The sequence below is a fragment of the Telopea speciosissima genome, chromosome 11 (assembly GCF_018873765.1).
Source record: "Telopea speciosissima isolate NSW1024214 ecotype Mountain lineage chromosome 11, Tspe_v1, whole genome shotgun sequence".
Taxonomy (NCBI): domain Eukaryota; kingdom Viridiplantae; phylum Streptophyta; class Magnoliopsida; order Proteales; family Proteaceae; genus Telopea; species Telopea speciosissima.
This window is the reverse complement of record NC_057926.1, coordinates 3744087-3809138: the sequence shown is the minus strand read 5'-3', so window position 1 is coordinate 3809138 and position 65052 is coordinate 3744087. Positions and strand designations below refer to the sequence as shown.

The window sequence follows — 65052 nt, the reverse complement described above, 5'->3', positions numbered from 1 at the left end:
AAAAAAAACCACCAACTCAAAGATTCTGGAAGAGGATATCCATGGTGGGACTTGCCGTGTTACAGACTTACAACATTGATTACAAAAGGGGATTTTGTGTTCTCTAAAGATGGTGGCTAGTAGGGTAAATGAATAGCCGAAATCTGTTTCTGTATCCATGTCCGTATTCGTTTAGCACTATCCGAATCCGTTCAAAAGCTAAACGGATGCGGATACGGATAGGCTATTGCTATCCGAAAAGCTATATTTACATGTAATCGGATAAAATATCCAATCCATATCTGTGTTTGTATCCGTTTAGCACTATCCGAATCAGTCTGAAAGCTAATCTTGATGTGGATGCGGATAAAGCACTATCCGAACCGAATCCGATCTGTTTACTTCCCTAGTGACTAGTCATATTATTTGGAGCAGAGAAAAAATTGTAGAGAAGCCCTCATGTCGGATCATTGGCCTTTGAGGAATGTTTATTCCAAATTCTAGCTTGTGATGGCCTGTGGGATAAGGGAACGTATTTGGTTCTCCTAATTTTTGCTTGCATAGTGATCCTTTCTGTTTTCTTTGTAGGTTGGGAAACAAGATGATATGGATATGGCTCCTTTTCTTCTGTCCATTTTAAATAAGTATCTTCTTCTTATTATTATTATTTTTGTGTGTTGGAAGTGGAATGATTGTTCTTTTTGAACTTGTGGAATTTTATCTCATGGTAGCTGGGAACTATCTACTCATTTACAAATGGAACTGAATGGGATGACCCACAATAAAATTCTCGACTCCTCATCCCCCTTTCTCTGTTTCTTGCCCCAACTTCTCTTTAGACGCTTAAGAACACAGATTTACTAATCGAAAATCTCTCTCTGTTGATGATGTAATTTTCTCTGAAATTTCCAAAAAAACAAAAATTCCATTGATTGCGAGACCCTAACTTTTTTTTGGGGGGGAAATTTTGGAAGTCAAGTTAGAAATAATTTGACACTCACACATCTCTCTCTCTCTACTCATATTTGGAAAGACTCTTTGTCTCTCACCAACTCTCTCTTCCCTCCCCTTTTCAGTTCTTATTCAATACCTACATTGGTCTCACAAAAAAAATTCTTGATTTTTTGCAGGTTCAAGGTCCTCAGAGTTGAACCAGAAGCCCAAAAGTGATAAGGGTTTATATTAATTTCTGTGGTTATTTTATTTTTCACCTACAGGGTTTCGTAGGCATTGATTCACAGTTTTGTTATTTTTAGGTAATCGACTATGCAAAAACTATTAGTGGTGTCAAAGAAAAAGAAAAGGGTACTATTGTTCAAGCCCACAAAAGACCCTGTAAGAAGGTTGGGCAAATAGCAGCTTTGGCCACAACATTGACCACAGGGACAGATTTCAGTAAAAAAAAAATTATTTACATGCCTGGCATGACTCCAAGGTCAGCAAACTGCCTAGCTCTTGAAAGAATAATTATCACCTCCGATTCGCGGGCACCTCCAATTCCTCTAATAGAGGGGATTGGACCCCACCTTGGGCAGTGTTTTTAGGTAGGGGGTAGGATGGTCATTTCTGTTCCCATCTGAAGAATTGGAGGAAGTGGAGGGGGCAGTGAATTGGAGGGGATAATGATTCGCTCTTGAGAGGGGAGGAATGCAGGTGAGGAAATTATAATATGATAGGAATGAAATAGGAATTCTTAGATTCTCACGTCACTTCCCCTCTCTCCGTCCTTTCCTTCCTAATGAAAGACACCCATGAAATACTAATTCCACCTTAATCTCTCCCACACTGAGTCCTAACTCCTGCTAATAACTGCTGCTTTCATTGTAAACTTGTATAAACGACAGATATGCTCAAAGGCATCCAGCAGAGACAGAATGAAATAGGAAAATTTCTTGAATGGGATATTCAACTCCAGGGATGAATCGAAAAAAGAAAGCTTTATTGGTTCTACCTCCTATTGCTTGCTGTGTTGTCTATGTATAGGCTGCTTGTTTTAGTTCTGATCTTTGGTTTGGTTGGTTCCTTAAAAGGCAAAGTTTAGATTATACTTGAAAAATATGAGCTTAACTATAACCAACACAAGACCTCACTGACTAAGGTAGCCGGTAACTTCTCTCCACACCCTATCCTCCCTCTCCCTCTCAAGTTCCTTAATTAAGGATATATTGTTATCAGTTCTGTGCTGGTCTGTATTTTTTTTTTTTTTTTTTGGGTTTTTTACGTATGCCCCCTGAAAATACCCATTTATCTAAATGCCCCCTATAACTTTAATTGCAAATTCCCCCTATTTTCAAAACAGTGTAGCACTTTGGTCTAGTCCGTTAATTTGGGATGTTAGACGTTAGTTTCAAGGAATCTAATGACCAAAATGCCCTTCTGATAAAAATCCTCCAAAATTAAAGAATAAAATGACCAAATTGCCCTAAGAACGACACTGAACCTAACGGGATCAAGTAGTTACCCTTCGCCTGCATTAGTCCTCGAAAAGGGCATATTCGATTCTATTTAAGGGGTGAGTTTCGATCTTTCTTTCTGTACAAGCTTTTCCAGTGTCCTCTACGAAGCATGGATTCGAGCAACAGTTTTCATTGCTTCCTTTCTACGTAAAAGATTACAGATAAAGTATTTAACAAACACTCCCAGTCATCAATAGTAAGTGTTTTTATTAATTATTTTGGTATATTTGATGGAAAATCTTTTGGGCCACTACCATTTTATATATCTACTCTATTCTAAATTATCTTAATTGTTTGGGTTATATTTTGGTCTATCCTGAGGTTGGAAGTCATGTGGGATCATTGATTTGTCTAAGGTATTGAATTTTGAAGTTTATTGTTGCCCTAGAATCTCTTCTTATGCCTTAAGTTGTCTCTTTTGTCTGTGTGTGTAAGATGCTTTCTCTAAATTAGTCAAAGTTCATGCTTGCCACACATTAGCAAACTCAAAGTGATCAGTGTCATGTGATGCAGAGAAAGCCATGTAGAGTCAGAAGTTTAGGGTTGAAGGATCTTTGATTTGTAGTATGTAAATAGATATAATGCTGTATAGAGATTATTATGAGGCTCTTTGTTTTAGTGGTCTAAAATGGTAAAACTGATTCATGTAGGTAAAAGAAACACTTTGCATCAATTGCTTAACCAATTCATGGATCTATTTTTGTTGTGATGCCCTTAACTATTTTTTGTACCTGGTTGTGGCTTTCAGGTTTATTTATGTTCTGGCGTTTAAATTTTGTTGATTGTAGGTATGTTGGTATTTTATGGACACATGGGAGCAGTTTAGGATCAATGGAAAGATCCATATGATTGATGGGTTAAATGCTGATCCTATTAAACTTCAAGTAAGAATGAGAGCTTTACATATTCTACTGCAAACTTCAGTCCTGATGTTAAATTGGGTGGCATATAATCAATGGTTATGTTTATTTTGCATTTCTAACATGGGGCTTTCAAGAACTTCCACAACTAGCAGTCCTAAATGAGTAACTTATTAATTTTAAGGGTAAATATCATCCCCCTCCCTTCTAAGTATCCATAATATCAAACCCCTCCCCCGAGTTTTGAATAATGATAATGTTCTCTCCTACTTTTGAAAGATTCTATCAACCGTACCCTAATTGTTAAAAAACACCATTAAGTGATTGTTGTGTGTGAAAACCTCCGATGCCCGGTCCGCCCACGGATGAGCCTGTAAAAATCGAGTTAGCACAAGAGAGCCGGTGTGGCTCCGGCCTAGGACTCTCCGACGCTCAAGTTAGGTCTCCAATGCAACAGCATAACAGCTACTGAAAATCCAGATGAGCAATAGAGCTCCATACCTTAGTATTTATAGAGGGAGATGAGGCGATTGGAGGAGCCCTAATATGGTAAGAGTCCTTGTTTGGTAAGGTTCTTCTCTGCGGAGTGGAGTGGAGTGGAGAGTTTCTTTCGGGGTCGGACTCTTGTTAAGGTAAGAGTCCTCATGGGAGTGTGATTCGATATCGTGATGAGATTGTGACTCGATTCTTATCCCGTGATTCTCGGGTGGTGTTGACGTGGCGCCGTGATCTCCGGTGGGGAGTTATGGTAACCTTTGTTGAGAGCTCGGCCTCAGAGCTCGGCTTAGGTGCTCGGCCACGGCCTGTATGACCTGAGGGCCATCATTAGTTGTGTGAGCTTGGCCGTGCTATGGTGTTCCAATCGTGGCCGACCTGCATAGGCTCGGACCATGGGGTCAGCGGGCGTGCAGCTCAGCCATGATGGGGAATCTTTGGGTAAGTATTGATCTGCCATGCCGTGTGGCCAGAGATCGGCCGAAGAGCTCGGCCTACTAGGTCGGCCTCGTAGGACCCGTACGAGTTCGGCTCAGCGTCCGGTTGACTTGGATGTGTCTGATGAGCTCATCCAAGCAGTAAGGTTTATCAAAGATCGGGTCTGCCCGGTCTTCCGTTGAGCTTGGTTCGGTTCTTGGAATGACCTCGGCTCGGCCATGTGGCAGCTTCTGATTGGTGGGGTGTTTTATGCCTTATCACAGGCCCCCTACTCGTCAGGGATCGGCTCGGCACTGATGAGTGAAGTTTCCTGGTCTGCTTGTCTGAAAGATTCTTATGGTTGAGCCGAGCTCATTAGTCGAGGATTTGACATTATAAGGTCTGACAGTTAGGCGTCAGTGCCACGTTAGCAGAGTCATTATGGCAGGCTCGGGAATTCAAATCGTCTTTTGATCTGGACCATTGAATTATGTTGAGCTCTCCTTAGCCGTTGGATCAGTTCAGCCCAAGAGTTATAAATAGGCGACTCCTCCCTGTTCATTCTTCACTGCTTCAAGTTATTGACTTCTCGGCAAGCTCGGATTTCTCAGCTCTGCAGTGCTCGGTGCTTTCCGGTTTGTGATCAGCTCGGCTTTTGCTTCGTTCGTGTTCAGCTCGTCTTTGGCTCTTCTTCAACCAGTAAGTCCTCTCCGCCCAATATGTTAGTTGGTAGTAGTCACATGGGCGAGCTGCTCGCCAGGGCGGTAGAGGGCGCGAGTCCTAGCCGAGAGCTCCCCGATCGTTCTCCCACACTAGACTTGTTGGGCTCGACTTCGAACGAGCCCGATGTAGTGGAGCCTCGTCAGGCTGACATTGCTGAGCCTCCGTTGCCCCTGGAGTCCGGCCTCATGGCCCAACCAATTGTCGGGGACCAAGCCGAGCTCGATCGCCCGTCCGATGATGAGGAGTCAAGTGAGGGCGATTCTTCAAAAGTGGGGTTGGTTCGATCGCCTTGTCCGCCGATACCCGAACTCGAAGAAGGAGTGTCGGCACGTCCCAAGCACGATCACGGATGCCGACCTCAACTATCTCGGACGACCTATGCCATCCCCGAGAACATCCAGCTCCGAGCTCCCAACCCAAGGGAGATGGCCTGCTACATCAGGCCCGGTGAGGTGGCTTTGTACGAGCTGCCCTTCAAGTACGCGTTCAGGCTCCCCGTCCTCGACCTGGTGGACCAGATCTTGGACCACTTCCACCTGTCCCCAGGTCAGCTGGTGTCGAACTCTTGGCTCGCTGTGTATGGCTTCTACGCCTTGTTTTACGAGATGGGCCGAGGTGCAAGCGTAGCGCTTTTCTCTCGGCTCTTTTTCTTAAAGAAGTCTCCAGAGAAGGGGTGGTACTATTTCAGCCGTCGATCTGGGAAGAGTGCGGCCCTGGGCGGCCACAAGTTTTTGGTCGATACGCCGAGCTTCAATAAGTATTGGAAGCCTCATTTTTTCTTTGCTTCCATTCCAAATAGCCCTCTCCGAGCCGAGTGGAAGGAGATCAACTTGAACTACGTCAACAGGGTATTGCCCCTGACCGAGAATGAGCTGACCTCGCTCGACCTGATCCCCCAGCATCAGCCCCTCGATGTCCTCCAGCTTCAGGATGAGGGGTTCCTTCAAAGGTGGCATATGACCCCTGGTAGGAGCCCGAGCTGAGCCTGTTTCTGTCGCCCGAGTTGACCCCTTTACTGAGTCTTCTTTTCTTTTTTTGTTTGTTTCTGACGTTTTGTCTTTCTTGCAGTGGTTGGCCATATTCCCCCAATGGATTCAGCTCGGCTCAGGGCCGAGACCATTGCGGACCGGAGGAAGAAGAATGCCGAGAATAAGTCCCGGGGCGAGTCCTCCAAGGCTTCCAAGGGCAAGGCTGTGTTGCCGACCCAGTGGGGTCTCCAAAGAAGGGAAAAGGTCGAAAAGGCGAGAGGAGCCCATCGATGGACATCAAACGTCAGAAGCTCTCGGTCAATCTGACAAGTGGTGGTCTTCCGCCCGTGGCCTCACCCCCCGACATCTCCCGATATGTCTTGGGGAGGGCCTCGGCCAGCAACATTTCGGTGAGGCCGACCTAGCGCCTCTTCCCAAGGGACTCGGCATTGACATCGGCCGTGCATGCCAAGGAATGGCTGGACGCAGGTCGGCTACCAATTGACAGGGAGAAGCTCGAGGCGCTGTCCGACCCCGAGCTCCTCTCCACCTTGTTTCAGGACTTTAATATGGTAAGTTTCCTGCTCGGCTCTTGTGACTGGATCCGACCTGTGTAGTCCGACCTGACTTTTGTTCTAATGCTTTCTTACAAGGCTTCGCCAAGGCAGTGGAGACCATGTTTTGTTTTGAGCGGCTCTTGACCGAGAACCACTCCTTGGGCATCCAATGTAAAAGGCTTACCAGATGCTCAAGAGGCCGTTCAGAGGTGTCGAGAGACTCAAGAGAAGCCCACTGCCATCGAGGCCGAGGTGAAGAGCTCTAGGGCCGAGGTGACCAGGCAAAAGGAGATGGTCAAGGCTCTACAAGCCTAGCTCGACGAGGTGAAGGAGAAGGCCAAGGAGGACCTAGCTCTGGCTCGAGACAAGGCGATCAACGACTACCTCCAATCGAAGGAGTACGCTGACGTATGCCATGAGATCAGGAAGCCTCCTTATGCCGATGGTTTTGAGGCAGGCCGGGCTGATCTCTTGGCCGAGATCAAGGCTGCTATCCCAATATCAATCTCTCGCGCTTTGACGATGATGCACCACTGTGGCCGAGGAACTGGGAGATGAGGCTGGGGTGGAGGTTGACCAGGGTGGTTTGGCTGAGATCGCTCCCCAGGACGAGGTCTCCCCCTCCGCCGAGGATGTCGTTTACAAGGAGGTTACCGCCGAAGACCTTGCCGCCGAGGACCCCCTCCACATCGTCGAGCTCTAGGCTCCTTTTTCTCTCCTTGGTGTACATGTCCCCCTGCGCGAGGCTTTGAATACATTTTTCTCTTTTTTTTTTTTTTTGTACAGGGCCGAGCTGCCCTTTTTTTGTAACCTTGCCTAACTGTTTGAGCTCGGTAGTTGTTTGCTGTCCTTTCTTTGGGAATTTGTTTTTGATGTTGACATTGAACTGTCGACCTGGCCTTGTAGCTGTGTTCGGGTTGGATACCCTTTGAGTCGTTATGTTGCCGAGCCATAGCTATGGCCGAGCCTAGTGCCTTGGAAATTCTTCTTAAATTTTTTGGTATTTGGTCAGTTCGACCACGTCTATGAGGATCGGTTTTACAACTTGGTTACTGACCTATGAGGGTCGGTCTTGGAGGTCGGTCGGGTCTATGAGGATCGATCTTACGACTTGGTTGCCGACCTATGAGGGTTGGTCTTGGAGGTCGGCCGGGTCTATGAGGATCGATCTTACGACTTGGTTGTCGACCTATGAGGGTCGGTCCTGGAGGTCGGCCGGGTCTATGAGGACCAGTCTTACGACTTGGTTGTCGACCTATGAGGGTCGGTCTTAGAGGTCGGTCGGGTCTATGAGGATCGGTCTTATGACTTGGTTGCCGACCTATGAGGGTCAGTCTTGGAGGTCGGCCAGGTCTATGAGGATCGGTCTTACGACTTGGTTACCGACCTATGAGGGTCGGTCTTGGAGGTCGGTTGGGTCTATGAGGACCAGTCTTACGACTTGGTTACTGAGCTTGAAAATATGCTAAGTGGTAGAGAAAGACTTTGTTTTATTGAATCAAACGTCGGGGCCGAAGCCGAATACAAATATGCTCGTCATAAACTGTGCTGAGCAGAATACTTAAGAGAATTACTGAAAAAATTTCTTCAAATTTTTCGAGTTCCAAGGTCTTGGTACCTTCTTGCCCCCCGGAGTCTGCAAGCGATACGTCCCTGGGCGAATCTGCTTGGAGACTATGTACGGGCCTTCCCAATTTGGTGCTAACTTTCCTTGCTGTCTTGGCTAGGACGCGCTGAGCTTTCTGAGGACGAGGTCCCCTTGGCAGAAGTGTCGCTCCTTCACCCTTGAGTCGTAGTACTTTGCCATTCTCTGTTGGTAGGTTGTGTTCCGGAGTAGGGCATTTTCCCGAACTTCGTTGAGGAAGTCAAGGTTGGCTCTCAACCCATCTTCATAGGTCTTCTCATCGAAATTGAGCACTCTGTATGACGATGCCATGACCTCGACCGGGGTGAGGGCTTCGGTTCCATATGCTAGCCGAAAAGGGCTCTCCCCGGTTGGTGTTCTTATCGTCGTTCTATATGCCCATAGGACACTTGGGAGCTCTTCCACCCATCTTCCTTTGGCCTCATCTATCCTTCTCTTAATGCTGGCGAGTAATGTTCGGTTGGACACTTCTACTTGTCCATTTGCTTGTGGATGAGCTACTGAGACGGGTCTGAAGTCAATGTAGAAGTGCTCGCAGACCTCTCGGAATGTTGGGTTATTGAATTGCGTGCCATTATCTGTGATGAGCACTTTTGCTAGTCCGAACCGATATATGACCTTATCTCGGAAGAACTTCTCCATGTTCTTCTCGGTGATGGTTGCTAGGGGCTCGGCCTCGACCCACTTAGTGAAGTAATCGATCGCCACCACCACGTACTTCCTATTTCCCGACGCCGGGGTGAAATCTCCGAGAATATCCATCCCCCACATAGCGAAAGGGATTGGGCTCAGCATTGATGTTAGCTTTGTTACTGGTCGGCTCGGAATTGGTGCAAACAGCTGACACTTCTCGCATGTCTTCACATACCTCATGGCCTCTTCTTGCATTCTTGGCCAATAGAATCCTTGCCGAAGTATCTTGTATGTAAGAGCTCGGCCACCCATGTGACTCCCGCATATTCCTTCATGTACCTCGGCCAAGGCGTACTCGGCTTCCTTCGGTCCAAGGCATCGGAGAAGAGGTGCTGAGATTGCTCTGTTGTAGAGCACTCCGTCGATCATGGTGTACTTGGCAGCTCGAATCTTGACCTTTCTTGCTTCGTCTCGATTCTCCGGGAGCTGGTCATTCTCCAAGTAGTTGACAATGCTGTCCAACAAGGTCGGCCTGCCCTCTTCAATGTGCTTTACGCTTTCTTCTTATAAGGATGGCTTCTCCAAGATGTCTATGTACACTGATTGGCTCAGATATTGGAGGTCGGCCTCGGCCAACTTTGACAGGGAGTCAGCCGCGGCATTCTCTTTTCTTAGTATTCGGGTCATCTCAAAGTGCTCGAGTTCGGAGATCAGATCCCGTGCTCAGCTCAGGTAAGCTATCATCCTTTCGTCTTTCGCCTCATAGTCTCCGTTGACCTGGTTGACCACGAGTTGGAAGTCTCCTCGCCCCTTCAACCGCTTTATGCCAATTGCCTTGCTGACTCGAAGTCCGGCTTGGAGGGCTTCATACTCCGCCTCATTGTTCGAGGCGGGGAACTTGAACCTTAGGGCATATTGAATCCGAAACCCCTCGGGGCTCACCAGGATCAGGCCAGCTCCGCTTCCTTCGAAATTGCTCGAGCCGTCGACATTCATGGTCCAGGTCGGGTCGCCCTTAACCCCCGCCTCTTCTGCTGTCTTCTCTTCCTCGACTGCAAGGTCGGGCACTGTACACTGGGCAATGAAGTCGACAAGGGCTTGTCCTTTTATTGCCGTCCTTGGGCGATAGCTTATACTGTATTCACTCAGCTCGACCGCCTAGGTGACCAGCCGACCTGACACGTCGGGGTTGTGCAATATCTTCTTGAGTGGTTGGTCGATCAACACCGCGATCGGATGAGCTTGGAAGTACGGCCTTAGCTTTCTCGCGGCCGTGACAAGAACGAATGCTACTTTCTTGAACCCGGAGTATCTTGTCTCGGCGTTGACAAGAACATGGCTGACGTAGTATATGGGTTTTTAAGCTCAACTTTTTTCCCTAACCAACACCGCGCTGACCGCCACCGGGGTAGCGGCTAAGTAAACTTGAAGCTCCTCTTTTGGCTCGGGTCGGCTGAGAAGAGGTGGGTTCTCCAAGTATTTCTTCAGCTCTTCAAAAGCTTGTTGGCATTCGTCCGACCAAACAAAGTCCTTCGGGTTCTGGATGTTCTTCAGGGCCTTAAAGAATGGTAGGCACTTGTCGCCCGACCTCGATATGAATCGTGCCAACGTCGCCACTCTCCCGTTTAGCCTTTGTACTTCTCGGATCGTCCTTGGAGGGCTCATCTCTTGGATGGCCTTGATTTTTGTCGGATTGGCTTCGATGCCTCTGACAGAGACCATGAAGCCGAGGAACTTCCTTGAGGTCACGCCGAATGCACACTTGGCGGGGTTCAGCTTCATTTGGTTCTTCCTCAATACGCTAAAGGCTTCTTCCAGGTCGGCCAAGTGGTGCTCAACCTTCAAGCTCTTCACTAACATGTCGTCCATGTAGACTTCTGTGTTTCTTCCGATCTGCTCGCGGAATATATAGTTTACTAGCCGCTGGTATGCCGCTCCGGCATTTTTCAATCCGAACGGCATGACCTTGTAGCAAAAATTTTCTTGGTCAGTTCGGAATGCTGTGTATGGCTCATCCTCCTCGTGCATCATGATTTGGTTGTAGCCGAAATATGCGTCCATGAAGCTCAGCATCTCGTGGCCAGCCGTGGCGTCGATCAAGAGGTTGATCCGAGGTAGTGGGTACTCATCTTTTGGACAAGCCTTGTTGAGGTCGATGTAGTCGACACACATTCTCCACTTCCCGTTCGGCTTGGGGACCATGACGACGTTAGCCAACCAGGTCGAGAATTTTTCTTCTCGGATGAACCCTGATTGGTGGAGCTTCTCCACCTCTTCTTTGATCGCAGCTTGTCGATCAAGGGCGTAGTTCCTTCTCTTCTGCTGGATCGGCTTTCCCCTTTAAGAAATTTCTGAGTTGATTCCTTTGATCCTCGCTCAGCAATGATCCGAGCTAGACCACCTTTGTTGGGTCTTCCTCGCTGAGGGGAAATGGGGTCAGGTCTTCCACGGGTCGTCCTCTCCTTCCAATGAGCTCATCCCGCTGATCCTCGGGGAGGTGCTCGACGCACATTGCCATTCCTCGGACATTGCCTTTGTTTTGCTTGACAAAAGTAGCATAGCACTCCCGTGCCTTCTTCTGGTCACCTCGGACTTCGCCAATACCATTCTCGGTAGGGAACTTCATCTTCAAGTGCGTCAGTGAGATGATGGCTCGAAGCGCAATCAATGATGGGCGGCCGAGTATGGCGTTGAAAGCCACTACCGATCGTACTACCATGAATTTGACCTGGATCGTCGCCTGACATGGAGCTTGTCCGATTGTGACCAGCAGGTCGATTGAGCCCTTGATGGTCGCGGCAGCTCCCGAGAACCCATGAAGTGAGGTGCCCTCCGGCTTGAGCGCTTCATCACTGAAGCCAAATTATCGGTACGCGTCTAGCGACATAAGGTCCACGGATGCGCCGGTATCGACCAATACTCGATGGACGGGTCTCCTCGTAATTTCTACCTGCACCACTAAAGCATCATCATGCGGTAAACTTATACCTTCGAGGTCGGCCTCGGAGAAGGAGATCGTCGCCGCTGGCTTGAGCTTCTTGGTGGGCATCTCGGCGACTCCGACGAACCACGCTTTTGCCTTAGCCTTTTGAGTAGACTCTTGTCCGGGCCCTTCGAGGATAGTGTATATGGGAGCTCCCTTGTCACTGTTCAGCCCGGATCCGTCCTCTTTCTTCTCAGCTCGGGCTTTATCTTCATCTCTCTCGGCTCACCTATTTTTGGGCCTCGGCTCGGCTCTCCTTTGATCACGATCTTCAGGTCACCGACCCCCACGCTCTTCACGGCCTCCCTTGACATATCGCTTCAGGTGGCCCGCTTTTATCAGCTCTTTGTTTTCTCTTTTCAGCTGATAGCAATCCTCGGTGTCATGACCGGTGTCCTTGTGGAATTGACAATACTTGTTGGGATTCTGAGATAACCCAGCTTGCATCGGTCGGGGCTGGCAGATGTACCCGCCGTCCTGTATTTGCATCAAAATCTCCTTGCGTGAGGTATTCAGTGGGGTGTAATAGGGGCTTCGAGCTCGGTCTGATCTCTCGGCTCGGCGATCCCGTCCTGGGTTGCTTGTCCTCCTTACGATCATCGGTTGTCGGCCTTTTCTTATCGGCTCGGCCTTCATTTCCCTTCCGGGCTTGGAGCACCTCGGCCATATTCGTAAATTCATTACACCTCTCCAAGAGCTCGGCCAGGTTTCTGGTCGACTTCCGGGCCAAGTCTTTGATGAGGTCCATGTCGGGGAGCCCGTTGCTCATCAGAGTATGGGCCGTGGCCTCATCCAAATCCTTGATGTCTAAGGATTCCTTGTTGAAGCGGGAGACGAATGCTCGGATCGACTCGCCAGACCTTTGCTTCACACTAAGGAGGTTGACCGTCATCTTCTTGTGTTTTATACTACTCTGGAAGCGCGTGACGAAGGCTCGACAGAGCTAAGTGAAGCTTGTTATGGAGTTCGGCGATAACTAGGAGAACCATGAGGTCGCCACACCCTTGAGGGATGCAGGGAAAGCCTGACAAGAAACAATCTCGGTTCCCCCGTACATGGTCATCATCGCATTAAAGTAGTTGATATGATCCGTCGGGTCGGTCGTCCCGTCATATCGGTCGAGGGAGGAGGTTTGAACCTGGTCGACAGTGGCGCGGTCATGATCTCAGGAGGATAAGGGTGTCGCCCGACTGGTGAATAGGCGTCTGGGGTCGCCTATTTTTTCAATCCCTCCACCTGCTCGGCCAAGTCTCGTAGCTGCCTTTCCAGTTCGATTTCAGGTGCTCGGCTGTTCGGCTCATCCACCCGATACAAATTGTCTTGTTCGCTCGGCCTAGATCGGCCATTTTATTCTTCCGCTCGAGGTCGGTATGCTCGGTCGTCCCACTGTGGTCGACCATTCTGGTAGGCTCGGTCAGCACCATCCCTCCTTATTCTTCTTTCCACTTGGAAATTGGACCCACGGGGGCTCCTCTGTTGCTCTTCTCGGGGAGGTGGGCTTTGACGCCGAGGGCTATGGCGAGATCCTTCTCCTTGTCTCGTAACACGTCTCCCATTTGGCTCGTTCCCCTGTTCTCGAATTCCCCTCGGCTGCCTATCTTCTCCAAGCCAATCGAAAAATACCGACCTTCTCGCTACCGAGCCCGCTGGTTTGATTTCTTGCCCTGCCCCCGGGCTTAGTTGATGCTCTTGTTCATCCCGTCGAGCGCCTCTACTAGTGCGTGGAAGAGGAGTCTTTTGCAGAGACGGGTGTGATGACGCGGCCTAGCTAGGCTCGGCCCGACGCCAGCCACCATTATGCTACAAGTTTCTCTCTACGCGCACCAGTGGTTGGCTTATCAGCCCACCCCGGGCCATCTGGTTCATGAAAGTACGCAGCATCTATTTGGTGTGGAGCATTTGCAGCTGCAAGTCCATAACTTGTTGGTTATTTATCGGGGCTTCGGGGTCCAAATTCTCCAGTAAGGGCGGCGATGCTGGTAGGCCCAGCCCGTTCAAGTTTGGCTCGACTTGTGCCCGGTCAGCCGCTGTTGTGTCTAGCACACTACCGCCATTCCCACCCTCTGACGGGGGAATGGGATTGATCGCGGCGCCCGTGCTGGGCTGCGCACCCCCTGCGCGAGGGGGTCTTCCGGTCGCATCCTGCCGCGAGGCTTCAGGGGACGGTGATCGACTCGCTTGCACAACGGGCTGTAGCTCATCCCCACGGGAAGTCGAGCCATGCTGCCCTGATCTCGTGTGCACCATTGTTGTTGCTCTTTAAGTTGGTAGAAACGACGATGGCTTGCTGATGTCATTCCCACAGACGACGCCAAATCTGTTGCATGTGAAAACCTCCGGTGCCTGGTCCGCCCACGGATGAGCCTGCAAAAACCGAGTTAGCGCAAGAGAGCCGGTGTAGCTCCGGCCTAGGACTCTCCGACGCTCAAGTCAGGTCTCCAATGCAACAACGTAACAGCTACTGAAAAGCCAGATGAGCAATAGAGCTCCATACCTTAGTATTTATAGAGGGAGATGAGGCGGTTGGAGGAGTCCTAATAAGGTAAGAGTCCTTGTTTGGTAAGGCTCTTCCCCGCGGAGCGGAGTGGAGTGGAGAGTTTCTTTCGGGGTCGGACTCTTGTTAAGGTAAGAGTCCTCATGGGAGTGTGATTCGGTATCATGATGAGATCGTGACTTGATTCTTATCCCGTGATTCTCGGGTGGTGCTGACGTGGCGCCGTGATCTCTGGTGGGGCGTTATGGTAGCCTTCATGGAGAGCTCGGCCTTGGAGCTCAGCCTCAGAGCCTAGCTTAGGAGCTCGGCCTTGGCCTGTATGACCTGAGGGTCATCATTAGTTGTGTGAGCTTGGCCACGCTATGGTGCTCCAATTGCGGCCGACTTGCGTAGACTCAGACCATGGGGTCGGCGGGCGTGCAGCTCAGCCGTGATGGGGGATCTTTGGGTAAGTATTGATCTGCCGTGCCGTGCGGCCAAAGATCAGCCAAAGAGCTTAGCCTACTAGGTCGGCCTCATCGGACCCGTACGAGTTCGGCTCAGCGTCCGGTTGACTTGGATGTGTCTGACAAGCACGGCCAAGCAGTAAGGTTTATCGAAAATTGGGTCGGCCCGGTCTTCCGCTGAGCTCGGTTTGGTTCTTGGAATGACCTCGGCTCGGCCATGTGGCAGCTTCTGATTGGTGGGGTGTTTTATGCCTTATCAGTGAAGATGTGGCATTTATAAATTTTCTAAAACCCATAATACCCTTATTGTAATTTTTTTCGGGTTTTTTACAAATGCCCCCCTAAAAATGCCCATTTGTTCAAATGCCCCCTTACAACTTTTCTAATTGTAAACTCCCCCTTATATTCAACAAATTGTAGCATTTTGGTCCTGTCCGTTAATTTGGGATGTTAGGCGTTAGTTTTAGTGAATGTAATGACCAAAATGCCCTTGTGACAAAAACCAACAAAAATTAAAAACTAAAGTGAGCAAATTGCCCTCATCTTCCCCAAATGGTTTAGGGTTTGATTTTCAACCCTAAAATCAAACCCTATAATCACCCATCAATCCAAAACACAGAAGAACTAAAATAGAAATTTAAATTGAGACCTAAAAGAAATCTAGGGTTTTTCGAAAAGGGTAATCCATGAGATCATAAAAGATCAACCTCTGATATGCTTCACCTTGTACCAGCCTTTCTTGCAAGTGCTTTCAATGATCTTCACGCTCTTCTTAAAGAAAGACTTGAGGTCCTTAGCTTTCTCTTTCAAATGCTTCTTGAATTCCGCCATTGTCGTCAAAGACATGCGAAGCACAAAACCAGAGAAAGGGAGAAAGAAGAGAAAAAACTAACAAGAAACACTGAAAACACAGAAGTACTTGGGGGAGTGTTTGTAGCGAAAAGAACCAACTTTAGCTTTCTTTCTTTCTTTCTTTCTTTCTTTCTTTAAACCTCCTTTTTAAAGGGAATTGAGAAGAATTAGTTGTAGATTTACATTACAACAAAGATTTTCTCTAAAAAGATAACTGATGAAGAAACAAGTAGTAGTTGATCACGGGGATTCGTTTGTTACTCCAATGGTCATCTTCAACTATGGGCCTACCTGAATTTTCCATAAGCCCAATTACCAAGCATATCTTTAAAATGCTTTTGTCCTGAGACAGTTTTAATAAATTAGATGATGATATGCAGGGATCTGTCTAGCAATTCACTGAGGGGATCAATACCTTCCTCCATCGGAAATCTTAGACGGTTAAACTTTCTGCAAGTCTAAAATTGATATACCAACATGAAAATTACTGGAAATAGTATTTGTAAGACCGACAGTTCTTTATGGTGTTCTTAGTCAATGCTATACATCTCAGGAACTTATCCACTAATTTCTTTTCTGATGAAATCCCAAACATTGGTAAGTTCTTCTGCAAATCAAAAATTTGAAGAGAGATGCGATCAGATTTATGGGTGATTATAGGGTTTGATTTTAGGGTTCATCTTCCCCAAATGGTTTAGGGTTTGATTTTCAGTTTCAAACCCTAAACCATTTGTGGAAGATGAGGGCAATTTGGTCACTTTACTCTTTAATTTTTGTTGGTTTTTGTCATAAGGGCATTTTGGTCATTACATTCCCTAAAACTAACATCCCAAATTAATGGACTGGACCAAAATGCTACAATTTGTTGAAAATAGGGGGGAGTTTACAATTAGAAAAGTTGTAAGGGGGCATTTGTAAAAAACCCATTTTTTTTCCAATTTTTCCATCTTCAACCCCAAAAACCCCTCTGCGTTTCTTCTTCTTCTTCTCTTCTGCTAGTTCAATGCTCGGAATAGTCTTCTGCTCTTCTGCTACTTTCCTTATAGCAATCAATTACCCCACCTCTTTATCTTCTCTTCTTCTTCTCATTTTACTAAATGTAAGCAATCAATCGACTGTGTTGCTGGTTCTTACTTTGAAGAACCTTAAATCCGGTGCCATTGTTTGAAGACGACGAAGTCTGTTGCCATCATTTGAAGACATGAACTGAGGGTAAGTTTTTCCCCATCTTTCCACTCCATCTGAGTGTCGTATGAGTATTGGTTCTTAAAGGTCTTCACCATATCGTCCTAAGTACGGGTTTAAAAGGAGTCTAAGGACATGCCATCTCAAAGCGGGCCCAGTTAAAGACTTCTGAAAAGCCTAGCCCATATGCTGTTCAGAAAAGTTATTGATTCTCATTTGGCCTACGTATACCCTAAGGTGGGCTCGTGGATCATCGGTTCCATCAAACTTTTTGGATTTCCACTTGAAACCCTCAAGTAGGCATGCTTCAGGGAAGAAACAAAGTCCCTCAGAATCGATCATTTGGTCTTCAACCCTTTTGACATTCTTCATAGTATGTTCCAATTTCTCAACCTTTTGCATCAAAAGTTGGGTCTCAATTGAATCAACGGACGGTTGTAGTCCAAATGTAATGACCTCGTCCTCTAGGGTAAGATTAGGGTTTAGTGAGGAGCCTTTGTGTAGTTGTGTGCGGCTCGGTCCAAACTGGCTGGTGGTAATACTGGGGTAGTGACACTTGGTACCATCTTGGTCACTAAGCTTGCTAGGAGCTGCATTTGAGCCTTCAAATCCTCCATATCCATACGATTGTTCTCGGTATGACCCATCTCTGGTTTAGGGGAACCCAATCCAAGTCCAACTAGATGTAGAATCAGTATCCTGCTGCCCCGAAGTAATGGTTCCTAGTTAAGATAGGGTCACGATTAGACCAAAAGGGAATTTAGGAAGAACCTAGGCCTAAGGTAAACCTCATACTCCAAATACGTCACCATAAAAGAGTTGATATGCAACACGATGCGCAAACAATTTCACAATAAACACGCCAATCCCAAACAAGGGTTAGTAAGTGTGAGCGCTAAGTTGATCAAGTTCTGTGTTGACCCATACATCGAGGGCCGCACATTGGCGAAGCGGGCCCTAGATGAGGTCACAAATGACCAGGCCGGTTAAGAATAAGGTCAACAAAGTGCCAGTTCGGTTCTCAAAAAATATTACAGTTAGTGTGTCATGACCTTAGCGTTGAGCTCTAAATCCCTGCATGATGCATGCTAGTTTAAGGATAATAGGACAAAAAAGGGTTCCCTTAGCAAGGTGCTCCTATACACCTCTCACCACTCCTATGAGTAAGATGATCAAGCGGTACGGTGGTATAAGCCTCTTTGATATATCAAAAGGTACGGTGCTAAGAGTTGTGGTTCCACCAAGGGTAAGCCGTGTGTCTACACATCGGGCCCAGGGTTATACCACGAGGTGTAAGTAACGGGTTAAACCATGCATTGTTGGATGACCAACGGTGTGTGAAAGTATATGCAATACATGATGCAATTTAGTGCATAGAAGTTAGCATCCAAAAGCATACAACTTCTGGCGAAGCTTATAGACTGCCGAATGCGCCACCACCTAACTAACCAGTGGGTGGCTTAAGCTACCCAGCAGACTATCCAATGTCGGCTTCCTTCGAAGGGGGTCTGTTCGCCTTTCAACAAACTCAGGCTTACTTTTTTTTTTTTATAGACATTGCGCTCTGGCCAGCATTTTGCTTTTAGGTAAGCATGCGAATAATTGCAACCGCCAGACGAACTGTGATATGGCTATAGAAACTGACCCGCTTTCCCGCTTGAACAGAACTGGATTGCCCTAAACCGCTTAATGAAAGGAAATTCTCTACGACCACCGCTCGCCTACTGACTTGCCTAGCTGTCGATACGTCATGGCTTGGATTGCGGACAAGATAGGTTCTTGAGGTAGTCGATGACAAGGCCGTCTTGAAGCAGGTGTTCCCCCTGGACTAGAGATGTCGCGAGTGGAATTCGATAAGGCATTCTTGGTCGGCTTAGAAATGAAAGAAAAAGCATGTTATAACTATACAACATATATGCCAAGCACATCAAAAGTCTAACATATTTTACACAAGTAAAAGGAGTCCCCAGTGGAATCGCCACTGTGGGGGCAATGACATGGCGGGCCGGGGATCGCCACATGTCCTCTACTGCATCCCTCTTTGAGGGAGAAGAGAGAGGTGAATTGAATGTTGGAGTCGCCACCTTTAGGACCCAGAACTGTAAATGTAATGACTCCTATATTATGCCTTTTTGGGGATAAATAGTCTGTTGGTCTGGGTATGGGTCAAGTTACAATCCACGGAAGGTATCAGGCACCCAGTCCACCAGGACTTGCCGGTCTTTCTATTACTTGGCTAGGTAATGGCATAACATACTTTTTGGGGAGAATGTATAGTACAAAAATAACGAAAATAAAGAATAAAGGTACAAGTGGAGACGGAGAACATACCTGGATGTTTGGCTACAAAAAAGGGTTAGTATGCAAGAAAGTAAAGTAAAACCTATGACATTGGAAGCATACCGATAGTGACAACGGTGGGATGGAACTAAGCATTAGATGAATGGTTAAAATAAAGAGATGGTAAAAACTCTAAGAAAACCTAGATCCTAGATCACGTACATGCTATGAAGAAAATGCAAGATAATGGACACAGAGACTCAACGTACACAACACGAGGACAAATATATAATAATGAAACCAAGGATGCATGAAAGGAGCATGCAAAGCACATGGTGCATGTAGACTTGTAACATGAACAAGATGAGGGGAGTCTTAGACTACAAGGGATGGGGATCATGGATTGATGCATGCATGTGTAAGAGAAACACAACAAGAGAGGGGGAATGTGTGATCACCATCTAAGGAGATAGGATCACACTCCATTAGAGATGCAAAATAAATAGGTGAAAATATACAGTAAAAATCGATTAAAACGCAAAGAGGGGACTTACCTAGTCAGAAGTAGATCAAAAAACTGGAGATGTGGAGGTTTCCCTTTCGTGACTCAGGAGATTTGCACGTGGAGCAGACATCACCACTTGTGATTGCTTCTCTTGTCTCCTTATAAGCGACACTTCATTATCAAGCACCGAAATCACCAGATTGATGACTCTAAGCTTTGAGTTTGAAGTCTCAAATGTAGGAACTAAATGGGCAATGGAAACAATAAGCTAAGGCCAAGTAGAGTACCAAAGGCTATAGAGGGGAAGGACTAATTGAGCAATTGAGGAACCAAAGACCCTCCTGAACATGAGAGGGGTATAATTATAGATGTAGAGGGGTGTGTGCACTCGCAAATTTGTGTAAGGATGTCGGGTTCGATCTGGGAAGTAGGTGTCTTTGCATCAACAGTGGGTGTTTGATCAAGGTTATGACCAATGGGGTATGGGTAAGTAGTTTGTTACCAAAATATGAGTTTCTTGGGGCCTAAGGGAGCCAATTTACGCATCCAAGTGGTAAAAAATAACCTTAGTTGCGAAAGGAATTGAAATCAGAGCTAAACATGACAAGTTTGGAGTTCTCGGATTTACACACATTCGACAGTGAAATGGGGTGGAGTTGACATCAAGGAGGGGTGAGGTCGACATCGAGTGGTTTTCGATGAACATCACTCGACATCGAGGGAAATGGCTCGACTGTCGGTGTTTAAATTTATGAATGTCGAGATAAGTTAGACAATAGAGATGTTTTGCCTGACAGTCAATTGGGAGGGCCTGATGTCGATGGAAGGTGGGGTCGATGTCGACTCGGGGTCTTTAAGTGTCGGCCTGGACTTCGATGTCGACAGGGAAGAAATGGGCCATTTGGGCCAGATTCTGTGCTGGGCCAGGCTGGTCCCAAGGGGTCTGAATCAGGGCTAGCCTTTCTAAGGGATCTTAGAGGGCTTGGAGGCTTTGGTTTGGGCTCCGATAAGAGGAATCGACGATCGATAAATGGATTCGGGCAGTGCACACTAATGCTACATCCACGGATAAAATGACTCTATGTCTTGGAGGGTGCTCATCATCATCACAGGAAACCTCCGGGAAAAAGACAAAATGAGGTGTCTACACCTTCATGGGACTCTTTATATTTGTTTCTTATTTATTCTCTATCATATGCCATTGTGTTATGTTAGAATTAGTTTTGGATTTTTGTTTTGTTTAAATTAGTTACAACCTAATTCACCCCCCTCTTGAGTTGCATTCAATCGTACATGAGGTATTAGACCTTGGTCTCTTCATTAAGAGTTTAACAACTCGAAGAGTAGATTGTAACCTTGTGATGATATGATACCAGTGCAAGGGCCAACAGGAGTGCACAAAAGGGCTATGGGCCAAATTGACAGCCCTAATAAGTCATATGATTAATTTGGGTCACTTTATAATAAGATGATATTATACTCATGCCACATTCATGCTCTTGCTTTACTCATAACTCAACAACTCAGCCTTATCCCAACTAAATGGCGTCGTCTGCACGGATCCTTTCAAAAACAAAGTAAGAGGAATAAAGAGGAATGCAAGGTAAAAATGAAGAAATGGGATAAGAAAAGTAAGAGGAAAGAGGGTAGCCCCAGGAATTAGGAAAATCGTAGCTACATGGTGTCGAGAACGTGGATCTTTTCCCTCCAAAAGGCTCTATCTGAGGTCATACTTGGCACAAGACCCAAACTAAGCATGTCATTCTTCACAACCTCACCTAAGGTCATTTTGGGCCTGCCCCTAGCTCTTTTAGCTCCTTCAATCGATATCAGATCACTTCTCCGTACTGGGCGTTCCCAGGCCTCCGTTGCACATGGCTAAACCACCTCAAACGACATTCTCAGAGCTTGTCATTGATCGGGACAACTCCCACATCAGCTCTAATACGTTCGTTCCTCACTTTATCCTTCCTAGTTTTGTCGCACATCTATCTTAACATCGTCATCTTGCTTTACTCATGTCTTTCAAAATAAAATAAAAAAGAATGTATTTTACTCTTTGGTAAATAGAATGGAATATGTTGTCATAGCTAGGCTATAAAATCCAATTTTTAAGTTCTCTAAAGCCTACTCATTGGATATGATTTTTCAACCTTTTCAAAGGCATGAGCAAAACAATAATGGCAATGGGCATAAGAAAAGGTCAAAATGAACAAAACTGTGCACATGTGATAAATTTAAATGAACTCTTTCGTGAGTGAGCATGTAAAAGATTACCTTTTGGTCGCACCCTATGTTAAGAATAATCATCTCAATGAGTCCTTTGGTGTTCAAGAGGACTCCCAAAGTCAAGCTTTCACTGATTTGCATCTTATAGTAGAGGCAGATGAGAAGCGTTCCACCAACCTTGCCTACACTGGCCAAGATCAATGTGAAGAAGGCATAGCCCCATTCTGGCCCTCCAACATTCCCAATCTTTGTCCTAAGCCCACTGATGGTAAAGAAGAGAGGAAGCAATAGTCCAAACACAAAATCCTCAAGTTTAAATGAGTACAGTTCCAAGTGGACCATTTGGTACTACAAGCCTTTATCTCTTAGCTCACTGTAGCAGGTCTCTCTAGCACTCTTCAACGGGCAACAGCTCTTGATAACATCAAAAGTAGGTCTATTTATAGCTTCAGGAGGTCTCCTTAGCCTCTTAGATTCGTAAGGATTCAAACCTTACTAAAATCCATTGGATTTTGGATGAAATATGGATGGTTTTCTCATTGATTGTTAAAAATAAGGATAAGGTATGTAACCAATCAAAACCTAATTTAATTTGAATTCAATTATAGTTTTTTGGTTCCATTGGGTCAATTAAAGCATATGGGATAAGAGTTTTTGTAGTAGAAAGCTCAAAAAAAAAAAGGAGTCCGTGTTGTTTGCAGATTCCCAGATTTCATCATGGAATGCGTTCTGCTCAACATGAAACTAAGGCAGTATTTGATATGCATTCGTGGAATCCATTCTAGGTTTATTTCACATTCTCAGGCAATTATCATCTGAGAATGTGAAATCAAGTTAGAATACATACCAAGCATTGCCTTAGGGTCATCGATGTCGCGAACGCATCAAAGAACACACTTTCGATGTCAACATGCGGTCTTTGTGTCCTACACATCGAAGAAGATCAATATAATGACAAAATGTTGATTAGGTGAACGAGCCTTATCTAATCTAGCTTGGGTTTGGACTGTCCGGTCCAACATCCTAAATAATTATTTAATTTCTTTTAAATATTTAAAAAAATCATTACTTTCAATATATAAGTCTAAGTTTGACGATTCCCAATGCGCTAAAAGATTTTTTCAAGTGTTTTTTCAGGGTAAAGCTGTTTGTAACCAAGCTGATTACAATAGATGGTTGTAACCTCTTTTTTATACCCTTCACTACATTATTTACCCCTTTTGTGAATGAGGTTATTTTGGTATTTCCCTCATTCCACATCATTTTCCTCTCCTCCTCTTCCTCTTCCTCTCCCTTCACTCTTCGGCTCCGAATTTTCCCATGAATAGTCGGTGACCCCTGCGGCCCTGCCCGCACTTCCCCCTCAGCAAATCTTCTGCTGCTCCCATCTTATACATTGATGGCCTTGCCCTCTGCTACTTACAACTAAAATTAATTAGCAAGGAGGTTGGTCGGGTTACTTCAAGGATTGAAGCGGCAGCGGGGAGCAGAGGCAAGCAACGGCAGTGACAAATAGAAATCTATTTGGTGTTTTTGGTTCTCATTCCTTCTGAGGATCAGTCCCTGTTTTATCCCCTTCCGGATCTCACGTAGTTAATGTTCATGAGTTTAAACTTTGAACCATAATGGTATGGGATCTTTGGTCCTTTTCCATGGAGTTCAATGGCAAGCAAGACCGCAAAGTTTAGCTTTCGGCTGAAAGTTTTCTTGCGGACTACTTGCTTATTAGAGACACACTCAAGGTCAAGGGCTTACCAGGGTCAGCGGGCGCAATTGGCCTCGCGTATGTATTTCCAGGTAGGATAGTATAGAAGTATTGTTTTTAGCTCTAATAATCCCAACTCCCTCTGATCTCACGATTCCAGATCTTAAGATTTCTCACTTTTATTCCTTCAATGAATCCAATCAAAGCTATTTCTCTATAAAATCCAAAATCTCATATTTAATAATCTTATTTGAAAACGTATGCATTGCTGTTTCATAGAAAATGAAATGACAAAGGATTTTAATGTCTGAAACATAGAGGACTGTTTGTCCGGAACTCTGTACTAATCTCAATTTGAACGACGTTGCAAGTCTTCAACATAGAAGAGATAGAGTGATGTGGGTGCTTTAATTAATTGGCTTCTTTCTTCGATGCCGAGAGTGAGAAGAGGGGTCGGGGAGCTCTTTAATTGCGTCATCTCCACGCTGCAATACAAGTGAAGAAACAACAGTAAATTTACATTTTTAACCTTGGACACATCATCTAATAGAGGAAAAAAATGTATGGTTACAAATAGACACACCCTTTTTTTTTTAAATGGAGTGGAATTTGGAAACTTCTTTTTTTTAAATCAAAATGACCATTTTGGATTTGGGTTCCACAAAGCCAAAAGGAATCTTTTCTAAAACATTGTTTGGTACGTGCAGAGTTTTCCCTCTCTTCGCTATCTTGAAGGTGAGAAGAAATAGATAATAAGAGATTTTGATTGGGAGGTGCCAAACCTCTTTCTCACAAGAGAAGTTAGCCGCAATCAAGTAATTAACTACTCTTAATATTCAAAAGAGAGAATAAATAGTTACAGCCCAAGTAGTTATCCGAATCCCTAATCTCACATACAAACAGTTATGACTCATAATTTCTATCACAACTACATGACTCAACCTCTACCAATATTAAACAAATACAAATGCGACTTAAAATATAATAATAAATAAATTATCCCATACATGCCACCTAGGCACGTAACAACTCCCTTCCTCTTAATTTTTGGTCTTGTCCTCAAAACCAAGTTTTGAAAGTTGGTGTTGCATTGCATCGGTTTCTTCCCACGTGGTGTCCTCTTCATAACAACCTTCGATTAGGAACAATTTTTTGCATTGATGTCTTGGCACGAACTATTCATTACAGTTGTAACAAAGTCCCTTAGCCCGCCTTTCTTGCATCTCTGTTGATAAGATTCGACGAACAGGAAGAGGTTCAATGTCAGGAGGAATGCTTTTTCTTTCAAGTGATCGGTCACGGGCCTCATACAGTCGAGCCAATACAATAGCTATAGATAAGGTTGGGGGGCGACTAATAAGGATGTCGACCTTGACTTGGTCGTTTAATCCACTTACAAAAAAACTCACCTACTGATGTGATGGAAGAGGCCCCACCTTGGAGATGAGCTTTTCAAACTGGGATTGATAGTCTCGTACAGTACGAAGTTGCTGCAGCTTGGCAAGCTCCCCAAAGAAATCTTGAAAGGGGGTCAGTCCAAATCTAGAATGCAATCCATCGTAAAAGGTGCACTAGTCGAGCATTCCTTGATCTTGCTTAAATATCTAGAACCAAATCCGCTTGTCTCCTTCCAAGTGGAAAGAAGCTAATGCCACCCTCTCCTCCTCAATTGTTTGGTGGAAGTTGAAAAACTTCTCCTCTTTATAAGTCCAACTTGTCGTATCTTCCTCTCTGTTGTAACACGAAAAATTCAATTTGACTAACCTTGGAGTGAAGGACTGTTGTGAGGTAGTAGTACATGCCGACGGGGTGAGAAGGGAAAATCGAGTTCCTCCTAGATTGGGTGTTGGGATGCGTGACGTCTACCCTACCTCTAGTTCCATTTGAGGAGTTGGTGGTGAAATCAATCTTTTGAACATCTCGCTGAGCTTGACGAGCACCTATTGTTGCCCATCAAGTTTGGTTAAGATTTGTTGCTACCCATTATTGAGTGTACTTACGTCCTCTTCTCTCTTCGAGTTTCTCCACTCGTTGCTCCATTCCCAGGCTCTGGTACCAAACTGGTACGTGCAGAGTTTTCCCTCTCTTAGCTATCTTGAAGGTGAGAAGAAATAGATAATAGGAGAAGAACAAGGAACGAGTTGGCTGATTGGGAGGTGCCAAACCTCTTTCTCACTAGAGAAATAGGATGTAATCATGTAATTAGCTACTCTTAATATTCAAAAGAGAGAATAAATAAGTTGCATAGCAACCGTTACAGCCCAAGTAGTTATCCTAATCCCTAATCTCACGTACAAACAGTTATGACTCATAATTTCTACCACAACTACACGACTCAACCTCTACCACTACTAAACAACTAAAATATAATAATAAATAAATTATCCCGCACATGCCACCTAGGCACGTGACAGTTTTCAAATAAACTCTTTTTTTTGGTAATGGTCCAAATAAACTCATTGTCAAGCTATTTTCAAGTACAAGAATTTTATTTATGAAAATAATTTATTTTAAAATTTTGGATTGATTTTAAGGTCAATTTTATTATTTTCTTAAATAAGATTTCAGAAGTCTTTGAGATTACATAGAGTTTCTTACGACATAAATTGGAATTTTCTCACTACTCCAAAGCACTTGTTCATCATTGTCATGAGTAGGTTGGGTGAAGAAATGAGGTGTATACACAATGTCTATGCACTTCTACGGTACTCTGATCACTATGTTGAACTTTTCCATCCATGCACTCCTATGTGGCAAACTCTGATAAGTTTGAAACTTGACATGTGAGCAAGATCCTATAGTACGACCATCAAGAAAAAGATATAAATTTTATGGGATTTGGTTCGTGCACGGTTCATCTAGGAAGGGCTTCCTGCGTTGCCCAAACATTTGCTACGTGGTAGCCTAGATAGGAATAAATTTTATGGACAAGTTGAACCAAGGTGTCCTGTTCACATATCTAATTTCAGTTAAAATTGACTTTGTGCAACAGTGCTACGGGAGCGTGCCTTATAGATGTTAAAGTACCATACATAATGATATATGCTAATATATGAAAGGGTATTGAGTTGAATTAGGCTATGAAATTGGACTCATGGGGATTCTAATCCATACCCTCTCTATTCAAAGGTCAAAATGACCATAACCCTTGTCCATGTGGAATAATGCTATGTTTGGATGCCAAGAAAATAAAAAAAATTCAAAAATTTGAATTTGAAGAGAGTGACGGAGAGATAGACACATAAATCAATCATTGTTTTAATTATGTTTGTTTTATTATGTTTTTTATTTGCTTTGCTTTTTTTGACTCCGGACATCGCAGTATCCCCTTCCAAAGAAAGTAGTGCAAATAATCTTTTTCCAAATTTTAATCTTAATTTTAAAATCCAAATTCAACCCAAAACAATCTATTTAGGCCATCTAGCATGGTGCAATGACTAGTTGGATTTTTTTCTAAATCATTTTAACTCTCACACAAAGAGAGAGAGAGAGAGAGAGAGAGAGAGAGAGATACCAAGATCAACATGTAGATTTTTTTGGGGGTACAAACTACAAACAAACAAGTAGATTGGGAAGTATAGAATCATTACATATAAATGAGCAACCACAGTGTTACCAAATCAAAGTTCCTTCATATGTGCAACCTCTTATTCCCTCTAATTAAACCTTCCAAACTAATATAGAGGGGAAAAAAACTAAATGTCAATCTGTTATCCTTTGTTCACAACCCATTTCTTGTGCCTCTTTGGTGCATGTTCCCTAGCTGAACATCTCCTCTGCCATGGTTAAGTCCTTGACCCCACTGCGTCCATCGGTTCATATAATCTATGCTGAATAGATCATCTAATTGTCCCGGGCTATCATCCGTTCCCACCCCATTATCAACATATTGCTGCACCACCAACACCGATATTGTCGCTGCAAAATCCGACGATGATAACAAGTCACCGATCGCTCCCAATTCAGGGCATTCACTCCAATCTGTCAATCCAGCGGTCAAAGGTGATATCATCCCTTGTCCCCTCCCAACAATGTACAGATCATAGATGTTTTCCATTGTCCGTATTATCGCCACCGTCTCCTCCCCATTATTCACCACTCTCTCTGTGTACACAATTGACTTATCATTCACGATTTTCAGCTGAAACTCGCTTATGAAAAGATCGTCTCGTTTCTTTTCTCTTTCGTTGTCCGTGATAACATTCAAGATTTTTAAACTACCGTCGTCATCGGACGGTATCATAGGATCTATTGTATCTTTCCCTGGTAAGAAGCGGAGCACTGTAAGATTCACCTCTGGGTGCTCCGACATCCTCCAAGCATAAGATAATGCTTCACGATCATCAGGTCCTCCGAAAAAGAGGACTGCAATGTGGTGGGCCGTGTGGCTTGATGCCACACGTGCAGTCCCACCAAGGCCTCGATCGACAAGAATGCCGACCGAGCAAGGCGCATTGGCCAAGACATTTTGGTTCACGGTTCGAAAAGCCGGATTGGTGGCTTCCATGCCACCATCCACCGTTTGTTGCTTATGGAAAGGGACAAGGATAAAGGCGACACGCTTGTCCTCAGCAAGATTGCAGATGTCCTCATGCATGGTAGAGTAGGGAGAGATAGCTGTAAGAGGCTTCACTGAGACACCGCCCACATGCTGCTCATAGTTCTCGAAGGCATTGATGATGTGATCTGATTGAGCTTGAGTTCGGTTCAGGGCCGGCCGGCCCGACTTTCGAGTGTTGTGGACGATGAGCATGGCAGAGGCCCGACCAGTGAGCTCCACTAAGTGAAGGGCATAAACAGAGATGGGGGACTTCTTAGTAGGGTGGGAGGCTTCTAAGAGGTTGATGATAGTGGGGACATTGCGAGGGGTGTGGATGCAAGCCAAGATCCGGAGTTCCGAATCTAGCTTCGATGTTTGCAGTGTTCGCCGCTTGTAGGGAATAAATCGCCTCGCCGGTCGGTAAAACTCACTAATGATCGGCATGATGATGCTTGTCATCAACATTGTCATCAACACCAATAATGCAAATGCATTTTCGTCTATTACCTAATGTTACATATGAAATAAAACTCATAGTTAGTACACTCATGAATAATTCTTTTTTTTGTTTTGGATTTTTTCAATTATCCTTCATAGATATAAAGTATTGGGGATGCTCTCTGTGTCCGGGAGCATGGGTCCTGTGTCAACACAAGGACAAATGGGACTGCACACATAAGCATCAACAAGGGCAAAGGCATAATTTCTGCATTTCATGGGGGTGGGGTAGTCATTTCATCCCATGGTGTGTCTAGCACAGGAGTCATGCTCTCCAGAGTCCTTTTTCCCTAAGGTATAAAAATAGGGCAAGAGATCGTTATTGGTCGTGTAGCACTTGCACCAACACAAGGGCCAACAGGAATGCACAAAAGGAGTCATGCTCTCCAGAGTCCTTTTTCCCTAAGGTATAAAAATAGGGCAAGAGATCGTTATTGGTCGTGTAGCACTTGCACCAACACAAGGGCCAACAGGAATGCACAAAAGGAGTCATGCCCTCAGATAGAGCCCTTTTCTCCTAAAGTGTTATAACAGGGTAAGAGATCATTGTTGGTCGTGTAGCACTTGCACCAGCACAAGGGCCAACAGGAGTGCACAAAAGGAGTCATGCTCTCGAACATAGGTCCTTTTCCCCTTAAGTATTATAATAGGGCAAGAGATCGTTGTTGGTCATGTAGCACTTGCACCAGCACAAGGGCCAACCGGAGTGCACAAAAGGACTCAGGGCCAAATTGATACCCCTGAAAAGTCATATGATTGATTTGGGCCACTTTATAAGAAGAGGATATCATACTCATGCTACATTCTTGTTCTTGTTTTACTCATGTCTTTCAAAATAAAACATAAAAGAGTGTTTTTTACTCTTTGGTAAATAGAATGGAATATGTTGACATAGGCTATAAAATCCAATTTTTGAGTTCTCTAAACCCTACTCCTTGGATATGATTTTTCAAGCTTTTCAAAGGCATGAGCAAAACAATAATGGCAATGGGCATAAGAAAAGAAATCAAAAGGTCAAAATGAACAAAACTGTGCACATGTGATGAATTTAAAGAAACTGTTCAGTGAGTGAGCATATCAAAGATTACCTTTTGGTCATGCCCTATGTTAAGAATAATAATCTCAATGAGTCCTTTGGTGTTCAAGAGGAGTCCCAAAGTGATCCCTTCATTGATTTGCATCTTATAGTAGAGGCAGATGAGAAGTGTTCCACCAACCTTGCCTAGACTGGCCAAGATCAATGTGAAGAAGGCATAGCCCCATTCTGGCCCTCTAACATTTCCAATCTTTGTCCTAAGCCCACTTATGGTAAAGAAGATAGGAAGCAATAGCCCAGACACAAAATCCTCAAGCTTCTCTATGAGTACAGTTCCAAGTGGACCATTTGGTATGACAAGCCCAAACACAAAGGCACCAAAGATGGAATGTGTGCCAATGGTGTCTGTAATAAAACCACACACCATAACCCCTGCAAGGATCAAGCTTATGTAGAACTCGTTGAAGCTCTCACCCTCTGGAGTACGTTGTATAATCCATCCAATTGCTGGTCTGATCACGAAGATGCAAAATAGAACAAAGGCAATGGCGGAAACGATAACCCCAAGAAAGGCTAATGATACTTTTTTGTTCTGTACAAGTGCAATGCTTAAGGCAAGGAGGATCCAAGCGAAAATGTCATTGACAAGAGCCACCGACAAAGCCACCCTCCCTAACTCCGTACTAAGGAGCTTGAGCTCTGCAAGGATACGAGCCAACACCGGGAAGGCCGTAACGGAGAGGGCAACCCCAGCAAAGAGGAAGAAGAACCTATTTTGTTCCAAAGGATTCTTATGTCCTACGACTTTCTCCATGTGCAAGAGGATTACAGCAAAAGAAGCACCAATGATGAACGGCAAGACTAATCCAGATAGGGCAATTGTGATTGCCTTCTTTCCTGTTCTCTTGATCACAGTTAGGTCCATTTCCACACCTACGAGGAACAAGAAGTAGAGGAGACCTACATTGGCCATAGTCTCCAATACCATCACACTCCTCATTGGGAAAATAGTCTCTGAAAACAGCTTGCTCCTTCCCAACACTGATGGACCCAACAACACACCACCCTACACAAATCCAATTCAGAATTTAAGTAATGGGTCTCTCTACATACCTAATAGCTTAACTTTTAAGTTTTTGGATTGGATACTTCAACATTCAACATGGTATTAGATTCAATGTTTAAGAAATGTTAAATGATAGATACTTACAATAATTTCTGCGACGATACGGGGTTGGCGCAAAGGTTTAAGGATGAAGACAAGAAAGCGAGTGGTAATGACGATGATGGTGAGCTGCAAGATGAAGAGAGGGAGCGAGAAGTCGAGTGGATTGCCAGCATGCCAGGTATCATTTGATTTTATAATGTTGGATCCGTAACAAAAAACTAGTTCATCTGTCTTGTTTGTACCCCAAATCGCTCCATGTGTGCTGGATACATTTCTAGCTATGTTGGAGGTTCTGTTACCTCCTAAACCAGACATCTCTCCTCTCTCCTACAGCTCCACAGTAGCTTTCTCCACCTCTTTCACTTTTTTCTTCCAGCTCCACTGTAGCTTTCTCCTCAGCTTTGTATTAATACAAGATAGACCCAAAAAAAGATAAATGGAGCAGAAGAAGGAAGACCAGAAAGAGAAAGGATACCAAAAAGGAAGGCAGCATTGAGGGGAGAAGAGTAAGGCGAAAAGGGTTGAAGCTTCCCTAACTCTTTCCTTCTCATTCTCTTATGCTTGTTTTTTGACAAGAAAAGCTATATATAGTGGCCTAGAGATAAGAAAAAACAAAAACATGAGTCAAGGAAAGTTGAAACTGAAAAACTATCTATAGTTCTATACATGTGTTTTACCTTTTCCACCGGATTTTAAGCCATTTAATTAGTAAACATGTCCGTTCCTTCCGGTTGCAAGTAAAAAAGAAGATAAGGAGATAAAAGGTAGTTAAATTGAAATTGTAAAGATGTCGGTTCATCTCCCCTTTGATATGATATTATGATATGACTCCTCTGCCCCTCTTGTATGACATCTCATCTTGCGCCCCCATTGATGTCCTTCGTTAGCTTACCACACATGACCAATGTGTCTATCCCTCTCTCCAAGCTTAGTTGGAAAACTAGGTTTTTGACTGGACTTGTCTTTCAAAAAAATCTGGTGATTCTTTGATAATTTATCTGGTTTTTCCATATATTTTGAGTTTATACCATTGAATAAGAGAAAAGAGTCCTGGAGTTGAGGGTTTGTTACTATTTTAGAGTAAGGATTTACAATTTTACTCAATTCAATTTCTAATTGAATTGATTTTATGGTTTTTTTTTTTAGAACGACTAAACCCGTCGAATTTGTCATGACTCGGATAAAAATACCAAGTCTTATTTTACTCGGACGATTTATGATTGAGTATCATCATTTTTTATTCAAGAATCAAGACTAGCCTATAAGACTCTTGACCAGATTTTCCAAAATTCTGACTCAACTCGTGCAACTCGCCCAATCAAAACCCAATTTCCAAACTATGCTTAAAAGTTAAAACTCTTGTTATATTTGATAAGTGAAAAAGTTCTCTGTCCGGGAGTGTGGCCTATGCCAGTACTCCCATGAGTCTATCTCTCTCCTCTTCATGTGAAAAGACACCTCTGCCCCCTTGTTTTAAGGAGGAGAGAGATAGACACATGGGAGTGCTGGCGTAGGCCACACTCCCGTACAGAAAACTACTTCCCATTTGATAATTATGTTTTTTTACATTAATTTTGTTTTTATTTTTAAGAGAAAAAGAACGTTGTCTGATCATGTGGCCCTTGTGCCAAGACATTGGAGTGCCCAAAATTATCATTCCCTATAAAATAAAAAATCTCATTTATGTTGATGTTCCAACGTACACTCTCATTGGCCCCGCTAGTGAGAGTCCACATGACCAGGGAGTGATCTCTTGCCCTATTTTTAAATATAAGAAATTTAGTTGCAATGTGAAAATGTTCCATTATGTCGTCATCACCTATAGGACGTTCTCAAGGATAGACCTCATTTGTGCCTTGTGAAAACATGTATGTACTCATACCAATCGTTGGATATGTTGAGAATGGTCGAAAATGACCATATATCAATTTTTATATTTAAATTTAAAATATAGATGTAAATGGATCGCAAACGGATGCGAATCACATCCGTATTTTTGGGTATTTGGGAGAATGTTCTCTGTGCCCGGGCGCAGGCTGAGCCCAGACACATGGGGGTAGGCACAATGACCACCCTGCCCTTCTGAGTGGCAGGCCCATGTGTCTGGGCACAGCCTGCGTTGTGGCACAGAGAACATGAGCCCATCAATTTACATACATCCCTGTCTTGAGTAAACAAGACCTTCATCCCCTAGCAGATACTATTCGCTCTCCATCCATGTCTCTCATGTGTCTTAGTTCTTTTTCTTATTCTCTAGAACCGAATCTTCAAGAACCCTCAAGATCATTAGCTACGTAATTTAGTTGGATATCTACTCTAATCAAATAGATTATCCTCCTTTTTATCCAAAATTGGATTCGAATATCCTCGAATCGGATACGAATATCCCTAAATGAATATAGATACAAATCAAATTCGGATTTTTGACTATTCATTTACATTCCTAATTTTAAACATTTGCCCATCCATCCTTGTATTTTTAAAACTATCCCCGCATTCATGTGCACCCTGTTCCAGTCTTTCAAAACTTTCATTTATACTTGGCACCTTTGCCCAACTTCATTAGGCCAAATTCTTGGTATATTTACTAGAAGACTTTCAGGTATTTCTATGATTTGGGACTCAACAGAGCTATCACATATTCATATTTGGGGCACACTCGTCGGGTGTTTTATGCTTGCGTAGGCTATGCTCCCAAACAAGAAACACACTTCTATAAAATATATGGGAAGTAGTTTTCTGTCCGGGAGTGTGGCCTACGTCAGCACTCCCATGTGTCTATCTCTCTCCTCCTCAAAACAAGGGGGCAGAGGTGTCTTTTCAAATGGGGAGGAGAGAGATAGACTCATGGGAGTGCTGGCATAGGCCACACTCCCGGACAGAGAACTTTCTCCTAAAATATAATTTACAATACGGGAAAAGGCTGGGTATGCTAGCGGTATACCGTATGCTAGCACCCTATGTGTCTATCTCTCTCTTCCCTACTTTGAAAAGAGAGCGATAGACACATAGGGTGCTAGCATACTCATCCCTCTCCCATATTATACATAGGCAAATATATTTCACCACACACACACAAACAAAAGGTGATTTTTTATTATAATTTTCAATGGCATTCTTCCAATGAGTAGCATTATCCAATTGTCTTGAAAATAAATCCATAGATGATGAATAGGAACAAATGTCCACAAGTTTTTGAAGCCATCAAACACTACCTAGCATTGTAACCCTAAAAAAATAACATACATTAGGGCATTACAATAAGAGGCAATCAAAAGAATGTTACAATTTCTCAATTCACTACTTTGGTTACAACAAGATTTTCTCTTACAAGAAAAACAATCACTTTGTTCTGATTGTTTTAGTTATTTTAATAAAAATATGAATTTTGGAAATCTGGTTCCTTCCAAGTTCCAACACACTCATAATAAGACCTCTTTATCATATGCCTACTTTAAGTGCTAACAACTCCGACATGACAGGTCAGATGGGGCTCAAATTTTGTAAATAATAAAACCCTAGGTCTCCTGCTCACATGTCATGTTTCAACTTCCTTATTGGTGCTTGTCACGTGGCAAAATAAAGCTTCGAAAAATCCAAGGCTTTGAGAGAAAGCATAATGTGGAAGTAGTACCATATATGTTGATGCATGCCGGTAAAAGGGAAGATATTTGATTGAATTAGGCTTTGAAATTTTACACGTAACTATTCCAAACCATGATCTCTCTATCTCATCCACGTGGCAAAGGAACAAGGGTGCGTCAGAATAGGTTTGTATGACAAGCATGTAAGAACCATTTTCTCTTGAATTTATTGACAAAAATTAAGTAGATGACAGACTTTTTTAGCATCTTGATCAAACCCAGACTGACCTCACATTATACACAACTCCTGTTGCACTAACTGCGAAGACACCCAAAAATCTGATAATTTAGTTAAAATTGCCCAAGTAGCTTCCCATGGTTCAATCCTTGGGATATAGAGCATAGTCCATGACTTTGAACTAAGAAAGGTAGTGTTTTATATCCAAGAGCCAGTGATAACACCTTACAAAGCCATTATATGGATGGATTTCATCTGTAATTCTCTAAATGTTGCTTAACTTGTTCTCCCTGTTAAAAATGGATTTCTCAAGTACTTGCCACTAGAAAATAAAAATGAAACAAGACTGCATCCATCTCTGGTTATAGGAAAACAAGAAAAGATCATCTCTTTGTTTTTCAGTACACAAAGGGTATAACAGCCTTTCTTGACTTGGGATAATATGCTCCAAACTTCTCCAAGTACCATTGATGATTTGCGTGTGCCCTAGGCACCAAGTTTGCACATGTGTATAAGAGAAACGCAAATCCTGCCCAAGACCATGTCATGAATGTCCAACCGAACCACTCAAGAATTTCTCCGAAGTAATTAGGGCAACTAACCCTCTCAAACCATCCTCCCTTTGGTATCTTGTATCCTCCATCATTTCCTTTCAGTGCCAGCAATTCCATATCTGACTGTACATTCATCCTCATACCCCAGTAGAAAATTCTCAGCCCCACCAAAAACCGGCCCCAAAACAGCCAGTTGCCCAATTCACTGTAATTTGCATAATGTGAGACCCACCTTGTTTGCAAATAGGCGTTTAGAAGGTTGTAGCAGAAGGCCAACAACGCTAATAAGATGGGAACACGGTTTGCACTCTTAGATCTCTGGACAGATGTTCTACGGAGGCGAAGAGGGTAGATACATGTCCGGTGAATATAGTGGAAGAGGTAAACGGAGATTAGAGTTAAAGCTTTGGGATTGAATCGGTGCTGACCAAAGGGAAGGATGAGTAATGTAAGCCAAATGGTGGGGCTCTCCATCAAGAACCAAGCCAATGGTGCGGATAAGGTCGGACCCCATCCTGCACGATAGTGCTTGCCATATGGAGCTTGGAGAAATTGGAGGCCAATAATGGTAAGAGGACCAAGAAGGAAGTGAGATACAAGACAGTAATAGAAAAGATTTTGGTCTGATAAGGATGCCATACTTCTGTTGGTTTGGCAGGTCGGACGGAGATCGACCGTTAGAAATATGTTGAAGGATGGTTTATAGCTGTGGTTAAGTCAAAACTAAAAGTCAGGAGTTTCGTCCCAATCTCCAACTTGGAGTTTCAGATCAATTTGAATCTGGACAGCTACTCTCTCTCAATTTTCAAAGAACCATCTTACATCTGTCATCCTACGCATTTATCCACTGTTTCTAGGCCACCCTGTTTGTCCAATAAGAAGCAAGGTAGTTAAGGAACTATATAGGGAATATGGTTTTAAATTGCTATTAAAAGGCAAAAGAAATCTAGCATTAAGAAGTTATGGTAAATATGAATTAAAATTAGATATGATCAGATGATTACCTTCCTTTCATTGAAAATTCAGTTTCCTCCAATAACTTAAGCCTCAGTTCTTCATTTCAAAGATGATATACCTAAAATTCAAATTGCGTTGGAAGAGTGAACCATCATATCATAACTTATTTCATAAAACATTATTGTAAAATACCAATAATAAATATATGAAAAAATATACCCTAATTCTTCACCATATATTATTAGAAGGCTTTTGTTTGCCCCTTATCAAAACTGAACTGGAATTTACCTTTGCTTTCTCATTTCACCATTCTTCCAGAAAAAGCCAATATAAAAAAACACATGCTCAAGTTTTTTTTTTAAAAAAAAAAGGTGACAAATAAATATTTCCCCTATATTGAAGAAGCAATGCCATGTCTGAGGCAATGAAATAGATAAGAAGGAAAAATAATGAACTTCAAGTCATGGTTTTTCCATAACCATTGTAACAATTGTGATGGTTTAAAGGCATGTTACATTAGCTATCAGTTGTGCATGTACCACAGTTAGGAACATATTATCTGATTCTAGGAGCACCTAGCAAATTATTTTACAACTGTTGACAGTGGGGAACAGTATTTTCACATTTTGAAACAAAGGATTTAGTGTAAAGTATGGTGTGTTTTAAGAGTGGGAAGAGGAAAAACTATTACAGTTTGTTAAGACCTTGGGATTCCCACAGTCTTGGGTTTCAGAATTCCTCTTAACGTCCCTAGAAGTGTTTGCGTTCCATGGGTCAGAGATCTGCCCCTCCCTTCACTAAAACAAGGAATCTACCTCTTGGCTTCTCTTTACCCTACATGGTTAGTAAAGGAAATAAAGGAACTCATTGCATCATCCTTTAATAGAGAAGAACAGTAGTTCTTCCCATTATCAATGTGTAGTTTCAACCAAAACTGTAGCTCAGTAGTTTTTCCCATTATCAATGCTCTCTCTCTCTCTCTCCCCCACCCCCCAAAGTCCTGTACTTTGAAATCTACAATGTGCTCAGTAGTTTTTCCCATTATCAATGCCTCTCAGATCTTAATCTATAAAAAAACAACACTTCTCATATTTTCATTATATGATTTGTTATCAATTCGTCAATGAAGATGACAAACAGCAGATCTTTGGACAGGAATCAGAAGAAAATATACTTTTCTTATGCTAAACTGATGTCAAATGTCAGTTCGACTAGGAACGCATTCATCCTTCATTGCTTTTACCCTTTAGGGACCAGGGATGAAAAATCCACCAATTTTGACAGGCCAGAAGGATGAAAGATTGGGACAAAATTTTAAACAAAGAAATAGGGGCCAAAGGGAGAGAAAACAGAGGGATAAGGCTAGTCAGCCTAACCCAAGCCATGTGCTTGACAATATCAACTTAATGGACCTGGGTTCACATTCCTAATTCCGAAGGAGAAACTTGCTCTAAGCATAGCTTACTTGGAAACTACTGATGCAATTTAGCCCATTCCCCTTTTGATCACAAAATATCCAGCACAAAGTAGGGCTTTAAAGGAGATCTTGTGCTAAGTGGTAACAGATTATCTCAGTAAATAGGGAGCCATACATGGAGACTGTCTATTCCATCAATAACATTGTATGGCAATTCTCCGAAATTAAGTACACATAAAACTTTGCTTGTCAATTTTGCTTATAATCTTCTTTGAGTTAGCTGTATCTCCAAGTCTTTTAACTGTAATATAACATACTGACCCATTCATTATGTCTTTCATTACCTAGTAAATTTCCATGAGCTGTATCATAAGGTTATCTTTTTCATCACAGCATAACTAACAAGAAAAATTAAAGTTGAAGGCAGAGCCATAATAATAAAAAAAATAAATAAGCTTAGTTTTGAGCATCAAGTTCATCTCAAATGCTTCTTCACTCTTGAGATTTAATGGAACAGAAAACATGTACAAAAAATAAATCTCATCAAACTTATCAAATACTTATTTACCTTGCCTAAGGAACCAAATCAATACTGAGAATCAAGGGCCCAACAAAACCAAAAAAAAAACTACTGTAGAAATAAGAAAATTTGGTAAGAAATTTTATTGCAAGTGCATGGAACAGTTTGAGAAAATCAAGAGAAAAAATATATAATGTGTATAATAACTATTTGCAAGAGTTAGAGCTGATCAATGTTTTACAGTTTATCATTAAACAAGATGACAATAAGATTTAACCATTAGTTGGAGGTTGTCATTCTATCTATCACTAAACTACAATTAGAACTTGCGTGAAAAAGGCTTACTATAAACTATAAGGTTTTTTTTTAATATTTGAACTCAAAATTAGTCAAAGTACACCAAAATGCAGAAAAAGCATGAATTAAGTTGGGGGGAAAGGGAAAGTGCTGAGAGGAATGATGGTGCCTGGGAAAATCTTAGCATGATTCAAGGTGTGTGTGTTGAGAACATCAAAACAGGATTTAGGACATATCAGAGGAGACGCCAACATACACAGCAACATATCACCTCATTGTGGCTAGATGACCCTTTTTAACTTGTGTGGATGCATACTTCTATTTACTTATGTGTAGCTTGTTTTATTTTGTTGTACATTATTTTATTTGGTGTCAAAACTGTTATGTACTAAAGTAGTAAGGGAGTTATTAGGGAGTTATTCCTGGAGAAGTAGGGCCCGCTTGATAACCTTACCAGGTGTTTCTGTTCTAGAACTGTGCTGGGAAACATCAAAACAGTTTTTTGTTTTCCAGCACAGTTTTTTTCATTTTCTTTGCTGAGAAACCGTTTTTTACCCGCTTGGTAAACCTGTTCTGGAAATGCACCAGTGAATCGGATCCAAAATGGAAGAGATCTAAAAGTCCTGTGATGAGTGAGAATCAAAATGCTTGATCCATCACTGATCATCACTCTCTCATCACAAATTTAAGACTTCGAATGGCAACAGAGTATTCAGTACTAATCAAAAGTTGAAGTGATCAAAAAGCGAACTTCGATATATTCACTCATTCACAGATTCATCCAAAGAAGATGAAGAAGAGGTGAGTAGAGAGTGAGAAAATGAAGACCGGAGTCACCAGCAAAGAAAATGAAAAATCATCATAGGAAAAATCATCTTATGCCAAACTCTCTCTCTCGAGTTGAAAAATCATCTGCAAGTCTGCTTGATAAAAAATCATCTTATGCCAAAATCATCATAGGAAAAATCCCTCTTATGCAACTCTCTCTCTCGCAGCAATCCCTCTCTGCAACTCACCGTTCTTGCGAGACCTAACACGAGCAACAGCAGCAACCCAAACCGGAGTCTAACCTTTGTCTTCCTTCTCTCTCCCTCGAAATTCAAAAAACCGATGGAAACAAGATGGAGAGATCGCAAAGATGAAAAGTCGATTTCAAATAGAAATAAACTGAAGAGAGAGAAAGAGAAGAAAAGGGTTAAGCTTTGAACACAGGTTGCAGAGCCGAAGGAGATGTATTAAGCCTGTGAAAGGCTCTAGATAACTCCATCGAAAAAGATGTGAAAGGCTCTGCAAAAAACCCACAAACTCAGAGACAACAGATCTCATGGTTGATGGATGTTAAACAAATTTAGCTTTGAAGCAACTCACTGGAAGAATTTAATTCAATCTTGCTCATTAATAGCCAATATAATTTCTTTAATTAATGATCAACAAGAGAACAACGGGGAGGAAAACAGTAAAGAAGGAGCACTCAAAAATCGAACACCAAATCGCCATGGAGATTTTTCCATTCTCTTACAACTGCCTTGTCTTTTAACAAATATCAATAAAAACCTAATGACTCAAAGCAGCAAAATGGGTGTTTGAAAACTGGGGGAAAAAAGAGGAAATAGAATTTCACATTGGAAAACAGAAAATGGAACAAAGAGGGTCTGAACTCACCATATCCGCGAGAGGTTCAGGGTTGAAGAAAAGAACATCGGTTTGCAAATAAATTATTTGGTCTTTTCTTTTAAGCTGTGAAGTTGTTGCTCCGTCTTAACGCCTGATTTAGAAAACAAGAACCCATTCTTAGGGTTTTCAGAGGTTCACCGAAGCTGCAAATGGACTTCCCCAGAGATACACCCTCTGCCGGTACCTGACACACCACCTTCTTCTGTTGATTCTTCCTGTAAAAAAGAAAGAAAAACAAAAAGGGGAAACAATTGCTGCGAGAGAGAGAGAGAGAGAGAGAGAATTGCAGAGCGTTCAGTCACAAGGTGCTTTCAATTCCCTTGTCAAGTTTAATCGGGAACAACTTGTCAAGTTTGTGCTGAGAAACGACAGAACATGTTGGACATCCAACATGTTCTGTCAAAAGCCTTCCAGGGAGGAAAACACTGTTTATCAAGCACTTTTTAGGTGTTTTTCTGTTTCTCAGAATGGAAAACACCAGAAACTGTTTCTGGTAAGATTATCAAGTAGGCACGTAGTTATTAGGGAGTAGTTATTTCTGGAAAAGTAGTTATTAGGGAGTAATTTCTTTCTCTCTTTTTTTTTTCATTTTAGGTTTTAAAAGTCTGTATTTTGACATGGAAGACAATGAATGACAATGGAACTTGTGTGATTTTCTCCTATAATCTGCAGCATGAGCGATTCCCTGCAAACCTTGGAGTGAATCCAAGTTGATGTCAAGCCAAAACCCCTTTTTTTTCTCTAACTCTTCTCTCTTAGGCTACCACCCTCTCTCTCCCCTATTCCTTTTCCACCAGTCCCAATTTTCCCACATTTGCCTTAAATTATAACCTCAAAAACAGTGAAGATTCATCAATTAACAGCGAGGAACTAAGGATACATTCTTGGAGTTTGGTAGTGACTAAGCACTTGATCACAGCATTCCAACTTGCGGGACAGCAAAGGAAGGTATTGCCTATCATGTATCTTTTATTAAATTTCTATGAATCCTAAAATGAATTTTCTGCATTTGTATTTTGGAAAAATCATCATTTATGGTTGCTGTGAAATCTGATTTTCTGCATGTATGTTGCGAGTTTTGTGTTAGTAGACCTTTCCAAACCCAAATTCATTTAATCCTTAGACTTGTATTAGAATTCCCAAACCTGTGCTGCACCAGTGTGATAGTCAGTGAGGAGGCTTCCTAAATATCTCATCCACATATGCTTATGACCCCTTGTATCCCTTATCCCAAATGAAAATCAAGCTTCACCCTTCAGAGTGATTCTAGAGAACATTTGAAGCTATATTCTTGGCTTAAGGATGATGGGAATCCATCTAAACAAAAATTATTGGCTTAAGAGTGAATTTGAAAAAAATATTTGGATTGAAACTGTCGACATAGATTCGGATGTGAAGGAGAACGCTAATAGATTGGGTTGTGCCATGGGAGACAGCACTTGGGACTCCCAACTGGTGCATAGAAATCTAGTATGGTCTGGTCTGAAAAAAAAAAAAAAAAAGATTAGAGGCTGAAGAAAGTGAGGCCGAAGAATGCAACGCATTATCCTCAGATGATGATCAAGATTTTTGTCAATGATGATGAAACTGATGAGATGATCCAACCAGTGGTATTTATGTTCTGAGCAGAATTTTATCGGCTGAAACAAATTATGAAGACCGGAGACGTCAATAAGTCATTGTATTTTCTACACATGGATGGCTTGTGGTGAGAAAAAGGCTGCAGTCATAATTGGCAGCGGTAGCAGAATGAATGACAATAGATAAGCATCAGAAACGATACAATGTTGCTATACTCAATGGCACTTCTTTGGAATTAGACCAGAGAAGCTCTCTTCTGCTTAAGCTTAGATTGATGCAGGACCAGTTCTTTGGACCAGGCCGAACCTGTTTGAGAGTTCCAACCAAGAACCGGGCCCGAATTGGGATTTGGGTCTAGTAGGATATTAGTAGTTTATTTCTTTACTTATTTGGATTTATCTTATAATCTTTTATTTTACATAGGCTAGAGTTCCATTCCATTTTTTATCTTAGAATTTGATTCCATTATAGTTTTAATTGGGTTAGATAATTAGGAGATAGAATTAGATTTTACTTTTATTTCAGCATTAGACTATAATTAAGAAACTTTCGATTTCATTTTTATAAATATTTTTGTAACCCAACTCATTGGATAATGGAATGAATTTGGGTTTTGTTTGAGTGCCTGTGTGCCAGTGCTTGTGCGATCCCTTCCGCCCTATTCTCTCATCTCTTCTTCTTTCTATTCCCTCCCCCTGCAAGACTTTTCATCCTCCTTCCTTCTTCCCTCTTCTACTTCCCATCTATCGTTGGCCCTCAACAATTGAATCGAGCTCCCTCAATCCTCAACTTTTATGGCTGAAATTTTGTACGTATAATCCTTACCTGAGGGCAACTTAACCTGGAGAGCTTGGCATCCACATCTCACGTGTATGGTTAGATCCGACCTGCTGTTGGAACCTGCAACTGTATCAGTGGCTAGATCTGATTTCAGAGCTTCAATCCCAATTGTTTGGTGGACGATTTGATCTGCTGCTGGTTACATTCAATAGGATTAGGAGTTGGGTTACTCTTATTAATATTTCAAGTCAATTTGGTTCCTATCGAGAGAGTTCTCACACTCATAGACCAGCAAACTCTCCGCTGGTTTCTGGTTCATGAAAGGAAGAATAAGAGTTCTTCTTGTTACGTACTCCTTTTAAGTTGCACTTCCCATATTACCATTCCCTATTCTATTAATCAAGAGTTGTCAGTTGTCACTTTATTTTTCTTTGTTCCAAGTTTACCCCCATTCAATAATTCTTAAACCCTTTCGTCCTCTCTCTTTTGCCTACTAACTAAACGCTTGGAATTTCTTGTTATTAACAGTTTTGCTACTCTTCCTTACAACTTTAAAATACTTAAATTTTTACCATTGCCTATCTACAATTGGTTAGTGTACACTTGGGTGGGCCCATAGCAACCCAAATATAGGGTTTTTGAATCCCACGCTCCCATCAATTGGTATCAGAGCTGGACCTGAGGCTACATCATGGTGGTTGACAATTCACACCGTTATTATTGATGAAATTCATACACTCCAAGAAAGTCTGCAAGCGGGACTTCGTGATCTCCAAACAAGGTTTCTTGATTTCAAGACAGGTTGTTGGAAGATTGTTGCTAATACTAATTGCTTCTGTGATGAGATGCCGAGCATGGTAGAAGCTTCAGAAGAAGGATCAGAAGTGATTAAAAAAAGGTGGACAATGAAAGTGATGATCAAGATGAAGTAACGGTCCGATAAAGATTGAAGCTAAAAAATTGATCGACAATCCAACTACAGATGTGAAACCCCATGATCAGATTCCAATCGGAGAGATATTGCTTGTCAATGATCGTCATGAGATCGGAACATTTGATCGTGAGATGCATTGGATCATCCCCCCATCAAAGCTGAAGATTGTGGATCAAGTAATGAAAGAAGCCAGTGAAGTGAAAGCCATTCCCCACTATGAATTTGTTCTTCCCCACAAGCTTTCTATTTTGGAATTTTTATTCGAGTTGCAAACGAGCAGCTAGCCCCTGTTCAAGTACTTTTATTCCTGCCCCCTACAAAACTCGTGGACAAGTTTTTCTGAACACTGGGGGAATTGATGTGGAGCAGCTCCTTGGACAGGGACCGAACCTGTTTGAAAGTTCTGACTGAGAACGGGGCCCAATTGGGATTTGGGTCTAGTAGTATATTAGTAGTTTATTTATTTACTTATTTGGATTTATCTTGTAATCTTTTGTTTTACTTGGGTTAGAGTTTCATTCCATTTTGTCTTAAGAGTTTGATTCCATTATAGTTTTAGATTGGATTAGATAATTAGGAGATAGAGTTGGATTTAGTCTATTTCAACATTAGACTACAATTAGGAAACTTTCGATTATGTTTTTATAAATATGCCTGTAACCCAATTCATTGGACAGATTTGATAACGGAAAGAAATTGGACTTGTTCGAGTGCCTGCATGGCCAGTATTTGTGTGATCCCTTCCCCCTCCTCTTCTTTCTCTTCTCTCCCTGTGCAAGTCTTCTCTTCCTTCTTCCCTTTTCTACTTCCCATTAATTGTTTTTATTACTGTTCCTTTCTCTGTTTGGGCAATACTTGCAGTTCTCACAATTGAATCGAGCTTCCTCAATCCTTAACTTTTGTGGCTGAAATTTGGTACGTATAATCTTTACCTGAGGGCGATTTAATTTGGAGAGTTTGGCATCCACATCTCGTATATGCTGCTGTTGGAACCTGCAACTGTATCAGCGATCAGATCTGATTTCAGAGCTTCAATCCCAATTATTTGGTGAACAATTTGATCTACTTCTGGTTACATTCAAGAGGATTAGGAGTTGGTTTACTCCTCTCAAAATTTCAAGTCGATTGGGTTCCTATCGGGAGAGTTCTCACAATCATATACCAGCAAACTCTCCACGAGTTTCTATCTTCCTTTCACGAAAGGAAGAGTTCTTCTTCTTGTTAAATACCCCTTTGATGTTGCACTTCCCATATTGCCCTCCCCTATTCTATTAATCAAGCGTTGCCCCTTTATTTTTGCTTTGTCCCAAGTTTACCCCCACTCAATAATTCTTAAACCCTTTTCTGTCCTCTCTTTTTCCTACTAACTAAACCTTGGAGTTTCTTGTTATTTACAGTCCTGCCACTCCCCCTTACAACTTTAAAATGTTTACATTTTTACCAATGCCTTTCTACTATTGGTTAGTGTACACTTGGGTGGGCCCGTAGGGACCCAAATTTGGGTTTTCAAACCCCGGGATAGCATCATCGATAGTATGATAAGCCAGTGTGGTGATGTCATCCCAATGAAGCTCACAGATGTTTTACTTCGTCCACCATGTATGTATGACAACGATGCTGCAGTTGGTGGAGTATAGATGGTGGCGACCCACAAGCCCTAACCCTAACTAAGGAATTAGGCCCATAATTAGGGAAGTAGAACTAGAGCTAGTGCAGTACAGACTTGATTGATTTGAGATATTTAATCATCCAAAAAACAGACAGGGCTGAAACTTAGGTCGAGTCGCCCTTGGATTAATTAATGGACAGAGTATGGAAATTTCTCCTCCACTACAAGAGGGTGTGATCAAGACTGAAAAAGGATTTAACAGAAAACAGGGCAGAAAAAGAGATATCTGTATGTCGATAATCATGAGTCAGTTGGGCTTCTGGACAGGGTTGAACTACGGTTGAAATATGGAGGATAAACTCAAGTGATAGCAGGGTTTGATGGGGAAAGATGTGGATCTCGGATACAATAGAGCAGGGGTTTGTCAGGTGATGTGAACTGATTAACAGTTGGAATCGATAGGTTCTGATGATAGGGACTGATATACCAAGTTTGGAAGCAATTGGAGTTGAAAATACGAAGTTATAAAATGTCAAGTGAACTGAAAGTGAAGAGAAAACAGGGATCCATGGCTGTGTGTACAGGTAAGAAAAGAGGGATATGAACAAGAAAAATAAGATATCTGATAAGAAACTACATGAATCAATGATTCCAAATAGAAGAAGATTAAAGTAACAAACACAATAGCCTGATCAATGAGAGGCAATGACACTGGTAATTTTACCATAAAACACCACCCAAAACTGCCTCCTCAGCAACTCTTAAAAATTCTCATTCATTCATCTCATACATCATTGCATTACATAGCATATCAGAGCACTAATTTATAACTAACCCCTAAACTTTCCATTCTTAGCAATGTTGGACCTAGAAGGTTTCATTTATATATTATGAGTTTTGGATATGAAAATTACTGTGTGATGTGTGTTTGGGTATACTAATGTGTGTTAAATGTGCTAAAAAATAAATGTTACTCAAACTACTGAAGAGGTACAGTTGAAGAAAGAACAAGGCATGTTGATTAAAAGAAGAACTATTCAAGACGGTCTTCCGTGTGCTTGAAGAATCAAGGAGCCGAATGCTACATCAAAAGGAAGATTCTTCATGTCTAGTCTTTAGGATTTGAATATGATTGGAATATCTTTGTAATCCTAATGTACATGATCAACAAGATGTAAGAAGCCCAAAAATGACATAAAAAAGGACCTAAATGGAAAAACCAAGAAACTAGGTGGTTTGACTTAGAAAGAAGTCTAAATCTGCTATCCACGGTCTTTCGTGAAGAGGGACTAACAACCGAGCTTAATTGGCAGATCCAATATATTTTAAGTCTTAACTCACGGACAATGAGGTTTTAATGCTAAGTGTTTGTGGACGACCACTGCGGTCTTCCATGTGATCTTCCGGGAATGTCTGAGAGTTATGAAATTAAGTCTTCTCAGACGGACAATGCCGCGGTCTTTCGTGACCATCTTTTGTGCATGTCCGAGAGTGACTATCTCGAGTCCTTGCAACCAGAATCTTTCGGGACTGTCGCACGGTCCTCCATGCGATAGTGTTTAATGTTGTGTGGTCAAGAAGTTGAAAGTCCTCTTCCTCCGCATACACAGGTCAGCATTGAGGCTGAAGAGTTTACTGAAGTTCATGCAGATGTACAACACATTTCTGTCAGCAATGAAACCTACAAGGCTACATCTTTTTGATAATTGTCATAGCATCTAGGCGACCAAAGGTGTTAGAGAGGGTCCGGACGCAAGGCGACCAAGGCGCCTGACCGACGACGCCTGGACAACTATGTGATTGGCATCGTTGACATGTGGAGTTCAAGCCAGAAGAGATGATTATGTTTCAAATTACCCTAGAAAGGCTTCCACCTAATGCAAATCCCAAGTTACATCCATGGGAGATGAGTCCTTGCATGTTTCTCAAGAAAGTTGGCACGAACACCTATGTGCTTGAGATACCACTTAATACTGCAATTAGAACATCTTTAATGTCGCCAAACAATCTATTTACCTTGGCCATCACTCGGATGAGGGAAAAACAAAGCATTCTTTATGGAGGCCACAAATGTCTCAACTAGAGGTAGATGAGATTGAAGATGTTCTTGCTGATAAATACACCTACAAGAAAAGGTGGAGGATTTCATTCTTTCCTTTTTAAGTGGACGAATTGTCCACATTCAAAATGCAAATGGATTCATGCAAATGACTTCAAGCGTCTCAATCCTAACATGTACAATGAATACATGGCTCTCACCCAATTGTCGGAGATGAATGATTTCAAGTTGGGGAATATCGCTGCAGATGCAAGGAAGAAGAGAAGAAAGAGAGCATGCTGTTTTCTCCCTGTAGCTGTAAAAGATTTTTTTGTAATATTGGTTCAAGGGTAAAATTGTCCTAGGGATAATAATGTCCTTGTACCTATTCCAGAATGTTCTTCTTTACATTATAAATAAAGATGGCTGTAGTCACTCCAACTCAAGCCAGTATTCACGGAATTCAACATGGCATCAGAGCCAAAAAAATTCCGGGAATATGGGATATAAGTTTTTTTCCTTTTTATTCTCTCTTTCTCTTCTTCGTAATTCTGCCCTAAGAACACCACTGCCAGCCACCACCACCCTCCGCCAGTCTCCACCAGCCACCGCCAGCCTCCTCCAACCTTCTGCCAGCCCTCCACCACCACCGCCAGGCCTTCCGCTACCTTTCCCCAGCCCTCCACCACCTCCTACACCCTTCTGCCACCTCCGCCAGCCCCTTCCAGTTTTCTCGTAGGCCTCTCGCCTCCCCTCTTTCTCGCGAGAGGTCCACTCTCTTTTGCCGTCTTTTTTTCACCACCCTTGGTGGTGAGTTAACTCCCACCAGGGGCTGTTTTTTCCCCTCCTTACGATCTGATTTTTTTTTGGAGGATTTGTTTCTGTTCCTACGATTTTTTTTCTTTACCAGCCACCATGCCAGACGTTTCAGAGATCACTTCCGCTTCCTCTGGCCCTGATGGTTCATCGCAACATGACTTTCTTCCGTTTCCGGTGAACCCTATCAAATTAAATGGCAGCAACTATCTCTTGTTGTTTCGGTCTTGCTTGTTCGCAATTGGTTCTCGTGGTCTCTCTGGCTACATCACGGGCACTACTGGCAGGCCTACAGAGGCTGGTCCTGCACAGGATCGATGGATGAATTTTAATTTCTTGGTCATGTCCTATTTGGTTAATTCCATGGACCAAGAAATTACCAGGCGTTACCTTCTCCTTGATACGCTGCCAAGATATGGAAGACAGCCCAAGACACCTATTCTCAGGTCGAGAATGCCGCCCAGTGCTATGAGCTCCGTCAAAAGATCCACTCTACCAAGCAGTTGGAGTTGTCCCTTTCTCAATATTATAATAAAATGTGCACTATGTGGCAGCAGTTGGATTTTCTGGGCACCTTCACTGCAACCTGTGATGTTAATGCAACAGCTTTCTGGAAGTGGGAAGTGGGAAGATGGTTTGCGCGTCTTTGACTTTTTGGCTGGCCTCAATATTGAATTTGATTAGATCCAAGTCAATATTCTGAATCGTGATCCTCTACCAACTCTTAAGTAGGCCTATGCGATTCTTTCGGCTGAAGACAGTAAGCGTACAGCCATGGTTACTCCTATTACTCAGGAACGATCGGCCCTTCTTTCTGGTTCCTAATCTTCTTCCTTTGGGAACTCTTCCCGTACTGTTGCTAGTGATCGGACGTCTGGTGATCGCCCCTATTAAATGTGATCACTGTGGAAAGAAATGGCACACAAAGGACCGATGTTGGAAGCTTCATGGTCGCCTTGCAGATACTCGTGAGCGTGGGAAGGGTGGTTCCAATTGGCTCACCAATACCCATGCCAGTCAGGCCTCTACTAAAGAGCAACCCAACCAATCTCTTTCCCAGGTTGTAGCTGAACTACAAAATCTTCGGGATACGATGACTCGATTGGACAAATCTTCTTCGGCATCTGTATCTCCTTCATTGGCTGCTTCGGCTATTTCTCTGCCTTCCAATCACACTACCACTTCTTCCACAAGTATTTCATTTGGTGGGAACTGCACCTCAGTCATACCCGATTCTTGGGTTATTGACTCAGGGGCTACCGACCATATGACAGGTTCTTCCTCTCTTTTTTTTCAAATATTCCCCTTTATATGGTCAGAATAAGGTTCGTGTTGCTGATGGGTCTCTTTCTCCTATCTCGGGAAAGGGATCCATGCAGTGTACATCCTCTCTTTGCCTTTCATCTGTGTTACATGTCCCTAAATTCTCTACTAATTTGCTTTCCATTAGTAGCTTAACCAGGGACTTAAACTGTAAAGTGACATTTTTTCCGAACATTGTTTGTTCCAGGACTTGGAAACGGGTAGTACGATTGCATATGGTAAGGTGGTTGGTGGTCTGTACATGCTCGATAGTTCACGGGCAGCTTTGACTCCCAGCTTGCGTCTTCTGATTCTGATTCTGCAGTGTTTGAGTTGAATAATTGGCATCGTCGTTTGGGTCATCCACCGTTGGGTGTTTTATCTGTTTTATTTCCTAGTTTATTGAAACGTTGTAATCTGAATAATTTTTCTTGTGATGCTTGCACTTTGGCAAAGCAAACTAGAGTGTTTATCCTATTTCTAATAATAGAAGTATGAGTCCATTTAGTTTGATACATTCTGATGTGTGGGGCCCTACCCGGTGTGTTTCTACTTCTAGACTTCGATGGTTTGTCACCTTCATTGACTATTATAGACGGACCACTTGGGTCTACTTGATGTATAGTAAGAGTGACGTCTTCACTTGTTTCACCCTATTTCATAAGGTGGTCCAGACCCAATTCGATGCTACGGTGAAAATTCTCCTGTCGGACAATGGAAAAGAATATATGGATGGTGCCTTTTCGCTCCTATTTGGATACTCATGGGATAATTCATCAGACTTCTTGTGTGGATAACCCTGCTCAAAATGGAGTTGTTGAACGCAAGAACCGACATTTTTTGGAAGTTGCTCGCTCGCTTATGTTTGCTATAGTTGTTCCTCCTCGTTTCTGGGGTGATGCAATACTTATAGCCACTTACCTTATCAATCGGCTTCCATCAAGAGTCTTAGGAGTTCGCTGCCCATTGAAAATTCTGTTGGGCACCTCCACGTTTGTTGTGCCCCCCAAAGTTTTTGGTTGTGTGGTGTTTGCCCGGAACCACCATGTTCATGGCAAGTTTGATCTTAAAGGAGTTCGATGTCTTTTTCTTGGCTACTCGACTGCCCAGAAGGGGTATAAATACTATCATCCTCCTACCAAGAAATTGTTTGTCACCATGGATGTGGTGTTTCGAGAATCTGAGGCTTACTTTAAACCGCAGGTACCTCTGCAGGGGGATTCTAAGAGATGAAGAGGTCCCGCTGATTGCTCCTCTGGATGTTCATATACCTACTATAGAGGATGCTTCTATTGAACTGGAGGATGGGATTACAAGTCAGGAACAATAAATGGGACAGAATGAGCAACAACAAACAGTCCAGGGGGAGAACGAATTGAAGATTTACTCTCGAGGAACTGTTTTTCCTTCTCATGGCCCTCGATACAAAGAGACCACCACCACTGATCCTACACAATCAGCACCTGCTCCAAGTCCTACTCCTAGTCATCTTCCTGGTAAGCTTTATCCTGATCCCAGTCTTGATTTACCCATTGCTATTCGGAAACCAAAGCGGAGTTGTACACAAAACCCGATTTCCAATTTTGTGTCTTCATTATTCTCTATTACTATCCCTAACAATTGGCAAGAAGCAATAGCCGAATAGAAGTGGAAGGATGGGATGAATGAAGAAATGCTTGCCCTTGAGAAAAATCAAACCTGGGATTTGGTTATTCCTCCACCAGGAAAGAAACCCGTTGGCTACAAGTGGGTTTTTATTGTGAAGTACAAGTCAAACGGCTCAATAGAAAGATATAAAGTAAGGTTAGTTGCCAAAGGGTTCACCCAAACCCAAGGAATCGACTTTCAAGAGAACTTTGCTCCAGTGGCAAAGATGAATACAGTGAGAGTCATCATTTATTGTGTTATGAATCAAGGTTGGGATCTCTAACAACTTGATGTAAAGAATGTCTTCCTGCATGGAGATTTGGAAGAGGATGTTTACATGGAAATACCTCTTGGTTTTGCTTCTCCAGAGACTCAGGGAAAGGTATGCAAGTTGAAGAAGGCCTTGTACAGTCTAAAGTAGTCACCAAGGGCTTGGTTTGGTCACTTCCATAAAACCATGATTACATATGGTTATAAGCAAAGCAATGTTGATCACACCTTGTTTGTTAAAAGGGTGGGACAGCATGTGACAATTTTGATTGTCTATGTTGATGATATAGTAATCACGGGCAATGATGCACAGGAAATTAAGAAGTTGAAGACTTATCTGGGTTCCAAATTTGAAGTTAAAGATTTGGGGAAGTTAAGGTATTTCTTGGGGATTGAGGTTGCCTATTCAGCCAAGGGCATATCTCTATCTTAGAGAAAATATACCCTAGATTTATTGAGTGAGACGGGGATGCTTGGTTGTAAACAGGTAGATACTCCTCTTGAGCCCAACACACACATGAAGAGTAAGGAAGGTGACCCAGTGGATAAGGGTAGCTATCAGAGGTTAGTTGGTCGGTTGATATATCTCTCACATACTCGACCAAATATTACATTTTTTGTGAGTGTCGTGAGTCCATACATGCATGATCCTCACTCCTCTCACTTGGAGGCAGCATACAGAATACTTCGGCACCTGAAATCATCTCCTGGAAAGGTAGTCTTATATTCTCCACATAGTTATCCCCGGATAGAAGCATACACTGATGCAGATTGGGCTGGAAGTCCTGATGATAGGAAGTCAACATCCGGATATTGCACAATTTGTTGGAGGAAACTTAACTACTTGGAGAAGCAAGAAACAGGCAGTTGTGGCTCGATCTAGTGCTAAAGCTGAATTTAGAGCTATTGCACAACGTATATGTGAACTTCTCTGGCTCAAGGGACTTCTTCAAGATTTGGGTATAAATGCTGATCTTCCAATGCGACTCTACTATGACAACAAGTCTGCAATCAGCATTGCCCACAACCCGGTCCAACATGACCGTACCAGATATGTTGAGATCGACCAGCATTTTATCAAGGAGAAATAGGAGCAAGGAATAATTTGTATTCCATTCATTCAGTCAAGTGAGCAGCTGGCTGATATCCTTACCAAAGGAATTAGTGGTAACCTAGTTTGTCCTATAATTAGCAAGTTGGGCATGTTTGGCATGTATGCTCCAACTTGAGGGAGAGTGTTGTAATATAGGTTCAAGTGTAAAATTGTCCTAGGGGTAATTATGTCCTTGTACCTATTCCAGAATGTTCTTCTTTACATTATAAATAAAGATGGTTGTAGTTACTCTGACTCAAGCCAGTATTCACGGAATTCAACAGATTAATTTTCAGTTGAGCAGTACAGAACTACATATCATGGTGTTAGATTTTCGGAATTGATTTGCAAATTTTCTTTCCAGTTTATTCTATAGTTTTAGAGTCCTAGTTTGAGTAGAGTGCCAATTATTAGTCTGTTTTGGCTATTCCAAGTAGTAGTTTGACTTCCAAGTCAGTTAAAGATTACAAGAGAGTCTATTTCTGAATTCTATAGATAGTTGTAAGGGCTACAGTCCACCCCCATCTATTTATGGTCAACAAGATTTCAGTTTTTTATTTATTTATTAATATGAGAGCTGTAGATTAAGTTGTGCCGAGTTCAGTAAGTATTTGGTGGATTCCAGCGACTGATGGCAGTGGATTCCTGTACTTATTCCTTCTATTTATTTTCTATAAATTTTCAGCTCAGTCCAGTATTCCAGCACCCCGCAATTCCCCTGTTTTCTAGTTATTTTTGCTAGTTTAATCTCTCAAATCTCTCTAGATCATTCTCAGTTTAGCCTGAAATTACACACCTAATATCTATTCTGGCTATTCTCTAAAAAAAATTTATTACCCTTCAAGTTCTGGTTCTGAATCTGAATCACTGACACTAGGACTCTACTGTTGCACCTGCTATTTGCTATAAGATTTTCATATTTTGACAGCTGGTAGCCTGTTCCAATGGGCAATTCAACCAGAATTCCAATCCATTCTGATCACAATTTTGCTAGTTACAAAATTTCTCTTTTTATTTCTCAGTTCTGAGTTTTTTGGTTCAATATTATTTCTAGTTCATTCTCCGTTGTTTGCGAAGCTCCTTTTAGTAGATTAGACCTTGAGTTTCTGGTTTGAAATTAAGAGGTCCCAAAACACATCAAATTACTCAAAAACACTCCCCCTCCCCCATAAAAAAAAAAAAGAAGGATCACAGAAACTATAAAGGAGAGACACAATAAGAAATTTCACCACTCTACTGTAAACTAAGAAATTTCATTGGATGATCATGCCAATGTTGGGTTGCATACAGCATCCTATATATCCCCCAAATGGTTCCATGGACCAATTAAACTATACATCCTTCAGTCTTCTACACAATTAAATGATATATCCTTATCCTGGTTCCATCACTGAACTTGAATCAACAATAGGAAGAGAGAGAGAGAAAGGAGGGCTGATAATAAGGAGACTGAAGGAACTTATTTGCCTTGAGGACTAACAGAAGCATAAACAGAAAAAGCAAATAATGAGTTCAACTGACAACATCAAATACATAAAATATATATATATATATATATATATATATATATATATATATATATAGCGCAAATCTTCATCGAAACACGTTAACTAAGTCAGAACCACGTGGGTAACCATGCAAGTAAGGTTGTTGAAAACTAACTAATCGAAGCATGAAGCTCATCATGTTTAATCTAGCTTCTACCATGCACTATTCTAACTATCTAATCCTAAAGGGATGCATCCTCCCACTAAAACATATAAATGATTTAGTTGCAAATGCATAACCAAATGTCAATTAAAAAATAAACTGCTCAAGATGTGATTTAAACAAGAAGAAAGATCCCATATAACACTAATGAATATGCTGCAAAATTTGTAAGATTAACAACCGCAGTAGAATATTTCAACGTTGAGAGCGAGAGAGAGAGAGAGAGAGAGAGAGGCACAAAAGAAACCCAATAACAAGCTAGTTCAGCCAGCAGGAATTAGAATTGAAGAACCATGATACAGAACAAAAAAGTAAGTGCATGGCTGCCCATTTCCACTTGCAGTATTCTTCATTTCTCCATTCCCCCCCCCCCACCCAAGGCATCTAGAACCTTACCTAATAAGATAGACCAACTACAAGGTTCACCATTCCCTTTTCATTTCTTCATTTCTGACACAGTTCAAAATCTCTTTTCAGTAGACCATTTCAGTCAGACCGAAATTTCGTTGAAACAGTGTATTTTTTCCATTGAGTTTCGCTTCATTTCAGGGGGCAAACAGCCGAAATGAACGAATACCACAACAAAATGTGTGAAATTTCGGCGAAACAGTGCTGATTCTGAGTTTTGCCTCCTGTTTCATCTCCGACACGTCAAAATTAGCGAAATTTTGGCGAGTTTTTGAACTTTGATTTCTGAAAGTAGAAAAATGTAGTGCCTGCGCATACCCCAAAGGAGTGTGCTATTACTGTGAAAAAAATAGAGAATAACAACAGCAACTTGTAAAAACTTGGATTCAAGTCAAAGAAAGGAATCTAAACAAAAAAAAAAAAATTAAAACTCCTAACCCCACCCCCATGTACCCCCCCCCCCACCATAAAAAAAAGGATAATAGAAAGGTAGAAAATACGAAGGATAAAATTAAAGAACAACCCAGAACCACAAGCTTTGGAGAACAAGAAAAGGAGGGAAAGAGTTGGGTTTTAGGTTAGAGCTGCAAGTACGAGAAGGAGAAGAGGTTGAAGAAGAAAGAGGAAGGAGACAAGGCAGAAGAAGAGAGAGTATTTTGGTGGTAAGTGTCTTGTGCGTTGAGAGACTTCTCAACACACCTATATTGCTTCAGTGATAATTAGAAGGAAATTACATCCACCTCCCCAAGGAGGTAAAAGGTAAAAAAGGGAAAAATTAGAAAATACATAATAAGACAACTAGACAAAAGGCTAGTTCCTAAACTACCCTTATTACATAACTTCCAATAACTCTAACACTCCCTCTCAAGCTGGAGAATAAATGTCGTGCATTCCTAGCTTGCATAGAAGGTTACCAAACTGAAGAGAGGCAAGTGCCTTGGTGAAGATGTCTACCAGTTGATCACCAGTTTTCACAAAAGGAGTGCAAATGCAGCCAGTGTCTATTTTCTCCTTGATGAAGTGTCAATCAACTTCAATGCGCTTGGTTCTGTCATGTTGCACTGGATTGTGAGCAATACTAATGGCTGCCTTTATCACAGTAGAGTCTCATAGGGCCTTCAGTGTCAAACCCCAGTTCTTAAATTAGTCTTTTCAACCATATGAGTTCACACACTCCATGAGCCATAGCCCTAAATTCAGCCTCTGCACTGGATCTGGCTAAAACATGCTGTTTTTTGCTTCTCCATGTAACCAAATGACCTCCTACAAAGGTACAATAGTCGAAGGTAGATCTCCTATCAGTGATGGATGCAGCCCAATCGACATCAGTGAAACCTTCCACTCTCAAGTGATCATGTCTGGCATACAACAGTCCTTTCCCTAGAGAGGACTTCAAATATCTGAGAATGCGGTACACAACATCCAAGTGACCACTCTTGGGGGCATGCATAAATTGGCTCACCACTCCCACTGCATAAGAAATATCTGGGCGTGTCATAGAAAGATAGATAAGCTTCCCCACTAGCCTTTGGTACTTTCCCGCATCAATAAGGGAGGGACCACAATCTTCTCCTAGTTTGTGGTTCTGCTCAATAGGAGAATTTGCTAGTTTGCAGCCTACCATCCCTGTCTCTGTCAATTAATCAAGAACAAACTTCCGTTGACATATGTTGATTCCTCTCTTGGACCTTGATACTTCAATTCCTAAGAAGTACTTCAAGAGACCCAGATCTTTGATTTCAAACTGTTGAGCTAAGTAGATCTTCAACTTATCTATCTCAGTGGTATCATCTCCAGTGACTACAATATCATCAACATAGACAATAAGGGTTGTGATGGTACCATTGCCCCGCTTGGTAAAGAGAGGGTGATCAGCTTAGCTCTAGAAATATCCGTTTTTCAAAATAGCCTGCCGAAAGCGCTCAAACCATGTCTTTGGTGCCTATTTGAGACCATACAAGAAGGCACACTTTACCTTCAGCTGAAGGTATTTTGAAATCTGGTGGAGTTTGCATGTACACTTCCTCTTCCAAGTCACCATAAAGGAAAGCATTCTTGACGTCTAACTGATATAATGGCCAATCTTTGTTGGCTACCAATGATAATTGAACTCGGATAGAGTTATGCTTGGCTACAGGAGCAAATGTTTCCTAATAGACTTGGTTGTATCCCTTGGCCACCAATCTTGCCTTGTACCTTTCAACTGTACCATCAGATTGATACTTGAATGTGTAGACCCATCTACATCCAACTGGGACTCATCCCCTGGGAAGATCCACCAATTGCCAAGGACCATTTCTCTTAAGTGCCATCATCTCATCAACCATACCTTGTTTCCACTTTGGGTCAGACATAGCCTCAGTAACGGTTTTGGAGATAGAAACAGAAGAGAGAGCAGCAGTGAAGGCAAGACCTGTAGTTAAGAGAGCATCATAGGAAACAAACTAGGCTATAGGATTAGTTCAAGTTCTTTTGCCTTTCCTAACAGCAATAGGAAGGTCTAAATCAGAGGTAAGAGAAGAGATGTCACCTAACTAAGGAGGATGGATCTCAGGATGTGGATCCAAGGAGGACTCTTGGCAGGTCTTCTTTCTTTTCAAGCATTCACCTCTTTTGTACATAACCACTTCTTTTTCTTTTTTCAACCAATTCTTTTTCATTGGTATCATCCAGATCCACAGTTCAGTGTTTTCCAATGTCAAGCATAAAAAGAGAGATAGGAAAAGAAGAATGAAATGGAATATCAACAGCCTGTTCACTTCCACAATTCTCCCCCTGAAGAGGATGCTGAAAAGGGGTAAAAAATGGGACAAATTCAAGGAACATGACATCTTTGGAGAGAAGACACCGACAAGAAGAAGGGTGATAGCACTTGTAGCCTTTGGTATTAGAAGAATACCCAAGAAAGAGACACTTGAGAGGTTTGGGATCAAGTTTAGTGCGATTGGGTTTGTTAATATGCACATAACAAACACAACCAAAGACTTTGGGAGGGAGAGAGAAAGTAGAAACCTATGGAGATAAGGTTTCTAAGGGGGATTTGGAACCAAGGAGTTTGGTGGGCATGCGATTTATGAGAAAGGAAGAAGTGAGAAGAGCTTTAAACCAGAAGGTCTTGGGAACATGCATGCCAAACAAGAAACTACGGGTGACCTCCAATAGACGATTTTTCCACTCAGCAACCTCATTTTGTTGGGGTGTGTCAACACACGCTAGCTGATGGATAATGTCATTATTAGTAAAGAAGGTTTGGAGACCACCAAACATGTATATCCCCCCCCCCTTCATCAGACCGAACAATTTTGATTCGACTATCAAACTGAGTAAGAATCATCTGATAAAAATTTTAAATGCATCACAGACATCACTTTTATGCTTCATAAGAATAGTCCAAGTAGTACGAGAAAAATCATCAACAAATGAAACAAAGTAACAATAGACAAATAAAGAGGTAGTAGGGAAGGTCCCCAAACATCAGTATGCATAATATGGAAAGGAGAAGTAGATCTATTACCATGATATGGATAAGAGGAACGACAGTGTTTAGCAAGCATACATGGTTCACATTGAAAAACATGAGAAGAGGCAATAGAAGAAAATAAGTGAGGTAATTGTCTTCTCATTACAACAAAAGATGGATGGCCAAGACGACGATGCCATAACATAACAGAATTTACAGAACTACTATCCTTACGTCCACACATATAGGACTGAATTGTGGGCAAAAAAGGTTCAAAAAGGTAAGGGCCTTGCTCCTCACAACCACTGCCAATAATCCTCTTCGTCACCAAATCCTAAAACAGACAATGAGAAGGAAAAAAGATGACATAATAGTTCAGAGATTTAGTCAAATGACTCACAGATAGAAGATTAAGGGTAAGGTTAGGCACATGAAGGACAGAAGTAAGAGAAATGGATGATGTAACAGAGATACTACCCTTAACAGAGATAGAGGAAAGGGAGCCATTAGCTACCCTAACCTTATGCTTACCAGAGCAAATGGTATAGGAATCATAATAATGGGACGTACCAGTCATGTGGTCAGTGGCACCAGAGTCAATGACCCAAGACTGGGCTGCAGTAGAAGCTGAGGTCGAGACCTGTAAAGCTGAGGATGAAGAGGAGCTGGCCACTGTAGGTGTAGGAGATGTGCTCAGCTGTGACATGACCCTGCGAACCACTACATCTACTAAAGTGGAGTCATCCTATGTAGCAACTGCCTCAATCATCACAAAGTGTGCTTGAGCTCCCCCTCTACGGCCACCACGAGCACCACCTCGTGTACTAGGGGGACGGCCATAAAGAGTCCAACACTTATCCTTGGTATGTCCAAATCTCCCACAATGATCACATTTAAACCTGTCCTTGCCACTTCCACCAATACCACCTGTCTCTACTGCTCTATCTTCCCCATGGTTAGGCCCTTGGCCTCTACCACTTCCACGAGTGTCCCAGAAAGAACTAGAATTGAGAGTTGACCTCTCAAGAGATGATGTTGGTACTGGCTCCATAGCAACACGTCGAGTCTCTTCACTCTGTAAGTAGCTACAAACCTCATCAAGAGAAGGAAGAGGGGACCGGCCTAAAATTTGGAGTCTGATTGGTTCATACTCAGGGTTCAGGCCACCAAGTAAAATGAAGATATGCTCCTTCTCAAGAGTGCGATACACCTTTGCTTCATCCTCTGGGTTGGTCAATTGAAGATCCCTGTAGTGGTCATACTCCTCCAGAAGACCAATATAAGCATTATAGTACTCAAAAAATGGTCCTGTCACCCTGCCTCATTGCAATAATTTTTTGGTGAAGCTGATAGACCTTGGCAGAGTCACCTACTCTATCAAATGTCTGGGAGACACTGTCCCAGATTGCCTTGGCAGTTTCTTATCGCATAAACCTTCTCCCAATCTCTGGCTTCATGGAGAAGATTAACCATGTCATGACCATGGAATTTTCAGTCTCCCATTTCTCATAGGCAAGAGAACCAGACTCTGGAGCTTTAATAGCACCTGTAATATACCCAAATTTCCCTTTGCTCCTAAGGGAAAGCTTCACTGAATGTGACCAGTCCAAGTAATTGGTGTTATCAAGTTTCACAATGGAATCTGTGGATGTGGGTTCTCATAAACAAGCTGAGGGGCTGTTGAAGTGGGCTGTGAATCAGCCGAACCAAGCCCAGATGCATCTGAATCAACCATTTTTGTAGGGAAAAAGGTACTAGACCATAAACTAGAGTACCAAACCAAGTGGGGAGTACACACTCAACCCAAATATGGAACCCAATACTAGAATCAAATTTCAGCAAGGAAGAAAACAAGAACAACCTTGATAATACTTCATTCTAATACTCTCCAAGGAGTAACATCAACTTTAAACAAGTTCAAAGACTTCACAAAAGCTGCCCATAAGCATTTCTCAACCAAGGAAGCAGCATATGGCAGTCCAAATGCAAGAAAAACAGGAACTAGGCATTCTCGGCTTTACCTTGGCAGCAAATGGGATCCCACGAAAATGAGTTAGGCTCATACAGCTCCTTTAATCAGCAAGGAGGGACAAAGAGGGTATAACAGGTACCCTTGGGTGATTTTAGTGGCCTAGTCCAAGACTCAAACACATGTCGAGAGAGGGAGAGAGAGAGCCTGCAACTTGAAGCTGGCGGTACTCCTAGCAGCAGCTGGGTGAGATCCAAATTTCAAAAGAGCTTCAACACAGCTCAAGTAGTATCTTCAAACATCTAAATAGGCTATAAGGAACCTATTTCATACTCTTTCAACAAATCTTTACATAGGAATCTCCTCCTTGAAATCCTTTGTGCCCTAGGATTCCTAAGAGAAGAAAAAGAATAGGAACAAGGGACTGAACACGACTCTCAAACCTGGATCTCTAATACCAAGTTGGGTTTTAGGTTAGAGCTGCAAGTAAGAGAAGGAGAAGAGATTGAGGAAGAAGGAGACAAAGGGAGAAGAAGAGAGAGTATTTCGGTGGTAAAGTGTCTTGTATGTTGAGAGACTTCTCAACACACCTATATTGCTTCATTGATAATTAGAAGGAAATTACATCCACCTCCCCATGGAGGTAAGAGGTAAAAAAGGGAAAACTAGAAAATACATAATAAGACAACTAGACAAAAGGCTAGTTCCTAAACTACCCTTATTACATAACTTCCAATAACTCTAACAGAAAGAACCCCAATCAAAGAACACATTAAAATCTGTAATCCTACTAAGGAAAAAAAAAGTTTTGTTCTGACTAAACAAAAAATAGAAAAACAGAACGAAATGCAAAAGTATTTAAAAAACAAGAATGGGACACACAAACACACAAAGATGGGTCACCAGTATGAGGATTGAGCTCTGCTGCTAGGGGGAGCCCTAGAGAAGAACCAAGAGAAAAAATGCAACTTAAGCTTCAAAGCTTAGTCTTATTCAAAACGTGAGCATAGCTTGATCAAAACAAGTTAAGATTATACCATCAGGGACTTTTTAGAAAGTTAACTGAATACTAATTTATTTGGCCTTGCAATGAAAAGATAACACCACAGCTTGATTAATGATACATAGGCTTTAATTCCATTTAACTTAGCCCATCATAAACTTCTAAGAGTTTTTGCCCCAATCCCACAACTCAACAATCATTATTCCTATCAACAGATATTGGGTCCAGAGAAATAGAAAAATACCAAGTCAACTAATAAGACTAAGAGTCTAAACCTATCAAGGAAGAGAAGTGATAATGTCTGCATGAAAAGGCAACTACCACATCCATACCTCCTTGATGAAGTGCTAACCTCAAGTGAACGCAATAAGAATGGATGGCTACAATGACTTTTGCCGTTGTACACCTAGTACTTCATTCAGAGTGATTTCAACCAGATGAATCAAGTCAGGACAGAGAAACAGAGAGCAAGCTATGAATAAAATTAAGACAGATTCCCCAAGATTGCCACTAACAAACCAGGCTATGTACAAATTACAAAACATCAATGAAGCACTAACAGGGTTATCAAAATGCTGGCTGAGTAAGCAATCCTAGTTTTAAAGAGAAGTCAACAGATAACATTTGCTGCCTCTTGTAAATTTATCTCAATGAAGATTCAAAAACTCATAACTAGGCAACTTATGCTACAGAGTAATAGCAAGCCCATTTCTGCAAGTATAATGCTATAATCCTAATTTCTCACTTCTACCCATGCATTTTTTTACTTTAATTTTGACTTGCAAACTTATCAGAAAAGTACTATATGTGGTCATGAGCAAAGTCTGGTTCTATATTAATGAAAATAGTGGAAGAAGTTGGCTGTATCAAACTTGGCATTTCACAACTGGTTGACACAAAAGTACCATGGCAAAGGCCTTCTACCAATAAACATTACAAAAAATTTTAGCTTGCTTTTCATCCCAATGGCATACAAACTGACTAACTGATGAACTTCCACACAATGAGTCCAGTAGCTAACATTTATGAAAATAATCTGCCAATAGTCTTAGCAAGAAACTCCACTATTTTGGTCACTATCTTGAAAGATTTGAATGGTGGGATTTAGGGGGGAAACACGATTTTCTCCAATATAATATTTTTTTCTGAGACTAATAAAAGTAATGCGACCACAATTATGTAACTAACAGAAATTTACTGCAATTCTAAGCAAACTTTTAACAATGACAAGGGAAAAGTTGATAAGCAATTCAAAACCACAACAACTAAGAAAACAAATTCATTCAAAAGAAGAAAGAGACAGAGAGATTTACAGTGATGTAAACGAGATGGCGATCAATATCTCTTCTGATATTGAATTAGAAAGAGCGAACGGAGAAGTTGGTGATCGATACTTGGTCTTTTATAGAATTACCACGATCTTCATCTTCCTGTTCTTACCCTCATTCTATGTCTGTATTGTTGTTTGGGAGATCTCAAGAGCAGAGAGAGAGAGATCAAATGTGTTGAACGGGAAAATGTGGGTTTAAGAGATTTCGCCGAACGAAATTTAAAAACCCAGACACAGATAAGCTTGGAAATCGATAAATCTAGAGAATGGAAGCAGAATAACAAGTGATTTGCGATATTTTAAAGTTTCTCTATGCAAGAAAAATAAAAAAATCAAAGAAACATTCTCTGTGAATTCCAAAATAAGCTAAAAGAATCTTCTACATTAATTACAATCGGGTTAATCATTTTGAGAATTTCACCCACTTTCTAATCTTATGAAATCATGGATATTGCGAAAGTGCTAACAATAATGATGAAATCCAGGACCACCACTGTTCAAACCAAAACAATAAGGACCACTGATGCTATGTATATAGAAAGTGATGGTGTTTTCTGTAAAATTAGTTTTGTTTTTTTCGGTAAATAAGTGTAAAATCAGAGACCAATGCTTAACTGGGTGCATAGTTGGAAAACTGTGTTTTGACTAGAGTGATCGAGTGACTCACTCAAGTTAAGTCAAAATTTTTAAAAACCTAGTCAAGAGTCATGTAGACTAGATCAAGGTAAAAAATGGGGAGACCGGGTCATAAATCGTCCCAGTCAAATAAGACTTGGAATTTTTACTCGAGTCATGACAAACATACCATAAAGCCGATTTACTTAGAAATTGAATTGAATAAAATTGTAAATCCATATTCTAAAACAATAAGAAACCCTCAGACTCCTCAACTCTCTTGTCTTGTTCAATGTTATGAACTCAAGATGCAATGATCTGTGATTCTTTGATTTTATTTTTTTCTTGGTTTTCCATATTTTTCTATTTTTTATTAATTTATACATAGTTATTGCATTAAAAAATTAAAAAACATGACTCGGTTTGACAAGGCCGACTCACTAAGTTTTTCTGAAAGACAGTTCAAGTCAGAAAACCTGGTTTTCCAACTATACTTGGGAGGTGGTAATACAATTAATAGGAGTCGAGAATCAATTGAGGAAAAAAAAAGTATATAATGACATCTTTGGAGTGATCTATACCCATCCCTATAAATTGGTATAATATCCTTATGATTGTTTGCCCATAACTTGAGATCAGTAGATGACATACCATGGATGACTTAATCAACTTGCCTTATTTTTAAAAAAAATAAAATATATATCAACAACTTGCCTTAAAACTAGAGACATTACGAATATAAATGGATAGTTGAAAATCCGTATTTGATTTATGTTCGTATTTATATAGAAATTTGTATTCAAAAAATAAAATTTATAGTCAAAAAATTAGTTTTGAAATTATCTAAATCTGTTTGAAGGCTAATCGGAAGAAGATACAGATATTTTATTTCATATAGGATATATTAATCGATCCATTTAGGACTGATTATAAAAATATAATTAAATAATATTTTGTAATACTAAAATACCCTAATCAAATTCATGGTATATTACAAGAAATTAAATGAAGCTAAAAAAAGAAAAGAAAAGAAGGTATATGAGGACATCTATGTAACTTTTTTTTTATGAGAAATAAACATATACATTAAACAAGAAAAGATAAAGGCTGTACAATACTGTGTGAGAGCAGTATACGCTCTTTGTTAATATACATATATTTTGCCAGTTCATAAAGCAGGAGAAAGAGTTCGGTATCCTCTTTAAAAATAAACTGACTCGAAACAGAGGCCTTGTGAGCTTGGAGTAAATAGTGAAGCAGCATCAGTTTTTGAACATTAGTGAAAGGTTGATTGATCAATTCCACGATTCCCTTGCTGTTGCACCAGATCTCCTTTATATTATATTGCTCCTTTTTCGCAAAATCCAAACCCTGGACAATTCCATAAAGATCTATTTCTAGAAGATCATTAGTATTCAAAAAAACCTGTAGAAATTATCTTAAGCTCCCCTTGCATTAAAATACAAAACACCTAACCGGATCTAGTTAGGTTGGGGGCAGCAGCTCTTGCACATAGCAAAATTGGATAATTAAGATCTAATAAAGTAGTTAAAGAGGAAAGTAATGAGAATTTATGAGGAGGGCATGAGGAAGAATCCAACTTGGTGATAGTGGGATATCGAGAGCTCAGATATCCATTTGGAAGACAAAGTGGTGATCCATAATGGATCAAGTTTAACTCCCTGAAAAAGAATTTTGTTCCTATGAATCCATATAAAATAGTAGGTTATAATAAAGACTGAGAAGAACCAAATGGCCATTCCTCTATCATTAGAGTAGTAGTGAAGTAAAGATTGGCATAAATGAGATAAAGATGGGAATGCAATATGTTTAGTTCTCAAACCTAAATGTCCTACTGCCCATATGCGTTTAGTCCAATCACAAGATAAGAAGATATGTCAAACTGATTCTATGTTTGTACCACAGAAGGCACAATTTGGATCAACTTTGACCCATTGTGAGATGTGTGTTTTAACAGGTAAACCATTATTTAACACCCGCCAAAAGAACACTTTGAATTTGGGGTGTATGGGAATTTTCCAAAAGATTCGCCACCAATAGGAGTGGGGAGAGTTGGAAATCATGAAAGAGTGAGCTGCTTTTTTTGTAGAGAATTTTTTTGATTTAGTGAGGGTACAAATCCAGGAATCCAGTCCAGTAGTAGGACCAATATTAGCATAGGCTGATGCAAAGCAAGTGGGTAAAGCATGTGAAAATGATGTGTATAAAGAACCAGAGCTATCAAAAGCATTACAAACAAGCTCATGATTATTATATGCAGGTGCTATACTAGTGAGACTATGACCAGGAATTGAAGCTATCCAGGGGTCATCCCAAAAGAAGGAATGTGCACCATTACCTATATGACGAAATACCATACCTTTCAGAGTTGGTAGCATTTGGGCAATGCTATTCCAAGACCAAGAGCCTTTTTTCTTCATTACCTTGGGATTAAGGGGCGACGAATTATTAAAATACTTTGATTTCAACATCCTAGCCCACATATCCTCGGAGTTATTGACTAGCCCAATTTCAGACTTAGGGATTTGTTATGAATAATTGCTTTACGCAAACCAATCCCTCCCGCAATTT

General features: G+C 41.8%; 2 protein-coding genes across 2 annotated transcripts; both read right to left on the bottom strand.

Annotated features, from left to right (window-relative positions):
• Positions 1–27133: 27133 nt before the first annotated feature.
• LOC122646231 (cation/H(+) antiporter 15-like) lies at positions 27134–30969 on the bottom strand. Its single transcript, XM_043839735.1, has 3 exons — positions 30697–30969; positions 29539–30552; positions 27134–28459 (listed from the first exon to the last, which is right to left on the bottom strand). The coding sequence occupies exons 1-3, from the start codon at positions 30967–30969 to the stop codon at positions 27134–27136; spliced, it is 2613 nt and encodes an 870-aa protein (XP_043695670.1).
• A 3839-nt stretch (positions 30970–34808) lies between these two features.
• LOC122646045 (steroid 5-alpha-reductase DET2) lies at positions 34809–61966 on the bottom strand. Its single transcript, XM_043839501.1, has 3 exons — positions 61829–61966; positions 36035–36105; positions 34809–35893 (listed from the first exon to the last, which is right to left on the bottom strand). Exon 3 carries the CDS (start codon positions 35667–35669, stop codon positions 34875–34877), a length of 795 nt encoding a protein of 264 aa, XP_043695436.1. The 5' UTR covers positions 35670–35893; positions 36035–36105; positions 61829–61966; the 3' UTR covers positions 34809–34874.
• Between the last annotated feature and the right edge of the window lie 3086 nt (positions 61967–65052).

What these genes read in the sequence shown, in the direction of transcription:
- LOC122646231 (XM_043839735.1), bottom strand. Translation starts at nt 30,969, where the DNA reads ATGTCTGGTTTAGGAGGTAACAGAACCTCCAACATAGCTAGAAATGTA. An exon ending in GTATCGTCGCAGAAATTATT is followed by an intron (nt 30,553 to 30,696) that starts GTAAGTATCTAT and finishes GGATTTGTGTAG; the next exon opens with GGTGGTGTGTTGTTGGGTCC. An exon ending in ACATAGGGCATGACCAAAAG is followed by an intron (nt 28,460 to 29,538) that starts GTAATCTTTGAT and finishes ATGTAACATTAG; the next exon opens with GTAATAGACGAAAATGCATT.
- LOC122646045 (XM_043839501.1), bottom strand. Translation starts at nt 35,669, where the DNA reads ATGGCATCCTTATCAGACCAAAATCTTTTCTATTACTGTCTTGTATCT.